Source organism: Poecile atricapillus, chromosome 4, assembly GCF_030490865.1.
Source record: "Poecile atricapillus isolate bPoeAtr1 chromosome 4, bPoeAtr1.hap1, whole genome shotgun sequence".
NCBI classification, from domain to species: Eukaryota; Metazoa; Chordata; class Aves; order Passeriformes; family Paridae; genus Poecile; species Poecile atricapillus.
In genome coordinates this window covers 35,540,676-35,601,623 of record NC_081252.1, presented here as the reverse complement: position 1 = coordinate 35,601,623, position 60,948 = coordinate 35,540,676, and the positions used below count along the sequence as shown (strand labels likewise).

At 38.5% G+C, this 60,948-nt stretch overlaps 2 protein-coding genes across 3 annotated transcripts; one reads left to right on the top strand and one right to left on the bottom strand.

Annotated features, from left to right (window-relative positions):
• Positions 1–4,668: 4,668 nt before the first annotated feature.
• TMEM144 (transmembrane protein 144) lies at positions 4,669–25,394 on the bottom strand. Of its 2 annotated transcripts, none has more exons than XM_058838349.1 (13): positions 25,300–25,394; positions 17,220–17,304; positions 16,199–16,395; positions 14,928–15,050; positions 14,479–14,578; positions 13,796–13,876; positions 11,699–11,780; positions 10,947–11,020; positions 9,926–10,044; positions 8,558–8,677; positions 7,993–8,090; positions 6,076–6,129; positions 4,669–5,221 (listed from the first exon to the last, which is right to left on the bottom strand). In XM_058838349.1, exons 3-13 carry the CDS (start codon positions 16,335–16,337, stop codon positions 5,138–5,140), a joined length of 1,074 nt encoding a protein of 357 aa, XP_058694332.1. In that variant the 5' UTR covers positions 16,338–16,395; positions 17,220–17,304; positions 25,300–25,394; the 3' UTR covers positions 4,669–5,137. The 2 variants fall into 2 exon arrangements, with proteins under 2 accessions (XP_058694332.1, XP_058694331.1); XM_058838348.1 differs by lacking the exon at positions 25,300–25,394 and adding an exon at positions 19,219–19,354.
• On the top strand, positions 23,267–41,364 carry GASK1B (golgi associated kinase 1B). The gene is made up of 5 exons (XM_058838347.1): positions 23,267–23,472; positions 24,049–25,332; positions 32,138–32,352; positions 35,319–35,545; positions 35,845–41,364. Exons 2-5 carry the CDS (start codon positions 24,369–24,371, stop codon positions 36,050–36,052), a joined length of 1,614 nt encoding a protein of 537 aa, XP_058694330.1. The 5' UTR covers positions 23,267–23,472; positions 24,049–24,368; the 3' UTR covers positions 36,053–41,364.
• The last annotated feature ends 19,584 nt before the right edge of the window (positions 41,365–60,948 follow it).

Here is a 60,948-nt window from a genome sequence, read left to right as displayed (position 1 = left end):
AAAATCAACTGGAAAATATGTGCAGAGTCAGAGCATCACCTGATGTGAAACATTGCTATCCAGTTAAGGACTAGATCAGCCCTTCTCCTAAGATGGATCTGCAAAGAGCCTTTGTACTCCCAGGGATCTTCGTTGGCTGGGATCAAAGCTCAGTTATACAAATAGAGGTGGGGAGGAGTCACCATTCTGCAACTCCTGAACAACTGCTCCTCTCCTGAGCCTCTATCCACAAATAGCAATTATTATTCTGATTCCTGAATGGTGTCAATGAACAATATCCTTTGAGGTTTGCCTACAGGCTCAGTGAAACTAGCTGAGTGCTGTGACAGCTTCCCTCACTGCAGCAAACCAAGGGGCACAGAAAAATTGCTGCCACCAGTTCTCTCATTTTATTAAGTAGTGAGGTGAAAAGCCTCTCCCTCTCCACCTCTTCCCTGCCCTGGGAAGAGGTTTGTTTTTCAGTTCTGCAGGAAATGTTTTTATAAGACCTGTAGCATGAAAAACGCCAGGATGTGGGACATAACTTATGTATCTCTAGGTATGGTTATGTCAGGACCAGTGAATTGGTTCCTATATGAATACCAAAACCTGAGGTCATGTCAAGTTACCTGCACAAGGACTGCCTGAATCACTGACAGCAGCAGAACTAACGCAGGTCCTGTTTCCTTTATTTCCTCTCTCAGGTTAGACTCACACACAGGCCCTTTGGTGCAGAAAGAGACACATGAACTGTTCAGTATTTCCACTAAAAATTAAATATATTTTTGATTTTTAAAAATGTTTTATGATAAGGATGAAGAATATAAGAATCACCACTTCAGCAATTAAAATGAAGCGCTCCATAGTCAGTCATTATCTATCAGCATTACATATAGCTAAAGGAAAGTGGAATGCATTAGTCATTCAGTAATTACAGAATAGGGCATTAAACATCAGTTTTCTGTTTGGAAACAAGGTCAAAATGAAAAGAAAACAGACAAAAATTGTAGGCGTGCATCATCTTAATTTACATTTCATTTTCAGGCCAGATGCAAGAAAGCTCAACAATCAGGTTGGGCAGTTGAAATAGTATTTACTCTACCCTGAAAATCAGTTGGAAAGGAAAATTATTATATAAATAAGATTTATATAGGAATAAAAATAGTTTTCACTGTTTACATTTAAAGACAGGAACAACTGTATTTAAATTATTTTTCCAGGTACAATCATTTATACTAAGAATATGAAGGAAGAAAATTCTGGAAGGGCAGTGAGACTCAAAGTATCCATTGAAAATAAACACAGGGAAAGAAATAAACAGATAAGAGAAATCTAAAAAACAGATGACACTGAGTTCCCCAGTTCACAAGACTGCACAAAAATCTTAAGAAACTCGCAGTTTACCTGTATTTTAAAGGCTACTTTGCCTCTAAGTATTACCAGAAAGAGAAAAATTCTTTAAGCAAACTCAAATATATTCTTAAAAGTTGTTAAACAGGCATAAACAAATATTTTGAAAGTTTAATTTTCTCAAAGAGATGTGATTCTTCTATTTATACAAAAGCATGTTGGTACAAACAGAACCATGATAATTTGTATTAGCTGTAGAATTTTCTCTTACTAAACTCTGTTATTGCCAGACTGTTTTGTACAACTAGATGTATAAACACGCTGTTAATCCAGCATCCTCACATGAAAGAAGTAACAGTGTTATTTCTAACTGGAAACATCAAGACCAAGAAAATCTCAGAAATGAATGGAATATTTATACAACATATTCCAAGTGAACATCACAAAAACTGTTTTGGAAAACTACATGAGATTTTTCACAGGAAAGTGCTGGAAGAGTTGGGATTTTTTTCTTGCAGTCAGCAAGTCAAATACGATAGCTTCTAAAAAAATTTTAATCAAGGTCATACTTGAGCTGTCACAAGCAAGAATTCTAATTAACACCCTAGCAGTCAGCAATTAAGTCTGCACATCTGATAGATTTACAACATAGACTAGAGAACTGCATCAGACTACAAATATTTATTTACATGGCAACTGCTATGGACAGGAGCTCAGGTTTTTGTCTCTTTTTTCAGAAAGCCAGTGATCTTGTACAAAAATGAGGAAATGCAAAGGTACTCCTGGGAGATTTAACTGTTTCCTGTAATCATATCCAGTAGATGGATGCTGTGCCCATATTAGAAGTTAACAGCATCCCTCAAGAGAGACAGCAGAGGCTGTAAGATCATTTAGCCCAGGGAATGTGTGGAGGATGGGGAAAAGGGAGTGCAGAAAGGGTGGAAGTTCTATAGTTCTGCCTCTCATGATCATGGAAATAATGGCAGCCACAGGACCACCTACCTTCTCCATAGCTGAGCTGAGTTCATGTTTATTTGTGGAGAATAAAACTCCTTTGGTTACTGGTTTGGTTGGGATTTTTTTTCCTGTGGTAAATCTAATATCCTAAGCCTTTAAAATCATGGCTGTTAAAGAGATGATGAACAGAACGTAAGGTGTATCACACCTCCCATATGCTAGTTCAGCATGGAATATTGCATCCAAGTTTATTTTCTTTATCTAAAAGTGATATTTCTTTACCTAAAGTGATCATAATTCTAGACACCATGAAGCCCCTGAGTTTCAAAACTCTGATAGCATGCCTGAATCCATGTTGCTCCTGAGGTGGAGCCGTCACAGTGTGGTTGGAAAACCAGCACTGGCCATTCTCCATGCAGGGATGCTGGCACTCCTGAAGCAGGAGGGACATTTCTTGCAGAGTTCACTGCTCACTGAGAGTGCAGCTTCCTGCTGGCCAGGAGAGGGGCTGGGGGGGCAACAGGGGCTGTGCAGGGCAGGGACCTGCCCCTCTGCCCCTCTCACCTGCTTGCCCAAGGCAAGTTGTCCTGCTGCTGCCTCTGCAACTCCTAGGGAGCGGGACTGAGGCATTACTAATTTACTATACATAAACTAGTGAAGAGTACACACCTCACTGCCTGTAAATTCACATCTGTAAATCTGAGGAGCCTGAGGATATTGTATTTTGGTTTTGCCAACTCTTTGTCTATCGGCAACTCTCTGAAATGGACTATATTCCTGGAATATTTATGAAGAGAATCCTTAAGACTGTGATCTTTAAGAAATTAAACAGAATCAAGGAAATTAATAAATGTCCCATTTAATTCAGGTTATTTCAAAAACATTTTTGAAAATTTTTTTTTTTTTTTTTTTACTATATATATATATATATCTATATATATATATATCTATAACTTTTCCTTGTCTGAGTCAATAGAATAATGGCTAGGTAAGTAACAGTCAAGCACCTGTCAAGGAGAAATTGTGCTTGACCTGGGTCAAGAAAAAATGACCAGTCTTCTGTTCAATGTCAGGTATTAGGGTAGAACACACCATGTACCTTGACTTGAACAGTCCTATCAGATGTAATGTAAAAGCCTCACAAATGCAGTCTAAATAAAAGCAGTGCAAGACATAGGAAAATTGTACTCAAAGGTTAATCAATTGTTCCCTGAAAAGTAAAATGATAGATAGATACCAAAAGGTAAGTAAAGGCCAGTATCATGCAGCATTTTCATTAATTATTTATAGCAATTAGAAAGTACATTTATTAAATTTGCACATGACATTTGGCTGAAAAATGCTGCCACCTTGTTGAAGGACAAGGTTAACACAGAGACTAAAATTAGAGAAATGCCTTAGAGGGGAAAAAACCTGTCAGACACCAAGTTTTGACACCTAGGTAGGAATAAACAACACAAGATGGGAAAAAGCAGGTTGAATGGCAGTTCCAAGATCAAATCTGGTGCAGGACAGACAAAGGTGGAAGGGAGAAAGGAGAAATTATGATTGCAGTCTGAACATGTTTAACAATATCAAGCCATGATGGCAAAAAGCTGTGATGCGTAACTATCAACATAGCTTGCAAATTGGATGGGGAAAAACACCCATAATCTTACTGCTGCTCTTGGTTTTTGAAAGACTGTAGCCTGACTGCCATGTTTTGGTATTCTACACAGACCTAGTCCACTTAGTGAGAGATCAGCATGAAAAAGGCTTCAATGTAACCTCATTGCAGCCTTCCAGAAGCTTAAGGTGGTATATAAAAAAGGAGGGAGAGGGACTTTTTATACAGGCAGACAGTGACAGGGCAAGTGGCAATGGTTTTATACTGAAAAAGGTTGGGTTCAGATTAGATATTAGCATGAAATTCTTTACTCAGATGATGGTGAAAGACTGGAATAAGCTGTCCAGAGAAGCAGCTGCTGCATCCTCTCTCCAAATGTTCAAGGTCTGGTTGGATAGGACTCTCAGCAACCTGGTCTAATGAATTGCACCCCTGTCCTTGGCAGAGGGGCTGGATCTAGATGATCTTTAAGGTCCCTTCCAGCCCAACTATTTTATTACTAGGAAAGACAAAGGGAAATTACAAAGGAAGACTGAAGGAGCTGGGGTTGTCTAATGTTCTGAAGAAAAGACTAAGGGAAGATTCAGACAACATGCTTTGCATATATTAGCTGCCAGAAGTAAGAAAATAAACAGTCCCTGTTAGTGGTGGATATGGAAGATGTTGTGAAACAAAAATAATTTATTTTCCAGCACCCTTTTTACTCTATTTCCTTCACAAGTCTGAAGTGACTGGAAGACAACATTTATATGTAAACTAATGATTTTCAAGAATAATGCTTCTAAATAAAAGCTTTGTTTTCTTCATGTGTGTCAGTTTCACAAGGAATATTTCAAGACATATATTTAAGTCAGTAAGAAAATATTTTAATAAACAAATCAGCTTGCAATGCATACAGTATTATAGACTAAAACCAAAATCACTACCCACCATCACAACAGTAAACTGCAATTTATGATGACATGAATTTAGCACCTGAATGAAAAAACCTAATAATTAGTAACAATAAAATGATTTAGCTTTGATTAATAAATTCCTTTGATTTTCTTACTATTCCAAGAAAAACAGACACAAATATTTCCAGATTTTCTTTCATGCCAAATGTTTTCATTTTACACTTGGCTGAAGCAAGTTAGGGTAAATGTTGGACACACATTTTGAAAATGATTATGTATTGTGATCTACCAACACTGTCTTTCTATTTGAGTTAAACGTTAGCACCATCTACTGGTCCAGAAGGTCCTTTCAAACTTTAGAAAAAGCTGTGGAAAGTGATCCAGCCAAAATGATGCAAAACGATACTGACAGTAACATGTAGTTTTTCAATCCCTGTACAGGCAAAAGAAGAGAAAAAGGAAAATATCATCTTGTCATTACTGGTACCACTTGAAAAAAAAGTAGAACAAAGTACAAAGTTTCATTTAGGCAGAGATTATATGAAAAGAATGAAAGGCTTAGAGAGTTACAAAGGTTTGGATAGTGAAAATTATCATCTTCTACTGTGGTGCAACACTAATCTGCAGTCGGAGCCAAAGAACTTCTAGTTCTAGACCGAGTGATGCCTAATGAATAGTTACCAAAAATACTGGGAAAGATCATCTTCAATATCAAGTTAGGGACCTATGGATCCTGGATAGACTGACAAAAAGAATCTGGTATCACGCTGCTAGCATTCAGTGCTTCAAATTTCACTAGAAAATTACTTCTGCCCTGCATGTTAAAATCCAGTAAGTTAGCTTGTTGTAGACCACCACTGCTGTATCAATTTAGGATCTTTACATTACACTGTAATTACAAAGGTCAATTAACCTGTTGCATTTTTACATCCTTTGTTGAACCTGACCCTAAAATGTAATCTACTTGCTGGTATGTTATTGGGACAACTGTTCATTCCCCTGCCCCACAGGTAGTGCCCGGCATCCAGCCTCCTGGCTCTGCTACAGTCTTCATTTACATCCACTGCTCCTCATACAGTTAGGGAACTAAAATTTTCATTCCTGTGAAAATTGTTCACAGTTCTTCAGGTTTCTTTGAAAACTTAATATTGCATGATATCACTTTCAGTTTCATAATGCAATACTTGCAAGGAGGAGAAATCTGAGATACAGCTGTATACCACGTCATGCTGTTTCTAGAGCTAGAGGCAAGCAAGAGATATTAGGCAAGAGACCTAATTACATTACCTTGATTTCCTTAAATACAAGGACTCCCCACATTGCAGCAACAAGGCCAGGACCCTAAAGAATAAGGTTAATTTATACATTACAGCATTTCATTAAAATTTACTCCTTCTCATTACTACTCTCAGGATGATTGAATTTTGTCTAGATAACATGTTTAGGTCTTTCCATTCTGTATAAATAAAGCACTCATGACAAAAGCATAAACATCACTGAAATATATACTAAGATATAATAAAAACTTCAGGAAGGGTTAAGAGTCAAGAAACTGCAGGCTTTTTTGCAGTAGGCATAATTTCTTTTTAAATTACACTGTGGAGTCTGCTCCAGATGTTACATGCTCTTTCAGTAGACTCCAAATAACATGCCTCACTTTAGTCCAAATTAGAGTTCTCAATGTTTCCTAACATTTCCTTTATTAGCATGACTAACTATTGGACGAAGTTTGATTTTATCACTCAATATGATATCAAGAGACTGAAACATAGATGTATTTCCTGTATAGCTGGCATCTGGACAAAGCACAAAGCCAGCCAGGGACACAGCTCAGGGAAACTCCTGATTTTCCATGATGTTGTAGAGGAAGGGAGCAATGATCTGAATTTTGATCTCTGATGAGAAAATATCTGAATATGAAGCAAAAACTGGCTCTGTTAATGCTTCCCATTAGAGCTGTTCTGAGAAACACTTGACAGATGTTCGGTCAGTGACCTTCCTCTCTTCATCCTCAACGCAGCTGATGGGACACAGATACAGACAGCAAACAGTGTCTCATGCTGAATGTATGTGTGGGTGCTGTTTCCTAGTGACATTGCCAACTATTAATTGAGGGGTTATTTCACTTTCTAGATAATGTGCGCTGTGAGAGAAATGCACTTTAAAAAATGGAACAAAGTGTTAAAGGGATGTGATGCATACCTCTCCAAAAATTTTCTCCAGCATGAAATAAAGCAGCAGTTCTGAAGCTGTGGTCCAGATAGGCAGTTTCTCATCAGTGTTGTCCCTACATTTTTCATTCTGTGATTTTACATCCTTGCCCTTTAGGCATACTGATAACTAAATTACTAAAGCTGCTTTCCATTAATCCTTCAATTTCTAATTAGAATGATCTCAAGTTGGTTTTTTTTTTTTTCATTGCATACTGCAGAGTATATTTTGACTTACTGCATCTTGAGGCAGAGCTTAATCTATTAAAGTTGTTACATTAGTTTGCTTCCAAAATACAGCTGTTAAGCAAAACTTTGGTCTTAATAAATATTAACTCTCATTTGCCACCTTTGCGTCACCAACTAGTGGAGTGCCAAGAGAGAAAATGCAAAAAGAGTTTACTTTTATCTAGTAATTGGAATTTATGCTTTAAAGGTACATCATAAACCGGAATAATACAGCCACAGAACAGGCCAACCTATTTTCCACACATTTGCATAAGAACAATATTTTCAGTAGTACATAGTCTCTTCTGTTTGTTCAAGAACTGTAAAAAGAAAAAATGCTTGACTTAACCAAGCAAAATGACTACTAGGGGATAAAATTCACAAATTCAAAAACATCCAGACACAAATGTACTTCCTGGGATGAAAGCATAAAATAATTCTTCTTTTGAATATTTTAATTCAATTAAATAGTTAATATTGATATAATTCTGTTTACAAAGCTTTGGCTTTTGGATAACCTAAAGACTCCCATTCTCAAGTCTTCTGGTTTTTCTTATGCTTGACGTTGACCAAGATGGTGCTTGTCACAATCATTCATACTCCTAAAAATCCAAAGACTAGTGCAGACAAGCAGAGGAGGCACTGTATACTTTTGACTAAAACTGCTCTAGACACTTCATAATTTCAACCCAATTCCAAAAACAGAAAGGTAAAAAACCCAATCACTTTTAATTCTAGTTAGAGATTTTATTTTTTATATACTTACTGCAGTAATTATTGGAAAGCTGACGACAGCACTGAGATAGTGATTGGCCAGGAACCAGCAGCAATTGGCTATTGCCCAAAGCACACCAGAAACAAACCCTAGAAAAAATAAATCCTAATCAAAAACATGCATAGCAAGGTACAGGCAGCAGTTTTATACTTATAGCATAATAAAGCAATTGTATATATGTATTTTAGTATGTTAACTACTTCAACAAGCTGGTTCTGGCAAACCAAAGCAATGCTCAAAGGATAAAAATCAGGTACTCCAACTGAAGTAGCAAGTTAATTAAAGTTCATTATTTTCTGGGCAATGTGCTCTCCACTCAGGCAATCAGTTTTTGAAAATCTGCAATGTCACTTTGTTCTAGTCTCAGATTAGAACAAAAGTTATCACCATCTCCTAACCTTAATTAATTAACCTAATAGAAGTGTTCTTTCAAAAGAGACAAGAAGTCAAATGAAGATGCTGGAAAGGTGAACCACAATTCCAACTTGAGCCAATCACTGCAAAATGGTCCAAAGAAATAGCTGAAATGAATTGCTAATTTAAAAAACAGTCATACCTGGTAATATGGCCTGGGGATAAACGTAAGGCTTATTTTTCCTGACTGCACAGTAGATCAAAAAGTAGATGGTACTTGTAAGAAATATTCCACTGAAGTGTGCAAAAACATAATCTAAATCTGAAAGAGAAAACACAAGATGTTTGTAAAAAAACAGTTATGAATTTTAAAAAAATTATTTTCACTGATAACATTCATGCTGACAAAAATGCATAAAGGTGCAACTCTTCAGAATTCAAATCTCATTGTGTTGAACACAGCTGCCAATCTAACTGAGGATGCATACAATCAATGAAACCTATTAAACATTAACTAAATGCTGTGCTTATTACAGGCTTATAAGCATTTCTATGAGCCATTATTTTCAGAACTCTATTACATATTCCTGAATTAATTTAATAAAACCTTGAGAAAATCTTCAGGTGAGGCTACAAAACTGGGGTGGGGATTTTACATAATTGTAGATGGTCAAGAGGTTGTAATTATGTTCCTGTATCCTTGTTTTGTTCTGTATATTAAAGGGCAAGACAACTGCACAGACTATGTAAGTTAAATATAGCTCAGTTTTGTCCTTTTTCAATCTTGAAGGATGTATCAAAATTTTGATCACTATAATTATGAACAATAACAAATCCATTATGGCTTTTGTACGTGCTAACAGAGTATTTCTAACATGATAAAGCAGAAGCATGTAGCAAGGTGATCCTTGTCTCCTTGGAGTTGTAATTTCTCAACAGGAAAGGCAGCTATGGTAATGATAACATCTGTTCTGCCTGCCTGGGGAATACATACATTGCAGTATTCAAGAGAAATTGTATATGACAATGGCAACATTATGTGCTCTCAACAGTACTTCGCTCTTAAGGTGCTGAAGGCATTACCAGATAGAGTTTTTGGGGGAATGTTGTTTGAAAATGGCAATTAGGCTTATGTTAAACCATTTCAATTAAAAAAACCCATGGTTTTAATTACTTTTGTTGTTATATATCTGTTCTCCTCATCAGTTATGATCAATCATAGCTTCCTGTATTGCTGTTGGCAATCGGCAAGCTCGTGCCCTTGTTTAACTCATTCTCCACTCATACAAACTCTGTTATTTGAGAATGCTAGCACTTAATGCCTTCAGAAACATACCTGTGAGTTAAGTATGGTAGTCTTTGTGTTATTTTTCAGTGTTTTTCATGGTGTAACTCACCTCCAAGAAAGAGGGAGTGCTAGGGCAATGATTATGGCAACATCTAAAGTAGTGCAGAACTGATAAATCACCATGGTGCATTTTCAGGCATATCAAAAATTTTACCCTATGCCTTCAAAAAAGCATGAGAACACAATGATGAAATGAAGTAGAAGTGATCCATTTGCCTTTACCAAACTGACTTGCTCCTGTGTATACAGTTTCATTTCTTCTTCCATGGTCCTTGATGTAAAGTACTGGTACAAAACTGGAACCATAGAGTATTCCAGCTACTACAGCCAGGCTACAGCCTCTTGAAAAAGAACAAAAATTGGAGAAAATAGCCTTGCATGAGTTAAAGAAGTAGACCACACATGTAAGCCCAGCACTGCAGGTAAAAACTGTGCATCATATAAAAATTGCTATAAAAATAATATGGTTTAGCACATTTTTATTTTCTAGTAGAGAAATGGTTCACATAGTTTCCCTCTATTTTGTAGCCAAGCAACACCGACAATTCCTGCTTGCAAAAGCCAGCAATCTAGATTAATGGCATGGGAAATTAAGTAACTAAGATTTCTTAAAAGCAGAGCTAGGGGACAACAAACAAAATTTCAATTAAAAATGCTCCCACCCCACCTTTGGGCTGCAATCTATATATTCTTTATAACTTCCCAGGATCATTGCCTCTTCAGTCCCCTTCTCCATCTCCAGATTGCTGTGCTCTTGGCAGTCCCCACTCCCCACACTGGCTTCTTGTTAGCTTGCTTCCACTTTGGAGCACTTTTAGTGTCTCCTTATCATACTGCCGTGCCTTCTCCAGCTGTATTCACTTGGAAACCATACCTAGAAACATGTCATTAACACAGTCTTCTTAACCCAGCTCTGTAATTACTGAGTTGATACTGTTACTTACTTTGCCCAATTATATTTTTCACAGTAGTACCTAATACTTAATAGGTAAGGTTAGGCACACTCAACAGTGCCAATGGAATCATCTAAATAGTTGTGAAACTATACTATACTATACTATACTATACTATACTATACTATACTATACTATTGCACACTATACTAGAATGTAAAAATCTGCTATTTATTAGTGTGTGGCTTTGCTAGGAAACCACAGGACACAAATTCTTCTCTTACACTGTGTTTTAACTACTTTCTCTGGCTAATTTCTATGCACCAGCAAAGGAACTGTTAGCGACTTACATGAGTCTCCTTTTTGCTGGAGAAAGTTTGTTCTCCCATGAGTCCTCAGTGGTCTCTTCAGAAACATTAATAGACTGCAAAAAAACATGAATTTTCATGCAAATTTAAGTGATTCTGTGATTCAGTCTGGTAGACTGGAACCTCTAGTAAGCACTGAGCACAGCCTGAGAACAGTCTCAGGGCTCTCTGTTCAGGTAGCCACTGAGCACTGACGTCTAAGGTCAATGTAAGGTACATTGTACATTGTAAGGTACAACGGTAGGAGGAACCAATGGTTCTCCAGCTCTCCTTGAATACTTTGGGCTCCCTAAAGAGTGACAGCCAATCTGATACCCCCCACTGGCCTTCAGCCTGTGCCACAGCTGATGATGACAGTCAGCAACTCTTGAGAGTCTCCTAGCTCTGCAATGTGGCAAAAACCTGGCCTTTCACCTAAGCACCCTCAGAGCTTTACAGCTAACCTTTAATTGAAAATGCTTCCTCCCATATAAGAAAGTAATACACTCTTTTTATAGTCTCCATCATCATGAAGAAGGACTTTCTGAACTGTCTAAAGATGACAAACAAGAAAGAACAATTGGAAATACCTCTTCTGTTGCCAAGATCCACAGATTAAGATACAATCAGTACATATTTATCTTGTTTTTTGCAGCCTACTATAAATCCTAGCAAATCTGACTAACAAATACATTTTTTGTTTTAAAATGGATATGTATTTTCACTACTTTAAATAACAACTGTAGAATACTTACACTTTCTCTCAGTAAAGGTGTGCTTTCTAATGAAGCTGAAGAACTCTGGACTTCAGTTTTTATAAAAAGAAATATGACAGCACTCAGAAGAGAAAAATACACCAATAAATACCATGTCAGTTCATAATGATGTAACATTTAGCGTCCAGAGACAAAAGTTTTATTTGGAGGCATATTCCTTTCTTTTCACTATTACCCTAGACTCACTGCAGTATAATTTTTAAGTATTAAACTTAAAAAATGCAATTGCTTTATAGCCATAACTTACTATGAGTATATATATATATATATATATATATATATGTATAAAAGATATAAATTTAATAATTTTAAGTTCTTAATTTAACTTAGCTAACAGCCTAAGTGAAAGTAAGTAAATAAATAGGTTTTTGTATCACTTTATAGATCTTTCTTATGTAACATTATTGAAACATCTTTTAACAGTGTGTAGTTACAGCCACATTAACAACAGATGCTTTAGCTAACAGTGCCCTTTTGTACTGAACCACACATAAATGGAACACATGCTTGAAAATTCTATATGGAACAGCTTAAACCTGCAAATAATTACCTCTGTACTCATGGAAAACGTTAATTTTTAGTCTTCCATCATATGTGAGGGATGGACTACTGCTGCTACAGGGCCTTGTGAGCATGCAGGAGGAAAAGGGACATTGCTCAGTGGTGCTGAGCAATATCAGAGCATTAAGTGAATAAAATGGAGAAGAAAGGGTAATATTACTACTCTTAACCCTGCCTCCAGGAGATCAGATAAATACACAACAGAACTGGAAGGATCAGTTTTGTAGTTTTATGAAAAACATTATAATGACCTAGGAATTTCTTCTCCTAGCTGTAAACAGAACATTTCCATTTGAAAAAGGATTCATCTCTTACTGATGGAGAAACATAGGTATAAAAGGACGTCAGTTTCCTCCAGAGGAAGCATACAGATTCCACACAAGAGGATAAAATGAAAAGCTTACTTATGAGCTCCATGGAGCAACATACACAGGCTTTGTGCAGTTTGCCAGGAAAACATTTGCTCAAAAAAACAATCTCTCTTCCTGTTGATCACTCCTCCATGGTATCTCAGAAACAGGAAGCAGGTGGTAAGCTGCATGAATTCATCAGGCAGGAATAGCAGTACTGCTACTATTTTCTCAGTGCCTCCCAAAATCATATGCCACATGTAACAGGAATGGGGGGGTACAAAGCTTGAGAGTCTTGGGGAAGAAGAAAAGTGGAAGCAAAAATCATTACACTAAGGCAGAAGCTCTCTCCTACCAATCAGAAATGGCTTCATTATCTTCATGTTCCTAATACCCTCCTTTTCTAAAAGGCATTATGTTCATCTTCTGTCAGTATTGTTACAGTAAGTTTTTAGGATTTAGGGCCATCTTCCCAGCCACCCAGATGAAAAGCAAGAACACTGCTACATAACAAAGATCTTTCCTCTGTTTGGACCAAAATGTATGCTCATTTTGGTCTCATACAAATAAGAAACAAGCAAAAAGAAAGAATAAAGTCCTTCCAAAGATTGTGAAGGAAGACTCTGTAGGGGAATTTGAAGTGTGACTTAAGACTTATATGACACGGAGCTGTTGCAGACAAGAAAACATGCAAAGCCTCTGGCCTTTCATGGACCCCAAAAAGAATCAGGGAAGTGGTATATTCTGTAGTTATGAGATTAAGATTTGTATCCCTGACTGAGTGAACTGAGATCAGAAATCTGAGGTTTTCTCAACAAGATTCTTCTAGTCAGTCTGTCCTCTGACAAGATTTGAGGAAAGGGGACCATTAGAATAACCTATCTAGGGAGGCAATCTGTGCATCTCTGCTTTGCCTTTTTTAACATGCCTACCAGCAGAAAAATATACTTCTGTGTTTATGGATAACCATTTCACCCCTGTACTGGATACGTCTGTACCTACATGAACACTGACCAGCTAGGTAGAGATAGTTCACAAATTTGGAAGCAAACTGACTTGCCAAAAAATCTTCAATACATTCATTCTCTTGATAAATCATCCTGGTGGTTGGTTATTAAATACCTATTTGATGTAACAGAAGTTCATTACAAGTATCAATTTTTACCTTATAAGTGAAAGTCCAGCTCCAATATAATTTAAGATTGGTCTTGACACCTCTTCCGGGTCAATTCCAAACCAACCAAACCTGGAACATTTAACCAGTTTCACATAAATGCACTGACTTTATACAAGTAGCTAAATTATAACCTAACCTTTGAAATCTTGACTCATGTAAACAATTCTGCTTAAGTATATATTTCCAGTATTAGATCAGTGCTTTAGCTGGCTTGCAAAAAGCTATGTCTACTTCACAAAAACAACCTTTAATTTAATGTGTATTTTTAAAATATGTATATTTAAAAACTGAAGTTAAATTATCAGACCAAATTGCAGAAGAAAAAAATACAAATACCTACTAGTTTTACATAAAGAAATACATTATTTATTGACTTAATAACATCACTGGGCATTCTTTGTTCTATTAAAACAGAGGAAATACAAAAAGCTGCAATAGTTAACTTGAGTACTTTCCACTATGAAGGAAGAAGTTTTAATACATAGGATAAATCCTCTTTAGTGATACTTGGCAGTGTTATGTTTATGGCTGGAGCTGATGACACTAAAGGTCTTTTCCAACCTGAATGATTTCCAGCTCCTATGATTCCACAGGAGAGTTTACACTGCAGTTATTAATGTAGAATTGATAAAATTAATTATTAAATGACTTAAGATTTAAAGCCTACTTACCTTGAACTTGCCCAACCTGTCAGCAAATTAAAAGAAGCCCATATCAAAAGGCCAAGAGCTAAGCCAATAGTTTTAACAATAGGGACAACTGTAACATTGCCTGAAAGACAAAAACCAAAACCAAAATCAGTTAGAAAATAGAATATGATTTTGTATATGTTTCCTTTAGGTTCTGTGCCTGGTTGGAATGCAAAGAAATTTAGGAAGCTACAAGGTGGTAAGAAACAGTGTTTTTAAAAAATAAATACACTGAAGAGAGACTTTTCCTCCCTATAGTTATAAACACTATTTTTGGTGTGAATTTGCCTCTTATAAAATAAGCACAATAAAGGAGTATTTGCTATAAGGATACAGTTCCATTAACAGTGAAGCTTTAAATAACTAAGTACTTAAAAACTACTATCTTATATATGGAAAAGTTTCAAGAATTGTAATCTCTTTATCCTTACCTGTAGCCCACACAAAACCTCCAACCATAGCCAGAGGCCAAAACCGGGGGCAATTCTGGATCAAATTGACTACCAAAGAAACTATCCATATGGAGGCACAGAGAATCCACTGGAAGAACATGCCTGTGGAAAAATCAAATGCACACAATAGGGAGTTTGCAGAATACTGCATGTGTGAGTCTCTTAATAGAATATGTTTATCTTAGATCCAGTAGTAGAGAAAAAAAATCACAAAGGTGGCCACTGCCTTTTCGGATGTCAAGGAACCTTGTCACAATTTATTCGAGGAATGTGTTTTTTGGTGGGTTATAATTTGGTCAGCTTCTTCCTAATCACGCATTCTTCTACAGAGCTGCAAAAGACATTTTGCTGGCCAAAGTTTACACAAGCCCTTACTCTTAAACACATGAAATTTTGACGGACTTCTGACAAAGATGATACTCAGTTGCTGCAAATTCCTCCCACCACTCCAGCAGCTGCTAACACAGACGACAGCAACAGGATAAAACATTTTCCAAGCTCACGCTTCTCCAGTAATCCCAGACACTGAGGATGGTCAGTGACAGATCTCTTCTACCTCTGTAGATTCTTGAAGGGTCAATAGTTAACTTTATGCCAGCTGTGCTAAGACTATCCCTTGAAAGCCTAAGCTTGTCTTGTTAGGGTCATACTTGGCACAAAGAGCAGAGGCTACATCCAGCCTGCAAGGTAGGTACTATATTGCAGTAACATAATGGCAGATATATTCATCTACAGATCTGGTAATTGGTTATGCTTCACATAAACATGAAAATTTAATATAAACCTAGTAAAGTGACAATATTCCAAGTAGGAAATAGGAATGATTACTTCCTCTTACCAAGTCACCAAACAAAATTACTAAAATTTCAGCTTTTGTTTTTATGTTAGGTGCACAGTTGAAAAGCAATGCTGCAAAGTCCAACAACTTTTACCTTCTTTATAAATAACACCATATGTATCTGAGAATCCCCATCAGGGCAGGACAAAGAACATTTCACTTTGCATTGTGAAATTCTTATGAAATGTACATCATCCCTGTCAAAGTGCACAACTTCTAAAAAGGCTCTTCTAAAGATATGCCACATCCTGAAGCAGTATTATTGGTTTATACCGTAACAACAGCAGACAAAATTAAACAGTCTCTGGATTAAGCTCTGATGATGGCCTTGAAACTCTCATAATTTTCTGGTAAAATATTATTCCTTTTAGCAAAAATAGCAACCCAAAGAAAATAATATAATTAAGTTTACCATCACCAGTATCAAATTTCTTGACAGGCACAAAGTTTGTCCCAAATAGAAGGACAGCTACTGTGGAAGAGGTAAAACCAATAACTAGATCTGTTCCATTGCTGATGTTAGCAGCACCGTAAGCTTTCCCGATATTCATCTTTGTTCTGAAGGTGCTTCTTTTTGTGGAGTTGTTTTGCTGTAGGTCCTGACAGAATCTGGAATAAAAGAGTGGAATTAAGTATGTGGACAACCAATTGATACCAACCTAGTTTAGAAATCTGTAGCTTAAAGGACCCTACTTATCAATCTCTCAAAGCTGAAATGAACTGCAAAGAGGTTCATGTAGAAAAGGTTTGTGTAGAACCCCATGAAACATGCCATAAAACATGAATAAAGTGACTAGAATAGATAAACAAAAATACCCCAGTATTGTATGTTTTATCTGAAGACACAAAAAGTGAATGTAGAGGTGCACTCAAAGGTTACGAGAACCATCCCAGTGCAGTTTTCCCTTCCCCATTGTAGGTGGACTAGCTACTGTCTGGAGAGAAAAAAATCTGAAATAGGATGGTGGAAATTTTGCCCAGTCTTGTAAAAGGTGTTGTGACTGCACTCTCTGCACAAGAACTGAGCTGCTGAATATTCTTTCATCTTATTTTACCTAGTCTTGCCTTCTGCACAGTCCTTAGGACACTGAGAACTCTATCTGCTGAGGTTATGTTTTTATCCACAACTTCAGCAGGGACATCAGCGATTGCTGAAATTATTTACATTAGCAAATGAAAAGTTTAATTACACAACTAATATAGCAATTTAATTTCTAGAATTCTTCCCCTTGAAAGCTGTCAATATTATTTTTAACTTCAGTATTTAAGAGAAACAGTGATGACATTTAAAAGGCGTCATTACAATGGCACATCTGTTTCCATTAATACTATCTTTTTCTCCCTCACTCATCTTTCTTTCCTACTTAGAGGATAAGATTTTTCCAAGCACTTTTCACTGTATTTAAGACTACACACTACAAAGTGTGTCTTACCCAGGACCTGTAGACACTGAGCAGTGCAAATAATAGCACTACGACTTCTTCAAAGACTTGACTTCACAGGATACACCGTGACACGCTGTGAACAGATTAATATACATAAAGGCTGACATCAGCTTTCTTCATTCCATCAAACTTGACTCACTCAGTGAATACAATTAACTCATCTAGTGGACAAGTAAGGCACAAGAGTTGGGTTTTTCCCAGAAGACCTTCATGCTGTTAAGGATGTAGAAATAAAGCTGATTACACTGCAGCTCTGTGAATGCAGGAATAGCTTTCGTCTTCACATTTCAAAGTCTTTATCTTACCTGCATAGTGACTTACTTATTTAAAGTGGTTTATCAGTCTGTTTAGTTTTGCACAGAGAAATGTTACTTTAAAAATATTTCAGTTTTATATCTACTAAGAGAACTGTGCTGCACAGCAATATACTTTTCTGCTTATTTCCTATCTTCCAAAAATCTCTATATAGTGTACAGGGAAGACCTTTGCACAATTGGAGGACCAGAATCATCACCACAAAGGTGGAGAGAAAACACATCTTTCACTTAACTAAAAGTTATGCTTCATTCACCCTGCTTAGAACTCCAACTTTCTAAAACTTGGGACACTTTGTTCCAAATTTTGCTAAATTTCACACCCAACTTTCAACTCTTATTTCAAATCCTTCGCGAGAAAGCTTATCCAACAAGGCCTGAAGCAACCTGCTGTAATTTTGATGGCAGCACTGCTTTAAGCAGGGAGTTGAGCCAGTGATCTACAGAGGTCCCTTCCAAGCTAAGTAATTCTATTGTATCATCAAATGTCAAGAGCAAATAAGTTGCCACACAACATTAAGTTGCTATATTTTTTCTACATACTTTCCAAATCATAGAACTTCTGAGAGTTCACTAAAAGCATCTTCTTTTCAATCCTATGGTATTGCCAGATAGACTTGCATATGCCTCCAAAGACTTAAGAGGTATTGTTGAAGCTGCTAGCTCTTAAAGCATAGTGGCTGCATCTGCAACTCAAGCAGATGCAACTGCAATTGGTACTGTAAGTTGCCCTTGCTGAAGGGCACTTGAGGATTCCCAAGCAGCAGAAAAAAATACAATTTTGTTGTTGGATGTTGTAATTTTGTTGGTACCCATTGCTCCTTTTCTACTAAGCTTACCGCACTGTTGTGGTCTGCATTTCCACACTTGCCTCAGAACTATCACACCCACAACAAATCAGGATGCTCACTTATTGCAACAGCAACACATTGCTGCAATCTCTGCAGATAGGGACAAAATCAAGAAGCCCTGTCTTAGACAGCCTTCACCTCAATGGTGATCCACATTGCTGCTAAGGTTCCAGACAACCTCTTTGCTAATTGAGCGGGTATTTTTAAATTTTGCATGTCATACTGACTGTTTGAACGTTTTTCCTATTATGCATTTACCAGTAAGGGTACACCCTTAGGACACTCCTGTGAGTTCCGAGGGGGCTCAAATCAACGTGCCCAAGCAGCAGCATAAGCCTTGCTCTAGAAATGTATCTTGGCTTCCGTGAAGTGAACTCTTTTTAAAGACTTTCATCAGGCACTGCTTTCACTAAGTGCTGTCACGGAACAAGGAAAACACTCAGCTGCGAGCTCCACCCGGGCCGCTGTGGCTTCACTGACGCCATTGCGCCGGGGCTGCGGCGGGGCAGGCCCGGGCTGCGGGCGGAACACGGCCCGGCCCTCGGCCCCACGGCAGGGCAGCCCGGCTGCTCGGCACTGCACCCCGAAGAGACACCCTGAGGGGATACCCGAAACCCCGTTCCAGCCAGACGCCTTCATTCCCCCAGAAGCCTGTGGCCGGCTCAGCGCCGCGGCGAGTTTCAGGGCGCTCCGCTCCGGGGCGGAAGGCGGCCGGGACGGGCCCGCACCCACAGATCCCCGGTCCCGGCCCTCCGTGCGGCCACAGCCCCGCCGCCCGCGCCCACTGCCGCCGGGCCCGCGCCCAGCCCCGCCGCCGCTCACCGCGGCCTCCCGCCCGCGCCTCGGCCCGCCTCCACCCGCCTGCTTCCAGCCGCTTCTTCCCACTGGCCTCTTCCTCCCGTCCGGGAACGGGGCGGAGGCGAGCGGGCGGCGGTTTTCGACTGGTTTTGTCTCGCCGCCATGGCGGAGAGGATGTACCGGGGCGGCGGCTTTCCGTCTGGCGGGGAAGAATCACTAAGAAAAAACATAAATTAATGCACTCATGTCGTGATAAAAGCACCTTTGGGCCTCTCTACCGTAAGCGTGCGGATGAGACAGTTCCCTCTCTAGTGGAAGTGCAGCTGAGGACTCAGCAGGCCGGTGCTGTGACGGTAACTGAAAAATCACAGAATCAAGTAAGTTGGAAAAGATCTCTGGAGATCACCGAGTCCAAGCTGTGACCCAAGACGACCACGTCAGGTAGATCATGGAGTGCACGAAGTGCCACACATCCCGTCTCAACCACCTCCAGGAACAGTGACTCCACCACCTCCCTGAACAGTCCATTCCAGAGACACACATCACCTGCTGTGTGTCATGCCAGTCTTAAACACCTCTGGGGACTCCACCACCTCCCTAGGCAGTATATTGCAATGTTTTCTGTGAAGAAATTCTTCCTAATGTCCACCCTAAACCTCCCCAAGCTGAGTTTATGTCTGCTCATCCTGTTGCTGGTTGCCCGGGAGAAGAGGCCAAGCCCCACCTGGCTCCAACATCCATTTGGGTGGTTGTAGAAAGCAGTAAGGTCTCCCCCCAGTCTCCTCCAGGCTAAACATCCCTCAGCTGCTCCTCACAGGACTTCTGTTCCAGAAAAGGCATCCAAATTCTGGCAGCACTTGCCCAGGAGCACAGACATGGTTCCAAGGTGGTGCTGCATGGCCTCCTTGCAGCTCCTCTCGCTCCTGAGGTCTCCCTGGCTGCTGGAGGCTCTTACAGGGCTGGCGGCTGCAGGCACCTGCAGAGGAGGGAAGGCAGGGACATTTCGAGGCCATGCAACAGCTGCTGGTCTTGTGGTTGCAGCAAGGGAAGGAAACCACCAAGCCTGGTCAGGGCATCCAGGTTTTTATTTTTCTTAAGCACAAAAATTACCACCTGTTGGTCTGGAAGCCAGTGTTGTTTGGCAACCAAAACCAAGTAGGAAAAAAATCTTTTACATTATGTCAAGAAGAGATCTTTGCAGATTTCCCTGTAAGGACTTGATCCGGACCAGTTAAAAGCACAGACTATTAGTCAGCATGTTTAGTCACGAAGCAAACATTTCTCTCTGTACTCTTGAAGTACAGTTTCCAGATGGCAGCCCAAATTGATCTCCTTACAAACACAGCACGAGCCTTCTAAACTAATGCTTCATATTTTGCAAATCGAATCTGTATTATCCATAATAAGGGCTTACTTGGTTTCTCTGGAGAATATGTTGTCAGTCGTATGAATTCAGTAAAGCTAGGAGTGCACCATTTATCAATAATTTCAACATAAATGTCTGTCTATGTGTCATTTAGCGATGAATAGCAGAACGTCTCTATGGAAACAGTACAGCTATAGTGCAACCAAGAGAAATAATGTTCCATATCACAATCACAAAGGTAGCTTGCAAAAAAGAGAATTCTAAAGGCATAACAAGCATATGTGTTGTGTTATTCAGAAAAAAAGTGGTAGGAAAAATGTTAACCTTTTACATTGAAGTGCCTGCACACAGAGAGTAAGAGCACACACATTAAGGAGCCTAGTCTGTAACCACATCCTTTTAGGACATCCCTTTAGCCCAGGGATAAAGAGAAGTCAAGATGCAGGACTTTGTGACTGGTGGGCATTGGCACATTCCACCTGTCTCTGCAAATTGGCCAGAGGCCTCCTGCTAGGAGCAGTGCAGGCCACCAGCTGCTTCAGATTCTGCAGCTTGTCCAGCACCAGCAGAAATACTCTTCAAATGCAGGTATAGGTGGAGGTGAATGTCAAAGTTAAAAAATAAACAAAAAGCCCCCCCCCCCCCCAATCCACTAAAAACCAAAACAACTACAACCAAACATCCAAACAAACAAAAAAAGGAAGAAAGTAATTGCAAATAGTTGATCCAGCTATACATTCACATTTAAAAACTATACCTAGATCTGTGAAGGACTAGAAAATACTCAATTTCCCTCTTCCATTCATTTGTATTTTCCTATATTAGTTTTTATATTCCTGTATATCTAACCTTAGTTAGGTACAACACTGACCATGAAATATGGGTATATGAAGAAATTACATGAAAAGCTGAATTTAAAGGATGCAGATGGCAATATCACAGTTATAGTTTAGAGCAAGGAACAAATATAAAATCTGACATATTACAGGCTAGCTGTAGGTAGCAAAGTGAAATAATGTAGGCCAGAATTTGGTCAGACAACAACTGCTGTTCTGAAAGTTTGTCTTAAATGTTTTATGACCACAGAGGAAGTACTGTTTCAGTTTAGTAGTGCCGTTTAGTGCTTTGTTGCAGCTTTGGGTTAGAATGATTCCAGAAAGAATAATAGTACCCACCTGAAAAAAAAAACATTTTCTTTGTTTCTTGTAAAACACAATGAAATGTTTGGTTTTTTTCCAGACAATTCCTTAGTCATTTCAGCCTTCCTTATTTTATAGTATCTGTTAGGGCACTGGAGCTGTACACCACAACAGTTGAAATAAATAAAAGTCACTTGAAATCTTGCCTTTTAAAAATCCAAAATTAGAGGGCAACATCTCTTAAGCTAAAAAGATACTGCATTCTATTTGATTTTCTACCACCATCCATTGCAAAGAACATACCAAAACCTGAGTTCTCTCTTCTGAATATGAGAAATAAAGGAAATGCCATTGTTATTATCACATTTAGAAATCCTCAAAAAACCCCAGGAGTCAACCCTATACACCAGTGCATACACCACATTACGATTTCATGGCTACAAATTAAATGAGAAGTGAAGAACAACTCTCCTTATTCTTTTATAATTTCTTCCAGATAATCCTTAAAGAGTAGCAGTAGAAAGATTACATAGATTATGGAGAATGTCAGAGAATTGTTATAGCAGAAGAGAGCTGTTAGTAACTGGAATGTACAGGGCTGGAATGTACAGTGCTTTGGTGCTGCTTGGTTGTAGTAGACAGGTGCTGTGTACATGCACGAACGGGGTATTTGAAAACAACTGTTGCAGTGTGATGCATTTCCGACTCAAGCAACTTGTCTGGAGCTTTTGGAATAAATTCTCTTTGTTTGGAATATGTTCCATCAGTCAATTTTGAACTAGAAAAGGACAGAGAGAACTGAAATGGATGAAGAGATTTCTTACAATCCCAATTCCTCCAAAGATTCAGATTTGGCAAATCAGGTGACAGGAAGGCTCCATTACTGGTTATGGGCATGGATACTGAAATTTTAACTCAACAGTACATATTTAGACAAAAAGTAAGGATAAGTGATGGCTTGTGGAAAAACATACTCACAAAGTTTTATAAATTCATACTGGACCAATATGAAACATAAACTGTCTTCTTAACTGTTTGTTCTCCTTTAGTATTAACTATGGAGAAGAGAGTATCTCCATTCTTTGAATTACAGTGACCATACACATTTTTTTGTTTTATATTTAGACTAAGAGAGGAGTCAGGTGTCAAAGGTTTGCCCTTAACTTTTGTCTGCCCCAACTTTTCCAGCTGTGCAGGGACTATGCTATGCCTTGCTCCAGACAGTGCAAATAGGAGATACTCCTGAGCTTAGTAGCAGTCTAATAGCATTTTAAAAGTGGCTATCTGTTTTTTCACTTCTCATCACAACGAAATATAATTCCCAAAAGTTTTAACATCCCGGGAGTGGGCGGTAATTCAAACTCAGAAAAATCCAAAAAACTAAATGCAGGAAAGGGAATTTCATAGTATGTTTGCATGCAGTGCACTAGAGGGCCCTCAGGAGTTAGAAATAGATGGAATGCACTTTTGAAAGGCACATACTTCACAGGACTTTTCATTACAGAATTTAAAATAGAAGTTGCTGTGGTTTTGTTTGTGGGGTTGTTTGGTTTGGGTTTTTTTTTGCAATGTGAAGTTCATGTAAGTTTATAGCAGTTCATATGCAAGCACCTCACAGTAAAGTCAGCTTCTCAACAGTTCTTAGCTTGCAATGAAACACCTAAATGTGAACCATACTTAAAAGTGAAATATTTTCTAGATGCCAGCTTCTACTCAGTTACTTTTATTAACCTAAGGAGTTTACCAGACCAAAGGATGTGTCAAGCTGAATAGGTAAGTAATTTTATTTTTATAGCAATATATATACAATGTGCACTTATTTGTTTCTTGGAAAGGATATATAAGCCACTGTCCTTTTATTTTAAAAAGCTATAGCTAGATTATTTTTATGGCTTCACAAGAGTGAAGAGTATTAACCATCTTTCAGTTTTAATGTGTGTTTAAGAATTATGGGAACTACATTCATAGTCAACTAAGAAAATTTGGCACTGTTAACATATTTTTATATTAGTGAATATATGCATATTTAACTACTAGTCACTGGTTCATATTTGGATCATTTACAGCATTTCCATAATGTGAGGTTTATTGAAGACTTTGTCTTGTAAGAAAAAGATAATGATCTTGGTTTAACAAGCACTTCTTCTAGTGCTGGAATACATCCAGCTGAGATTGAAAATTGAGCCTGTATTTAATAGTTTTGGTGTTTGATTTATACTGTAATGAGAAAGTAAAAGGTGTTTCCTGATAAATTCCTGCATGCATACTGTCTCTTTTCTCTGAAAAATACAGAGCCATAGACGCTATGTGTGAGTAATGAAAGGAAATGCTACTATTTTCTTTTTGCAGTTTGCAAAGAAGATACATAGATCTTTTAGACTACAAGTCAGTAAACTCTGCTTACGCAGCTGGCTCCATTCATTCTCTGAAGCCAATCACTTCCCCTGTGGTGGCTGATAAGAATTTAACAGTTTGAGAAGGTGGAGTGTCAGCATCCTTAGTGCTGACCACGTTCCCAGGCATATCAGTAGCCTCTGTCCATCACCCATGCTGGAAGCTACTTGGAAAAGGAGAAACAGAAATTGGGGAAGGGAAATCATGCATCATCATCCTGTCTGGAATGTACAGAAGACTTTGTGCTCTTCTCATCATGTGGATTCACTAGAGAAATGACCCCTTTTGATCAGCCAAGTAAAATCAAAAACTTGTTTATTTGCTGCCTGTGGCCCTCACGGGTGCTGAGGCTCTGGACTTGCAGGCGCCCAAGGACAAGGAGGAATCTGCTAGTGGGCACAGCCTGTGTGATCTACTTGGGATTCCTTGTCAGCCAAGTGGGTCACGTTTTACCGCAGCACAAAGGAGGACATCAAAAGATTGTTTCCAGGAGTCTCCAAGATGCAGCTCAGACTCCCTTTCTGGGCATCCCACTGGATGGCACCCTGTCACCACCCAATTTCCAAGAACCCCAGCTTGGTAGCAATGGAACCTTGCTGCCACCCAATGTAGTTTATATCACCCTGCGGTCCAAGCGCAGCAAGCCTGCCAACATCAGAGGCACAGTGAAGCCAAAGCGCAGGAAGAAAGATGCCACCCGTTTGTCCTATGGGCAGCACTTTCCAAAAGCCACTTTCATGGGCTGGGAAGAGGCCTTTGCCCAACAGGCAGGGAGGGCCACACATGCTGCAGGCACAATGGGAGCAGCGATCGCTCTGGAGGCAAGCAAATACCAACTGGATGAACACAGGCATAAAGGAATGGCTATCAGGGAGAGAGGTCACCAGAGACCTGGGAGGATTTCTGGAGCTGTAAAGGCACGGCTTCAGCCTGAGGAAAGCAATATCAGGATTTACAGCGAGAGCCCTCCCTCATGGATGAGCAAAGATGACATCCTAAACATGCGAATGCTGGCAGATTCTCCCATAGAGAGCATTCAGGAACTACCTTCTCACAAAGCAGTCTTGGTAGTATTTGCAAGAGGTCCCAGCACCACGGGAACTGCTTGTAATCAAGGACACTGTGGAATTGTCAAAAGACCTCTCGACATGAGTGAGGTGTTTGCCTTTCATTTGGACAGGATCTTGGGGCTAAACAGGAGCTTACCTTCTGTAAGCAGGAGATCAGAGTTCTTCCAAGGTAACACATTTGCGTGGTTTTCAGCTTGCAGGTGCAGAAGTTTCCTTCCTGCTCCGCATTAGCCATGGGGCAGCAGCAGCCACCCCCTTTAACTCCTGCAAGCCTGAGGACTAACCCCATTGTTACAGGGAAATAAAGCCAGTGTCTGTGTGTAGCTCGTGCTGTGCAGTTATCCCATCCAAAGGATGAATACCCCAAAGTTTGCAGCAAATAGAGTTTCTGAGGGCAGTAACAGTTTCCTCACATAAGTCTGGAGCAACAAAAAAGAGAAAGAGCAATCTGTAGATTGCATGACACTTTACAGACTGCCTGAAGTGAAACTGATGAAAGAGAATCTCTGTGATTCAATAGCTATTTCTGATTTTTTAAAATAAACTTCACATCTTTCAGAATCGACTTTGATAAAATACTGTTGGAACTTGTCACAGAAATTCACCTCTCAGGTGGCAGGAATGGGGTCAGATAATCTTCTTGGAGAGGTAGGGAACCTGCCTGCAGAAGTTTGAATCTCCTTTTAAGGCACTAATCCCTTTGGGAACTGGAATTATTTAAAAGGTGCTTCCCTTTCCTCTGGTTGTTAAAACCCAAACAAACTAAATTTCAGTGAATTCTGCTATACATTTTGACGTTCACTGCACACATATATATTATCCAAAGAAACACACATAGTAAATATCTTAATATGCCTATTACATGATTAGTATAATTTTCAATTAAAAAATTGATTTTTAATCTTTAGTGACATTAAAGGTAGAATTCAGACATGTAATGTTAGAAGTCTACTTTAAAATTGCTACCTTCTTTAATATGTCTTCAGCATAAGTCCTATTTCTGTACAGTCACAAATCCAAAAGGACTATGTTTCATTTTAGTGAATCATTGCAAAAGTAGCTAGCTGTGTTTTTGCTGTTCATTTTTTTCTTTGAAATCAGCTTATACCAAATATTTTTATACCAGTCTGCATTTCTTAAAAAGAAAAGTAATGCTAGAATGGTTTTCTAAAATCTCACAGCAGGAAGACAACCTCGTGATCTCCAGTGTCTTCCTGCTTTGTAAACCTTCCCTTTGGCAGCCTGTACAACAATGGGAATGAATCTCTAGGAACAACAGTTTGGAGGCTTCTGAATATTATTCATACTTGCAGAGCATGGAAGATACATTATGCCTATTTTATTTTTAGGAACAAGATCTATTGCTACAGAGCTGTCATAAGGCATTAAGGTAGCTCAGACGGGGAAGCTCTGCACAGTGTGGCTGCAGAGATGACAGACTGCAAACCTCGGAAAGCTGCTATTAGGCTAATTGTGCATTGTGTTGCTCAGTGTCTGTCACCTTACAGTATGTTTTGGACTGTCTGGGACAGAGTGTGTCATTCTGCCCTCTAATTTTCTTTTCCTCATAACTGGCTAAGTTCCTATTGCAAGAGGAGTGTTGCTAGGTGATGAGAAGAGAAATAACATTATTTTGGTCTCACTTCATTTTTTCCAGCTAAAGGCCGAGCAGAACACTTGGAACAGTGACTGCACCTTGTCTCTCATGATTTCTTTAGCCTGGAAATATGTTGGAACTCGGATTCCTAATAACTACTTGAGCTCTTTACTATTTACGTGCTTGTGTCTGGCATAATGTGAAAATATTTGTGTTAGGAAAATGAGCAAAAATACAGTTCTTAAAAATAATATGAGCAATTATAATTTAAATGACCTATATGTGTTTAAGTTAAGATAGGTGGGCTCTGTAAAGTTTTTTACAGAGTGGCTTGTGTGAATCAGTTATTCACATGGAAAAGCAAGCAATGCAGGATTAGAGACTGTGCATGTGTGTATGAATGTACACTATTTCTGGGCTGACAAATCTCTTTCTCCCCAACACATCCCTTTAGCTTGCCTCAGTTGTGATGTGATCCAACAAGACATGTTTGATGTAGCATTAAAATCTTAAAAAATGGGCTTTTCAAAACTGTCATTCATTTTGTCAAAAGCAGTTTCAAAGAACTGCTTAGTAAATCCCCGAACAGGTTCTATTTCCCTTATTCCCACACATCTGATGCTGACTTTTTTTAAAGTCTAGCAAAATATTGTATTCAAGTTCCCTGTTTTCTGCCCTCACCTTCTCTAGTTAATTGCAAACCCTTTTAAGTGTTAAGTGATTTTTTTTGTGGCTTGTCTAATTTTTCCATCATGCATCCTGGATGGAAAAACCAGGTATGGTAACTCTTTCTCTCATACTTCTGCACTGAATTGACTGAATGTTTAAAGCCTGAGTAGTATAGGTACTCTGCTATCCCTTTTGAAAACCCTTTTGAGCTGGGCATTACAGTCTAAAAGAGCATGATTTTGTGCATACACAATCATTCGTTACTTCCATTGCTACCTATGAGATGTGAAAAATGTCTCCAAACACCTATAAAAAAAGGACAAGCCTGTAAAACACCAAGAAATAATCATAAAGTTGTGTCACTTGTGGAGTAAATGAAGGCTGACCTCTATGTGTCTTAGTTTTGGGAGGGTCACATTAATACTACAGCACTAGAACACTTCATTATTTCATAAGCTAACAGAAAGCACATAAGTGACCTTGCTTGGTGTCACAGCCCTACCTTAATGACCTTTGCACAGGAGCTAAGTCAAACGAGTGCATGCATGGCCTCCAGCTGAGCAACTGCATTTGCCTGGTGGGACGGTAGCAGTATTTGTTAGGCTTAAGCTACAGCTGGAGTTCTTGGGCTGGGGCAGCCTGGCTTCTCTGTCTCAGCTGACAGCTGTAAGGACAGCACTGGCTCCTTGGATAGCAGTAGCGAGGCTGGGCTCTTTGTTCAGCTTTCGGTACAATAGCTGTTGCTATGCAGTTTTGTTGCACCACTTAGTGTGGGACTGAACTACTGTGTGCTGATGGCTACTTCTCTTTCCCTATGGTTTTCTGATATCTTGAGTCTGATGAAACTGAGAATAATAGGCACTGGTGTACTCAATCCTCTATTTGTCCAGAACTTCCTTTTTCCCCCCAAATACGGAAGAAGCTCTTCCTTTAAGTACCATCTTTTATGGCTGGTTTAGTGCAAATAGATGAATGACATGATAGCTCCACTGGTCACACTTGTTTTGCTTTAGTGGCCTCTGCAGGATCATAAAAGGTGTCCTAGTTTTTTCTGTGTTATACCCTGTGCTATCAGCCTGCTCTTGCTATCCCACCAACAATTATGCAATATGAATCACCAATTTCAGGACAAAGAATAAAAAAATAACACTGCTTTATGCATTCAGAGTGCTCTAACATACTTCTACATAGTGCTGTACCTCTCAAAGGGGTATGAGAGGCATATTTCCAGTGTTCTGTTGGGTAGAGAAGTTCATGTACAAGCAATAACGCAGTCCATAGTCTAGAGAGCAACTAATGCACATTTCATGCATTCCTTAATACTGACATCCATATGAGCACAGGACAGAACATTGCAATGATGTGCATAGGGAAGAAAGAAAAATAAATGGTCAAACTTCTCTCTGCTCTCTGCTTCTGTTCCTTATATTTTCCCTAAAAACTGAAACTCACAAAATTGTGTTCTGAGCTGGTCCCTCTCATTTTCCACAATAAATTAGCTTGTCTTGCTAATACATGGACAACTAAACTCTTCTTGCAAATGTGGCAGAGGTGGGATGCAGTGCGTTACAGTGAACAATGGTGAGTTTGAGAAAGGGCTGTAACTACCTCATGAAAGATTTTCTGGTTTTAATGTTGATCTTCTGGGCATGTTTGAAAATATTTTCTTTTGGGGAAGTTAGAGAAAGTGCTGTAGCTATAAGTCACAAGATGAGAGTAATGTTTGCAAGAGCAAAATGTGGTTCCTAACCACGTGAAGTTCAGAAGCATGCAGTTTATTTTCAAAGTGATGTGGGGTGTGGAAATCTAAGATGATGCCTGTGTTGAATACCGAACAATACCGAGTGGCGCATGAAGCAGTTTGAGTACCTTGACGTGGTCTAGTCTCAGCAGCCTGGGGCTTCATCTGTGTTAGCTTATTCAACTTAGCGAAGACATTTTTAGAAATGTTCTGATGTTCAAAAATGTGTATAAATTACTAGGAAGATGGTTTCAGCATGAGTTTAGAAAAATCTTTCCCATAGAATTTTGAAGATTGCCTCTGGATAGTTAAGTAGATATATAGATCTAAAATAGCAGATAAAAATAAAATGAAGGCAATCAGCTCTGCGTGAGATTCAGTGCAGTGCAGCTGCAGCAACAGAAAAGCAGTACCCCTCTGTGTTAATATGTAAAGCTGACTAGGAAAGAAGCACATACAGAACACACTGGACTTTTTCTGAAATGTGCTTCACCTTCCCTGTGTGTCTCTTCACTGTTGAGGTAACTTCAGCCCCATCCTAATGAGGTTTGATTCAGAAAAGCTCCACTGATTTTATTTGGGTCATACCAATTCATGAAACTGTGCATCAGACCCCTTATCTGCTTTAATTCAGCATCTTCATGTTTTTCCTGCAAGTGTCAAAAATTTGAGTCACAGTTCTTTACTGAAGCTGCTGTTTCATTTTCCTGTAATCCAATTTATATTACAGAGTTGAAAGATTTTTTTTTTTGGATCATCTTTTCTGCTCCCATTTCCTTTGAAATGCAAACATTTCCTGTATTTAACCTTAGTCTTTTAAAAATGTTTTTGTATCTTAATGGAAACTGGCATGAAATTATTCATAGTTTTCAAGTATTTATATTACCATTGTTTATCATGTCCTTTTTGGGTAGACAGGAGATGTTTGTTTTCTTAGAAAAATGTTTATATATTTGATTTGTGGAAGAATTCATGAATAGTTACATAAGTTGTTACTGGAGATATAAAAATAATAGGTCAGATTTGGTCCTGAGGAAAGCTGTCTTTTTTTTTTTTTTGAGAATTTCCAATGCTTAGATAGACTTTCTCCACCTTTCTTGGAAGAGAAAAAGCTACCCATATCTGACCTAACTTGAGTAAAGTCATGTACAATGTAGGTGGTAGAACCAGAGTGAGAGATCTGGAAAAATGGGTAGGATTTCCCAAATAAGTTATCTAACTATTTATTCAGGCACCTCAGTAGAGGAGAAGCCTTATTTTCAGGAGTGTTCAGCTCAATTTTTCAGCGGAGGAGAGTATGGAGCATGGTGCTGGTAAAAGTAATCCAGATCATAAGGAAAGAATGATTGATGTTCCTAATGGAAGGACACATTCTGTGTTTCTTAGGAACACTGGGCAACTGGGAAGGAAGTAAAAGAGGTGGTGGGTTGTTGGGCTGGCTTGGCTTTGGAAGGACTGCCTTGGTTGTGCAAGCCAAGGCAGAGAGAAGATCAGGTGCATTCTGCTTTGGAAAGGAGTTGGCTTTTCTCTTGGGCTGGATTGCATGTGGGGCTGGTCTGTCATGCTTGTTTGCTGAATGGGAGATAGAACTTTGCACAGGTTTCAGTGCTAGGTACAGGCAAAGATCATTTCTTACCTGTTGTTTTACAACAGTCTGCATCCTTTGAGCAAGTTGCTTTTTGATTCAGCTGTGTGGAGACTGCTTTTCACAGTCCTGGCTGCTTAGAAGTGGAGCACTGACATTGGCAGCTTTTACCTCACTGTTGGAACTGATACCTGTTTTCCATGGGTTATTTTCTGTCTGGTTTGCCTCTGAAGAAGGTGGCCTGGACCTCTTGCCTTCATGTGTTTCTAAAAGCTTTTTTGCACATCTGTCTCTGTCACCATGGGCACATGGAAGACAAAGAGACAATTTAGGCTGCACTTAACTATGCAATGAATTGTGCAGTAGTGTAGACTAAGTTCATTGAACTTCAAGATTAATATGAATAATTTTTAAAGCTTGATATGTGTTCCAACACTTTTAAGTAAGCAGCAGTTAAGCTTTGCAGTTAAAGGGTTCATCTTCTCTGTACCAAGACATATTTTGATTTTCTGTCTACATACCCTAAAATATGGAGTATTTCTTTGTTTTAATGTGTACAAACAATGATCAGTCATGGGTCCTTGGCAGTTTAAGCAGCAGTAGCATTGCATCAGGAATAAAAGGAGGGTTTCCTAATAAGATAGATATGTCTGTTCCTTGATGCTATGTGAAGTATATTTATCAGTTCTTGTACTGGAAAAGCTCATTTTAAATTCTTTGATGAGGTTTATTCTCACAGTGAAGCTGAACAATAGAATTCACCAAAGAGAAGTCCTCTGTCTTAGTTTCGTGGAAGAGAAGAATATTCTTTACACAGAAGAACTAAAGAATTTGGCTAAAATATCTGCTATACAAAACAGATCTCATATCTAGGTAAAATCCCCCAAACTTGTCAAGTTGTTTATTCATGCTAAGCTCACACTCTCTAGTATTCTCGTATATCCTTTCAGAGATGTGGAGTCATACATTGTCGGTTTAATATACTAAAAATTGGAAAATAAATCCACCTAGATTATAGGATTTATGGTGTCTCTATGTCCATTATATTGATATAAATTTCCAGCTCTTGAAAATCAGCAGTTCATTGGAATCAGAGGGAAATTATATTGTTGATTCGCAGTGGCATCGTCGACTTTTAACCTACCTAGGAACTTCCGTATACTGAAGGAATTTATGCCTATGCTTCCATTCCTGTGGTGGCTGGTTATGGATGTGGATAAGACCACGTTAACCAAAGAATGTCAAGATATTAGTCCCTGGCAGGTTCTCCTGCCAGATCTGTAAAATAGTATAATTACTAATTCTTAGGCAATGTCTAAAGAAAAATAAAATAAAACTGACAGTATTGCACTACAATAATGATATTTTTTTTCTTTTTTCAGAGGGTCAAGCCTGTCCTGTTATTCTCTGGGATTCCTCACTGAGTCCAACAGATAATAGTACCCATTCTTCAGTGCGGTTAACGTGGGGACAATATCAGCAACTATTGAAGAAAAAATGCTGGCAGAATGGTAAAGTTCCCAAAGCTGAGTGGGGCTGCACTGGAATTCATCATCATGAATGGTCCAAGATGGCACTCTTTGATTTTCTGTTGCAGGTAAAATGTTTGCTGAACACAACTATTTGCCTCATAAGTCATGGGAGCAAACATAGGATTTTTAGAAGTAATTTTGGTGTATTTCATATTTTTAAATGGGGAAGATAGATATTTATAAAGTTTGAAATTATTTCTGGTTATGTCTTATGATTAAGATATCCAAAATGCAGCTTATAATCAGACAGGAAACCTAACCGAATTGATTTTTAAAGAGGAAGTGAAGGCTTTTGCCTTGATTTATTTCACCTTGAGGCAGGCATGCTGTTTCTCCTTCACTCCTTGTTTCTCCAAATAGAGATCTTGACTGTGTTTACAACTGTAAATCTCTGTTTACTCTGTGGTCCTTCCTGCACCTCCCCAGCCCCAAGAGGTGACTGAAGTGGTTTTGGTGAGCTGCAATCTGGAGCAAGGTAACAGTTGTACTAGATAATTTTTCCTTTTTATAAAAACACAAACCTAGAGAGTGACTTAGTAAACAAGGAGAAGAGCAGCAACTGATGAATGATAAATCTGCTGTTCTATTATCCAGAAGGAGTGGTTGGTTAAAATAAGATACAATAGGATTGAACTTTGCATGACAGGAGACAAATTACTCTTGTACTAACAGCTGGTATATCAGAGTGATTTATATCTCCTATTGCCTACCAGACCAGAACATGCATTCCAGAAAGTGAGTGAAAGTGACTCTCACAGTTCTTAAAGACTACAATTTTATCTGCATTCTCTCAAAGTTTATCAGCAGCAGAATATGGAAACTTGAAAACAAAAAAAAAATGCCAAGAAAGGGTTTTGTATTAAAAAAAGAAAAATCTGTGCTTCCTGAGTTATTCAGAAGCAAAAAATAATGTGAAATGTATTCTCTATTAAGCATAAGTCCCTCAGAAGAGGTTTGACATCTCTAATAGATCTTCCTAATCTCTGGTTTCAAATGCTCTAAAGAGTATATCAGCAGGATATAAAATACTTGTAGTTGACCTTTACTTGCCTCCTGCAAAGAACTCAAGCAAAATGGATTCTTTAATTTTGGGGGTTTGGACCTCTTATGTACATAAATGTATGACAGAAAATTCTGCTAAACTACATGCATCAATTCCAGACTGTTCCATCATTATGTCTAGCACTGAAATGGTGCAATACATTATGAAGAGGTTGTCTGTAAGAGCAAGATCTCCTTGTCTATTTAATGCATGTAGAGAAGTGCAAAGGAATGGGGTCTATACATCAAAGGAGTCTATCTAGAAGGACTCTGCTTTATTTTTTTACCTTTGGATGAATTGACTAAGAGATCCCAGGAGAGAGAACACTGGAAGCAAGAGGGGCTCTACAGCCTTCAGATAATGAATGCTGTTCATGAAAAGAGAAAGAGGAAGAGATGTCTGTTCCTTTCCTCAGGATTTTGATATTTGGAAACAAAACACAGTCAGCAATACAACTAGAAATAGAACTACATATAAAAAACCCCAAACAAAATCAAAGCAATCCCAATTATCAGACTTTCATTTGATTAAAGAGGTGACCTTTTCATTCAACATGCAACAAAGTTCTGCATCAGGTGGGGTCCTAATGGTTCATTTTGCTGGGGTGCTACAGAAAGAAAATTGTAATTTTCGAAGGCTTATGCGAACAGTGATGCTTTTATGCTTAAAGCAGTTTGAAGAGTCGACAGTAAACAACGAAGGACAGAAAGAATGATTGAGCTTTGATGAGCTACTCATTAAGTCTTATATGCACCAGACCACGCTTCCACTCTCTAAACACCTATTTGCAGGAGCAGGTCTGCTCTTTGGGAAGATGAGCTGGAGCCAAAGGCAGCTCTAGGACAGGCAGGCCAGCAGGAAGGATGGTGAAAGCCACAGGCCCCATTTGTAGCCCTGTGAGCGTCAGGCACAGACAAGGCAGTTCCAAGACTGACAAGCAGGAACCTCAATCAGCACCCCAGGAACAAGCAGCACAAAACACCCCAGGAACAAACAGCACTAAACACCCCCACAAACCCCTTTCTCTAAAGGACTCAGAGGAGGGCTGAGCTGCCTGAGCTTAATGAGGGCTCCTGTGCCCATCAGCAAAGGTGGAGCATGTGGATGTCCAAGGTGAGACTTCTATGGGCAATCCAGGAGTATTTGCGTGCTCAGGGCTGTAGCAATGTTAAATATTTTACTCTTATCTACTCTCAAGAGGTAGAAACACTTTCAAGGAGTGATTTATCCTTCCTGTATTAGGTGTATTATCCTAAAATGGCATCCATTGCGCTGGATGTGCCTTGTTCTTGTCATTCTTTATGAGAGGGAACAGAAACGACCAAGTCAAAAGAGATGACTAACATTTACACCACCAGAGTTAGGCCAGATTTATGTATTCTTTCCATCTAAGTGCTGTGTGATGAATATTCAAGGGTTTGCATGGGAAAAAGTACTCTAGACCCTCATGTCATAAAAGTATATACCACAGGGAGGTTGCTCTGTGATTATAAATACACTGTTCTTACATTTTATAACTTTTGTGCCCCTCACTGGTCTTTTTAGTTATTTTGCATATTTTAGCCTAATAGATCCCACCAAATGAAAATCCTCTGTGTGTGTCAGACTGTGCTATTTCTATTGTTCTCCAGCAGAGCAAATGTAAAAAAAACCCCAAAACCAGACCACTTCTGACAAAGGAAAGAGACTTGTATTCACCAGTCTGTTATTCCAGTTACACAGTGGTATTGTTCTATTATTTTCAAAGGATTTCTACTGGTATTACAGATCATGGCTATAAAATGGATAAAATACAGTCTGAGAAACTGCTTTTAACAGTACCTGAGGTATGAGGACCAGATCTTTTCTGCTGTTTTACTGTCTTTAATTACACTTGTCCTGAGCTTGCTTTGTTGTCTACTGGGTTAGAGAGCAATGTCTTACAGTGACACTTTGCCCCAAGTAATTTGGTATTGTTTTCACTTGGCACTCTACTGTACTTTGTTTTAGATCTATAATCGACTAGACAGAAACTGTTGTGGATTCAAACCTCTCAAGGAGGATTCCTGCATGCAGCAAGGACTAAAGCTGAAATGCAACGATCAGGATGCTGTTAACCTGACACACATTGTTCAGAGAAGGCATGACCAAAGGCATTTGGCCTTTATAGACAATAAAGGTTTCTTTGACAGAAATGAGGACAATCTTGACTTCAAAATACTACAAGGAATCAATGAGTAAGTTTTAAATTATTAATTTTGTAAAAAGTTTGATAATTTCTTTCCAGTTTGAGTATGAGACACTAAACTACTGGAATATATATCATTGGCCCAAGACATTGGCAGGATGTATCTAAAAACGTATGAGTAATCCCACAGCTGTAAATGATACAATTAACATACATATGATTAGGAATGCATGGACTTCCTTTGCTGAATCACAGCCTATATTTGTACAATTGATTGCTAAACCACAACATAAATACTGCAATTCAGAGTAATGGCAAAAACTGAAGAACTTCTTTGTGCTTTTCCAGATTCCCTGCATCTGCAGTTTCAGTTCTGAGGAGCCAGCATTTACGTGAGAAGTTGCTCCAGTCTTTGTTCCTTGACAAAATATACTGGGAGAGCCAAGGAGGCAGAAAAGGAATTGAAAAGCTCATTGATGTAATAGAAAGGAGGTCCAAAATTCTTCTTACTTATATAAATGCACATGGAGCCAAAGTATTGCCCATGAATGAATGAAACAGTCTTGTTTCCATCTGAAAAAAGTCTTTAAAATTTTTTTTATGGGACAGAAACTGATGGTAAAATTGATTTAATTCATAGCATTATTTTTTTCCCAAACTTTCAAACTTACTTTTAAATAAGAAATCTTACATGGTTTAAAAGCAGAATTTAAATGTTATCTGCAGCTCAACACACTTTAGTCTCTTCTATGTCACAAGTGAAATGAAAAATAACTGAATGACAATATGCAGTAATATGTAGGTACCATGAACACTCTTTCTGTTAAATTAGCAATAGGATTTTCAGTTCATTAGGCTGGATTGCTCTTACTTTCCTCATCGAAGTCAGTAGATTATTTTATTGCAAGTTTAAATGGGAAAAGATATGTGTAAGCACTTGATACATTGATGACACTTGCTGAAACATATATAGTACAGGAATTTTTTCTTTTATTAGGTATACTAAAATGCCAAAATTTCCAAGGGCTTATTTTATTTTATTTTATTTTGATCTTCTGAAATCTGAGAACTAAATTCAGCTCTTTTAAATGCAGGAGTGTTTGTGCTGGACATGAGGGCATTTTAAAAGCAGAGTGAGGAGAACATGGCTTTAATAATAATAATTATTTTGACAAATACAGTTTTTACTTGTCCAGTATGGATTAAAATTCATCATGAGTCACTCATTGAAATATGCATTTTTCAGTGCAAGTTCTGATGTGTGGATAGATGATCTGATATTTTCTGTCTATTGATTAACTGGGTATTTTTTTAAAAAAATAGCTTTTGCTCTGTGGGAATATGTTGCTAAATAAGTACATGTTTTTGTTTTTGCAAAATTCTTGACAGTATTTTCTGAGAATATTATCAAACGTCAGACCTCCTAACAAGAGTGTTAAACCCAGCAGAAGAAATATTTATTCTGTGTGCTCAGCTCTAGCCAGCAATACAAGCTAGGGTTTCCATTAAGATTGACCATTGTGGGGTGATGATTGTTACTGAGAACTTGTCCCGAATGTTCCCACAGGTATGTTTGTTAGGGAATGTTGGATAAGCACTTCATATTTTTACCCTTGAAATGCTCCAGAAAGAAAATATCATACAGCCTATCATCACATACACCTTCAACCTGTTTGTTTAGAAAAACTCTTACCATATTTTTAGAGAAATATCATCTTTTTGCCATGAGGTAATGGTAGAAGTCAGATACTTTTATAGCTACTCTTATTTTATGTATCATAAAAGTATATAGGGTGTGAAAGAATTTTGAAAGTCCTTGTGTGATGTTATTAATGACAAACTAAAATGTCTCATGTCACTGTTAATGTGGATGGGTGAGTTTAATGTTTTAAATAACTACAATTCTACTGCAGCTAAAATCAGTTTTCTTTCTTAGTATCAGAAAACCCATTAACAATAATTGCATTACTAGAAGAAACAGATCTCATTATGAGCAGAGTTAAAAAGACTTAGTAAAATTTTAAGACCTTAGCCAGCTAAATAATATTTTATTTAATTTTGTCAGCAAAGTACAGATCAATTTGTTAAAACTTCCTAGAACTTAACTTTTACCTCAAGAGGATGTGTTGTAGAGTGTCTTGGACATTTTAACACCAAGGTAGAATTTTACGGGATTTTCAATTTATCCATTTTTTAAAAGTGTTGTAACTTATTAGCCAGATAATTTTCATCACAGAAACAAAAATATTACTTTGGCTTGCACTGTGAACAGAGTCTAGAGAAAGAAATAATCCTCAGGATACATTTCACATGGAATTCCTCTTGCAGTGGATTTCCCTCTATGATGGCCAGCACGATCAGTTTGTCTCATTTTTTAGCCTATGTCACATGTTTCTTCCCACTAGATACCTGTTGAAATGGATTATCCCTCACTGCTGGGAGTGAGAGTAAAGCATGACTCTCAGCTGCACTGAGCTTAGGAGAGCGCCCAGCAGAGTTGTGAATGTAGGTGATTATGACAAGGTCCCATGAGAACTCCTATCTTTAGATTGAACATCCTGATGCTGAGTCACCACCTCACTTTGCCCAGTTGTAGTTTTTTTCCAGGATTGACTCATTGCCAAAAAAGAAGAGGAAATCTGTTATCTTTCCAGGCTGGATCATTTATTTTTTATGGTGATAACTTGGTGCATTCTTCTCCATTTCTTCTGAACATGGACTAGTGTTTCCTTGAGCATGATATATGCTTTTTCATTTACCTGGCAGTTCAGTGCCAGCTCTTAAAGCAGCAATGTAATTGTCTATGAAATTGCCCTGAAGCTGACCTGAACCAGAGCCTCTCAGTAGTCCTGGATTCAAGAGACCTGAGTAGCCACAATGCTGTGCAGTCCTTAAAAATCTGACCAAGTATAAAAAGCAGAACTGTAAAAACCAAAATTTCTGGAGACTCTCAAGGGGCAAAGAAATACTCCCTATGCTGTGTTAGCATGCCATATTTCATGTACAAACACTATTGCAGTCTTCAGGCAGGCCAGGAGACTCTTTGTGAAATTGGATAGTGAGATGGGATTGCAGATTGCTTGTAGTTCTCTCATATTGATAACAAACTCCAGAAAGTGCTTTTTCCCTATGGTATTTGTCCTGCTGCTGTGGAGCTTGGTACATAATCCAGAATTGTTAATAATGCAAATTATAATTGCAATAGCTCTTATGAATGCATACTAGCCAAGTTCTAGCATATTTTTAAATGCAGATAAAGAATTCTGTATTTTTTTGAGTGCATTTGCATAAATGCAATAGTAAAAAATACAAAGGGAGCACTTTATGTTTGCTTATTCTCTGCTACTACCTTTAAGATATCTGCTTCAGAAATGGGGGTAAAGTGTATTGGGAAGTTGGTTCACATCCTTTGGAAGTAGCGTGACTTTGGACTGACAGGAACTGCACTGTAGCTAAATATATAATTAATATTTTCACTGAGAGGAAAAATCCTGAAGAAGCCTTATTCAAGCTATGATTATTGATAGAAAGCCAAGAAGCTGTGCTTTAGTCCTCTTTGCTGGGCTGTCTTCCATTTCTGGGCATATGGAATCAGACAAAGATTTGGGTTGCACATTGCATGGAAGAGTATAACCAACAGCAACAGTGAAAACCCTGTGGGTGGGAAAAAGTGATTATGTCATTCTTGAATCTGCCTGAAAGCCAGAACCACATGAAATGGAATTACTAAGAAAGTCAAGGGTTTATTCTCAAAAGAGTTTGAGATTTCATAACACTGGAAGACAGAGCTTAAAATAAGTAGCACAGGCACAGATGCCTTAAAATTCCTTGGGAGCTTGCCAGCAAGTTAATAGTCTTAAATGTTTCAGAAGCTGAGGACATGAAAACTGTGGAGCACTGTGAGAGCAGTTTCCTTCTTTTCTTGTGCAGTATTCTATAATGCAACATATTAAAATAAATAAATAAAAATATTAATTCCATGGTTTCAAACTTACAAATGTAGATTCAGGGTACATCAAGGGACAAGGTTCCTGCAGCAAACCTGGGAACACTTTCATGCATGTGTGTGTACGAAGACACAAAAATACATGTATATGTGTTTATACTTTGGCCTGTTTCTATAAAACATTCAATTTGGCTAATAAAGAGTGAGCTGTTTATATAATTTGCTGTTTACATGTAGAATTTTATTTGTGAGCCTAAGTCAAATTTAGGGTACACAATTTGAAGTTTAAATAAAACATTATAATAGATGAAACTTTTGTTCTCAAAGGATTAACTCTTCTTATGCTAACACATTTACATAATCTTAGGAGTTTCTTACTGACAATTGTAGAGAAAAACAGCAATATGTTTGTATCTGTGCTAAACTTCCAAACTGGCATCAATTCAGATGTTTTTTAAAGTTTTATACTAGATATTGAATTTACATTTTATTTTGGAATTTGTGGATTTTAAAAGTCTGTTTGTTCTTTAATTAGTAATATGAGTAATGACTCATTTAAATCTCTGCTGCTATTGTCATGTAGTATGTAGGAATATACAAAATAAATAAATATCAAATTTTCAGTTCGGATCTCTAAGTTGCAATAAAAAACCCTAATACATATTATTGTAATATGTGAATCATTAGTTGCTGTTTAGAAAGAACTATGGCCTTGAAGCTCTTCTTCACAGAAACAATCCAAAACAGATCACTGGAATCTTTCTGTAGAAATATTTTCTAGCTATTTACTCATGAGACTTGCAACTCTTTCTCACTAAGCTGATTCAGTGTAGCTGTGAATCTTCTGGCTACTGAAGAATTGGTATTTACTACCTTCTTTAGCTATTCTGACCATACCTACTTACACAAACATTGAGCAGAAAAGGCCATGCCCATTTATAATGCTAGAACAGAAGTATTGGTCAATGACTCATAAACTTTTGAACATGCCATGAGCAAACAAAGGAATAGCAGAGACACACTGGGCTCCATGTGGAATAGAGACTCACACAGAGTTAAAGTAACAAGAGACACAAATATGCTAAAACATTTTACTGCCTGCTTTAGGCTGAATTCTATCAGATACATTTGTGTGAACTAATTTCAATTTCACTGCATTATCCCATATCCAGATAAAAAAATTTAAGTCAGGTTAATCTGTATTCTCAGAAGTTGGAGAACTGAACCCTCAGGTCAAAGGGAGACCTTAGGAGAGTGACATATTAATAAGGAGATTTTCCTGAAATACAGCATGAATATAGATCTTAGAATGTAAGTTCTCTAAACAATATCCATGAGGTCAATAAGGATTTACAAGTGCTCTTTGAAGACTTTCAGCCTGTTCCCCCTGTACTTCTGTGTGTCAGGACATTCAAAGAGGATTAGACAAATTCAAGGACATCAAGTTTATATATAGACTTTGTAAGAATTAGGTAAGCTTTTATCTTGTGACATTTCTAGTGCAACAATTGAAAGGGGCCACAGGTAACACCCCACTGTGGTCAGCTCCCAGTCTGAGATGTACTGTCGGGCTGGGTGGCACTCAGCAGGGAATTCTACATATTTTTGTATTTGAAGGTTATTCAGCCAGATGCAGTGTTGTAAGCTCTTCAGGCTTCCCCTTATTTATGAGAATATATAGAATAATATTTATCTGCAAGTATGGGGATGCTTGGGGTGTTGTGAGTCTGCTTTGTCTTTGATGAAAGAAGAGAATGAAAACAGATGGCAACCTTCTAATGCCTAAGGATAGTTTTCCTAAAGCAGTTCCATGGATTTTGTTCTTTGGGAAAAAAAAAAACCAAACAAAAAACCCAACAACAACAAAAAACCAAAAATGCAGAAACAATTTTTCCTTACTGTGCTACATTGTCCTTTCTATATTTGGCACTGGGTATATTAGTACTATTATGTGACTGAAATAAATGGCTTTCTCTAAAAATTAGTTCAGTTTCAGTAGTCATTTCCTTTTTAGTCTTCTGCAGTACATTTACTTCTTATTTATTTGATTTCAGCATTCACTGTTCAGGAACATTATCTCTGTTTCCTTCAATGGAAAAGCTGGCATGGCATTCCATGGAGGTCTGTTAAGCTGTACAAGCACTCTTTATCAGAAGTATTCTTCAGCTGGCTATGTGAAACACTTTGAGATTTGGATGGAATTCATTAACTGTGAGAAATCCAACCTTCTGAAGTGTGAGGATTATGTCTGACAGATGGTACAAGCTGGCAGTCCAACGTGCTCCTATGCTCTGGGAATTCTGAAACAACTGCAGGTCACAGAAATTAATTTTCAAATACAAGTGGATGTGTCCCATACTTAAGACCGGGTCTTTCTGGTCATATGTCATTTTTTTCCTACCTCAGGTCTCCTGAAATAGAAATATGCAGTCAAAAATAAAAGTGAGGACTGGATGAAGGATACTCTGAATACAGATGTGTGTAGTTGCAGTAAAGAGGTGATACCCAAACAAAAGCTAGACCTGTCTTATAAAAACATCATCCTGAAGGAAGATGAAATGGTTCCTCCTGTTATATATGACAAGATTTAACTTTAAAAACCCTCATGATGTGAGGAAAATATCTGAGGCTTTTGATCTGAGATATGATCAGGCCCAGATGACTGTAGCAGCTCTCTTTCCAAGCTCCCGTTCACTCATTCTACTACCTCTTTTCATGATCTTATTGAAAATTCCTCCATCAGAACTCACTGGCCTATAACGTGAAGGTTTTTGAACTTAGACAGCTCTGTATGTTGAATACCCAGTATACTAAATTTTGCTGAATCTTTCAACGTTTAGGCTTAACTTTTTCTCCCTCTGGGGCTGAATCACTTACATGAGAAACTCTGAACACAGCACCTGCAGTTTTTATGTTGCATCTTATCTCTACAAAATGCAAATCTCTTTTGCAGCTGATCAATAACCAGGAATTTTTCTCTTGGTGATCTCTAACAATGTTAAGCATCAATACCAGTAATTTCTCAGATTTCAACTACAAATGTGATGTCTTTTTCCATTACCAGATCTTTTTCTTCCATATAAGTTCCTGTTATAGCAGACATTAACAGATACAGTAGATATAGCACTGCTACTATCCAGAATTTCAGTTGCAGCTTGGATAGAAAAATGCTTGGAAAGAATGTCCTAATTTATTTCTTTTGTATCATTATTAGAGTGTACTCAGATGAATTTTTGAAAAGAGGGCTCAGGTAAGAGATAGATTGTTATGAGAAATGTCAGAAGCCTAGCTGGTGATTTGTCGTCCTGAAAACTCAGCTTCTGAGCTTGCTGGCACAGTTTTCTAAGACTTTCCCAGGACAGTAACAGTAAATATAGAGATAGGTATACATTCCTTCTGCTACATGTCTTGTGATGAACATCTCTCATGGCCAGTGCAGTGGGAAAGCGTTATCCTGACCATGCAATCCCTGGCTGTGGTCAGAAACCTATAAATCCTGGGAGGAAAAATAAACTCTCTCTTCCTTTTGCCACACCTCGACCTGTGTCCGTGTGATCTACTCATCTCTAGTGGCAACAGTCGTTGGGGTTTTTTTTCCTTTTCTTTAATGGTTTGGTCAAAGAATGTTAGACCTGTGGATTACACAGGTAATCCACAAAGTATTGCTGAGTCTCTCTTGACTGATCGCAGTTGTGCTTCTTGTTTCTCCTGCTGTGGGCTTTTTCTCCTGCGGGTTCCTTTTGTAGTTACTCAGTTCCTGCTGCACTTTTGACTGGGAGGCTTCCATTATAGGGTTTTTAGATGATAAGGCTTTGTAACTTAAAAGGGAGGGGGAAATAAACCAGGGGAGGTTAATACATGCATTAAAATGCATTATTCTCTTTTCTTAATAATCAGACTTGATAGAGTTGTCTTATAGAGCTGTTTCAGTGCTGTTCTGCCTTTCCCTGGCCTTCTGCAGGACAGCTGGCTTGGCAGTTCCCCCAGACTCAGTGCACTGCCAGCTGCCTGAGCCGTTCCTTCTGAAGTTACTTTCTGACTGTGCTCAGAGGCTCTTTCTGTCCAGCTGCAGGAGTCACTGCAGGGATTGCAGCTGGGCCTGGGCTGCTTCATGGGATTTGTACCCTGTTGGATAGTGCTGATAAGACTCTTGTACTTGCTGTTAGAAAGAGTGCAATATACCATCAAACCCTGCACTGTAGTCACACTTGAATGCTTGCTTGGCTGTATCAGCATGAACTAAGCCAATAAGGCAACTCATGCGACAGAAGCGTTGATGTATTCTGAGAGCCGCAAAAGGTCAAAGAACAAAAGAGATTAAATCCCCATTAAAATCACAGCTTTCCACTTCATTTTGCTTTGTGTGCTTGTATGTCCAAACTTGAACTTGAAATGCTAGTTTGCAAGTAGCTCTAATGTGCAAACACAGCTTTTGTCAATTTGTTAGTGTTTGTGTTGCGAAGCAAGAGATCCAAAAGCCAAAGAACAACAGATTAAAGCTTATGCAGTGTCAACACCATACTGGGAAAGAATTCTTACTCTCTATCACAGTCTTATCGGAGTGATAATCTGCATGGCCATGAAGAGCTGACTCCTATTTTTTGTTACATTGTTGGCTTAGTGCTAAGATTTCTTTGACTTTCTGCTGTTAGCTTTACCACCCAGTGTAGATATCCCCAGGCTTTCACAATTGCTTTCTTTCCTGCTAAGAAAACAAAACTTACATGTGTTTCAGTACGTCTTGGCAGCCTGCCTCCCACATATAGTTTAGGATAAAATTTTCAACCTATTTGCTTTCCTTGATTTGAAGAATAGGTAATGGTATAATTAGCAAAGAAAAATAAATATTTTTTTTCCCTTGGTTTGAGGATAAGTCCTGCCAAAGGCTATGCAATTACCTATTGTAAGAAGGGACTGTAGATCATCAGAGAAAAGCGTACTTCAGAAGCGTAGATCTGAAAACGTGGTTTGATACTCATTCAGTTTTGCAAAAACAACTTGTGGAGCTCAATATTATGGCTATTCTATTTTTAAAAAACTGTATAGAAAAATTAAAAGAGATGGAAAATTAAGATGGAAAGTTAAGAGGATTTCCTTGACCAAATTTTTTTATAAACTGCCACCTTCCCTGCCACTATATGTTGACTAAAGCCTGGAAAAGTCCTGCACTTTGGATGACTTTTTCAGTGGGATCCAGATAAAGGGAGGCCATAATTTCTCACGTAGCTGTCTGTAATCTGCTTTCCTCCAGCCCCCATCCCTGGGGGCCACACTTACAACCTCTTGGAGCCACAATAGGATTGTGTTGCAACACAGTGTCTGGTCAGCTCTGCTAGATTCATTCCTTCTCATGCATATGTTTCAAGTCCATAATTAAGTCTTGTATTAGTGAAAGCAAAGGCTGCATTCTTTAAGGCTCAATCTGAACCTCCAGTTCTAGGGAAACTTTTGCAACTGTTTCCTGTTTCTCACTTGGCAAATAGATGTCACCAAGATCATTTCAAGCATTCTGGAGTGAAATGAATATGGATTATGCAACTTTCATATTTTTCAGTGGAGCAAAACCACTAGGACCCTCCAGAAAAAGACCCCTTTAGCCAAATTTGCAGCTGTTAATTCCCAGTGAAAATAGGTGATTTCCTCCAGCCTACATGTAGACATCCAGTTTTAACCATATTCTGGCTAAATTAGGAGATTACCCAGTCAGAGTTCTGTGTTTTGTGGTATGTCTCTCACATCATGAGTCACAGACAATAAAGGGGCTAGCAAGATAATTTGGAAAGAGGATAGCTAATGGAAGATAATTGTGGGTTGCATCTAGGTTCTCTCTCAATTTACCCAGCTCCTCCCTAAACATTAGCAATATTTAAATACACCCCTGGGCATGATTTCACAAAAATGGAAACTTCAAATTATTCACATTAGTTCTTTGTGTGTTCCTAATGAGGTTCTGATTCTCATTTATGCTGGCAGTTATTTAATAGAGAATTCTTTACAGTAAATTTAGTGTAAGGTGCTTCAGCATGTTAAATGATCCCCAAATATATTCTATACTTGCTAAAGTAAGTATCAGCTTCTCAGAAGCACAGTAGATAACATTGAATTGCTAGATTAGGCGTGGTGTGACACATCTTTCCATTAACTCAGATGCAAAATCCTGTATCTGGAGTTAATGGAAAGATGTGTCACAGAGATATCCTGTGAATGCTCTCTGAAGATCTCACAAGAACACATGAAAAATGAATATATTCTTATCCACACAAGTTCTGAAGTTTTATGAAGTTTTCACCTATGAGCGATTTCTTATAAAAAGCATGTAGTGATAAAACAATGGGAAAAGGCTTCCAACTGAAAAAGAGTGGATTTAGATTAGATACTAGGAAGAAATTCTTCACTGTGAGTATGATAAGACATTGGAAAATGTTGCCCAGAGGAATTGTGGATGCCTCACCCATGGAAGCATTCAACACCAGGTTGGATGGAGCTTTGATCAACTCGATCTGGAGCAGTGTCCTTGCCAATGGCAGGAGGGCTGGAGCTAGATGATCTTTAAGGTCCTTTCCAACCCATTCCACAGGTCTGTAAATCCAAGTGTTATTCTACACGTTTTGTAAATACAGTTCAGAGTGTTTTCTCATTTAAACCAGTTTAACGGCCTCTGATGTAGAAGGATATAATGAATTAGAAATTACAAATGTGGTTCACAAGGAAGGACATTAGTGCTTTCTGAAACATCTTTCACCTTTGAATTAACACAAATATGTAGTATTGTGATTTTTGTCCATTTAAAGCTCTGTTCAGGTTTCATGATCAGTTCAAAAGCTGCTAACCTGCATGCTACATTTTACATAATGCTGCAGTTTCAAATTGCAAAGTAGTATGGATCAAGTATGGATCAAGCAGAATGTCCACATCAGAAAAAGAAATCTTAAATTAATTTCAGATCAGCATACATTTTCAGCTAAAACAGGATGTATAAACCTTTTGGATGCAGCCATTTTATCTGGAGACCATTCTTCATTTAAAATCTGGTGGAAGACCTAATGGTCCCAGGGAATATGGGAATATGGTAACCATTGGCTCAGGTTTCTGATAATGATGGTACAAAGTCAGTTGAGAGTCAGGCTAATCTGTTCTTCCCAGCATGGTGTGTTAGATCTATGATTTCCAAAACAGAAGATCATCAAGCACTTTGCTCCAAGGAGACAATCAAAATCAAAACCCAAAGAAGTAAAATAAACCAGCAAACTAAGTCTAAATATAATGGAAAAGATGAATAAATGAAACAGGCTTAAAACAAAGGAAGTTTTCTTGGAGAAAGTTCAGTTTTGTGTGGGTGAATTTTCTTACAATACACAGATGCTGGAAAACTTTGAACATTTGACATTTTTCAGCATAGCCGTCTACAAAACTATCTTCCTGCTTGTTACAAAATCTCTGCTGACAAAGTGTGTGAGTATCAGAGTGAATTCTGAGAACTTCCTTTAATCACAAAGTGGGAGTCATTTCTGCCTGACACCTCAGAGGAAAAACTATCAAAGGATAGAACTGTGCATTGATTCTGATACTACCTGCTCACAATACCTTTTTCTGGGATCATTTATATAATTTATTTGATTTCTATTTCTTTAAAGATGTAGTCTTAGATACCACATCAAGTTAATTAATTAGTTACAAAATTATGCAAAGAGTTCTTAAAATGGACATTCATTACCATTTGAGGTATACTCTAGTAAAAGTATGTCACATGAAACAGTTGGCTTTCCTTTCAGTTCTAACTTTGATGATGTGATGGGTGATTTTAAACTCTAATTAGAAAATTTCACATGAACCTGATATTACTATTGAAAAGTATTTCCTAAAATGCTGTGAGTTAGGATCTGATGGCAGCTTTGGAAGCCAGTCAATTGAGTGATTGACAATGCATGACAATACATCTTCAAATCAGCTTTGAAACTATCGCAAGATTATGTCCAGGCGATTACCTGCAGCTGCTGGAACTGCAATCCAATTAGACAGTTTTAATTCTCTTGAAAATGTATGAAAATATTTTTATGAATTCTCTGAAGCATGGGAAGGGGTTACTAATTTTTGTCAGAGAGCATTAATCTCTAATTAGGCCACTCTGATTTGGAGCCAGGTCCTGGAAGGGATGACACTTGCCAGCTGGTTGGCTCAGAGAGGGGATGTTGGATTGTGAAGCAAAGCTCCCAAGAGACCAGAAGGCTCTTAGTGAAGCCCTGTGTGCTTCCACTGGCTCTTGTTAACACATATTTCCTTTCCATCTCCTACTTTTCTGAGGGTTTCTTCTGTATCTCTACAGGCAGCTGCTTTCTTGTAGTGATAATTTTTTGTTGTAGCTCTGAGAGCAGACAAAAGTGTGTTTCAGTAGTTAACAATATCAGTGTTAGAGCCTAGCTCAGAGCTGCAGGCATTTTGTCTGTCAAGTAGTTTATCTGCACCGACACAGATCTACTTCCTCTTAAATGGGTCTGTTTCCTGGAGCTTGGATATAGTTCAGAACTTCAAATGTATGAAACTTCTCACACATCCAAGCCATTTCAGTTACATATAAAAGAGCATTTAGGAAATATGATGGATTGAAAAAAGCAGGGCACTCTAAAAATTACATGCATTCAGATGGCTTTTATTTGAGTCTTGGAAGCACTTGTTAACTTGGAAGGATTCAAATTCAGATTCAGTTTGCATGCAGAGTTTGTCTGAGATCTAGCTTCAGGCTTTACACAGTTATTGTTCTGTGTCATTTTCTTTCTGCCCGAAAGTAGGATGGAAGTAGTTAAAAAACAAATTGCATATAAAAAACATTGGCAGAAAGACCTAATTATATTGTGTGGGAATGGGTGTCCAGTTCAGGTACAGGTTGTCAGGTCTCTTGCACTTCAGATGCCCTGCATGTCTCTCTGCAAACAGCTAGAGCTCAGGTTTGTAAGTGTACTTAAGTCTCTAATTGAATATTATTTGGATAGCAATTGATTCACCTGGGAAATTGATGACTCTTGCCTGGTGTACTGCCTGGTGGTAGTAACTACATTAGAAATTGAAACAGAGCTATCATTGAATTACAGTTGATTAGGGTTCTGCACCTGAAAATTTGCCTATTTTTTTCAAGTGTATCAAATAATGCCTCAAAAACTATCACCTATTTCTTTAAATTGCTTTGCTCAAAAATGAAGATGCCTAGCACAATAAAGGGAGGCATACATTGGATACATAAACTTCTTTCTACATTCTAGATTGCATGTTTACTTAGCCTCAATTCCTTAACCCAGGCTGAATCACACTTTCAACAAATAAAGAGAGATCTGGTGGGGGGGTTGAAATACATGCAATTTTAAGAATAAAATTAGTGATACCCTTAAAAAACGTATGTTTTATAGACATTTGAAATTAAGTTTTTTAAAAGAAAGAGGTAAGATCCAAAATAGAGCAATACTTTGAAGAAAGGCTTTAAAAAAGGAAAAAGGAATCCCAGACAACAAAACCCCATAGAAAATAAAAAATCCAAAAGGACATCTAGATAATTATGGTATTAGAATGATAGTTTTGTTTATTTTTGTATAATTCAGTCATGCAGAACTCACTGTTTGAGCTTTCCTATCTTTATAAACATTTTAAAGCTGACCTGACTGAAAACAAAAACAGGATGAATGCATTAATTAAAAATTGAATAAATCCTTAAATGTCTTTTGACTACTCAACATGGTATGGTTGTTTGAAGGATATTCCTTGTTGTAGAATAATACCTTCCTGCAATATGAGGGTGTCTATTTTGGGCAGAGCTTTGCTTGTGTTCTTGCATTTGCAAAAGCAATATGATGATGCTGGGAACCTGCATCCCAGAAAGCCTTACAAATAGATGTCTTTAATAGTTCTCCAGTGTGAAATTGGAGTATATTAGGAAATCTTATGTCTGGTTTGGATACTGTTGTGCAGTTGTTGCACACAGAAAGCTTCTAGGGCATTCTCCAGGAATCAGAATGGGTGATGGCCACAAAATGGATGGCAATCAACAGCATGTTTGAGGCACTTTTTGCTTTCCCAAACAATTTTCAACAAAGTTTTTGTGATGAACTTTGAGAGCATAAATTAAATAGGTTTCATAGCTAAATTAACTTTTTTATGTTTCCTCCAGATCAGGTCAGGGAAAGCTCAATTGCTTCTATTTTCAGGATAACACAGGCAATTTTTGCAGACAGGGACAAAACTTCACCAGAATCTATTAAAGAAAATAAGGCTGCTTTGTGCAACCCAGCTGCCTGGGACTGTGCCAGTACATATCCTATAGGAATTAATCTTGTTTTTTTGGGGGGGGTGGTGTCTAATTTACCGTAAGACACAATTTTCCATTTCTGAGGCATGCTTAGTACACAAGGCTGTCTTAATGGAGCATGGCAAGTCAAGTCAGCCACTGGAAAATGAATACCATAAAGCATCTCCTTGAAAACTTTTGCTTACTTTGGTAGAAATGATCAGAGAAATTTCTCCTGTGCCTCTTGCTCTTCTAGGAAGTGAGTGCAAGACTTGGTAAATCCTGTGAACGTAGTGTTAATGAAGGAGACGTTGTGAGGCAAGGGAGCATTCAGTTGTGAAATAGATAATGCCAGAGCCAAAATCTTCATGCAGAAGGATGTTGACACCTTCCACCCCCATAGGAACTGGGAAACAACTGTCTTCTTTAGCTCGAGGTGTGGGATTGTTTATCTAGGCTCGGCTGCTTGTCATATAGTTAGCTCAAAAATGGAGCCAAGCAGAGAAGAAGACAAGAGCAAGAGTAAGCGTATCTCAGCACAATTCAGCTGAAAGCCTTGCATTGAAAGGGAGGTTCCCATCACTAGCCACAGAGAAAGAGTTGTGCTTCTAGGAGTGGGGAAAGCAAGGAGGAGTACACTGGAAGATGAGCTTGTCCACATGCATTTATGGCAGGGACCTACCGGAATGGAGGCAGACTGGCAGCTGAGGCTGAGGGATAAGTGCTGTCACCCCTCCCTAGCCAGAGGGACAGAGTGCATCCAGTCAAACCAAGCCAACACTGTGGTGACCACCAGGCAAGTCCATGTAGTCATCAGCAGGTGCAAGGTGGTGTAGTCACCACCAGGCACAGCATGTATGCAATATGCCATGTGAACATGTACAGCTCAGACAAAGTCACATTTTCTCCAGTGGAAGGTAGAATATGAAGATATGAAAGTTTCTGTTGGGAGGTGACAGTGAAATGGACAGCTGCTAAGGATCAATTTGGAAGAGAGGAGGGGAGTTTGCACCAAATATATATTAATTCTGTATCCTTTTCTGTTCTTTGAAAATGCAGAAATGGAGGATTTTTTTCCCCCTCTTGCATGCCATTTTTCACACCAAGATAGCGTTCCTTTGGGAAAAATTCAAGACAAAGTTCCTATAAAAGGAACTTGAAAATTCACCATTGTTTCAAACCTTTTAAAAATACCGTTTGTATTTTTTAAACTGGCTTGAAATATCAAACTTCCAGTTTGTTTTGACTAGCCTCTGCCTGATATCATCTTATGGGATTTTTGCCAGCTGCTAAAGTCTAATGAAGATATTAATCTTTTTCCTCAATTCCTTGCAGACATGTCCCCTGTCACTAGGGACATCAGCAGCCAGCTTGTCACTCAGACCTGCAACTTCACTGTCAAATTCAGCTTTGAAGTTCTGTGCAGTTTCTACAGGACACAGCCTTCTCTCTTCCACCTACAGCTAGCAGTTTCATACAAGCTCTCACGTCATGCCTGAAGCCATGCCTTGAATCTGGGCTGTGCTTGCTGATCACAATTTTGCCATCCATGCAGCCATTCATATTATCATTGTGGGGATGAGGCAATCCTGGCTGTAGGGACAGACTGGGGAACAAGGGGATGGACAGCAGTGCCAAGGAAAGGGAGCTGGGAGTCCTGGTTGATGGCAAGTTGAACGTGAGTCACTGTGCCCTGGGAGCCGGGAGGGCCAAGCGTGTCCTGAGGGGCATCAGGCACAGCATGGCCAGTGGGCAAGGGAGGGGATTGTTCCACTCTGCTCTGCTCTGGGGTGACCTCACCTGGAGTTCTGGGGGCGGTTTGGGGCCCACAACAGAAAAAAAGACATAAAGCTATTAGAGAGTGTACAAAAGAGAGGTGCAAACATGGGGGAAAAGGGGAAGCCTTATGAGGAGTGGCTGAGGTCACTTGGTCTGCTCAGCCTGCAAGAGATTGTGGGGAGACCTTACTGCAGCCTACAGCTTCCTCATGAGCAGGCACTGATCTCTTCTCTGTCATGACCAGCCGTGAGACCTGAGGGAATGGCATAAGGCTGTGTCAGGAGGGGTTTAGGTTAGATGCTACAACAAGGTTCCTCACCCAGAGGGTGGTTGGGCACTGGAATAGACTTCTCAGGGAAGTGGTCACAGCTCCAAGCCTGACAGAGTTCAAGAAGCGTTTGGACAATGCTCTCAGGTATCACATCCCAGTGTGAATCTTGGGGCTGTCCTGTGCAGGGCCAGGAGCTGGACTCGATGATCCCTTCTAATGCAGGATATTCTATGATTCTATGAAACTAGCAAAGATTATGACCACAGCAGCTCTTTTTCTGGTAGCTTTCAATTCCCAAACACACTAACTGCCAACGTTGTCTTTCCTTTCAAGAACTTTATGGCATGTGTCTATGGCAAATCCTTCATGTGTTGGTGCCAAAACCAACAGGCTCTCAACTGCATGTTGCCAGAGTAGAAGTGGTGTCACTACCATTGTGCTGTTGTTTTCCCAGAGGATCACCTCTTATACAGGTCCATAGATACTCCTAATTTTGTATTGTTCAAAAATACAAATGGAAAGTGAACTTTTTGGATAACATGTAATTTCTTTAGTATGATTAAAAAGATGTGAAGGAGTGTACAACTGCCAGCTTCTGGTTTGGTTTCTTTTTTAACTCTAACTCTACAAATGAGGTGGTATCGAGCAGAGGCCAGTCAAAACAAACAAACCAGTTTAAAAACTGAGTTAAAATAGAAAATAACCACAAGGTAGGTGGAATCCTGTCCATAATATGCATTAAAACCTGCATGGAAAGTCAAAATATAAATTAATCAATTTTTGTGATTAATGAGTGCTAAGTGTAACTTCCTAGAATATTCCCACATTTTAGGATAAACGTTCAGCGAAATCTCTAAGAAATGGTTATCAGCCTTTTGCTCTGTACTCAGTGTTGAGAAAACTGCTGGAAGATTTATTCTTTATATTTTTAAAGTAGTCCCCAGACATGAGATTTCTTAGACAAAAAAAAAAAAAATGTTTTGAATTTGCAAGGTTAATTGCTTAAGTGGAAGTTAATATGTGGCAGTGCAGTGATGTGTTGGGACTAAAGATCATTATATCCCAAGTGGAATTTTAGAAATAATCAAATAGCAGCATTGTTTCAAGAAAAGGGAAAAGGTGACTGAGATTTATAAAGTTAACTTGTTCTTGTGATGCCTTGGTATTTTGCTGCATGTGTAGGAGGATTTGCAAATTCAGTCAACAGCAGCCCATATGGCAGAGCCTTGCCCAGAGCTGAATGAACCATTGAGAACATTCCTTGGAATAATAGCTTTTTAATACAATGTGAAATTCAGTAAACATATTATTTGCTGAGTGCATTTAACAGACTGTCTGGCTGTAGAGGGAGTAAAATCTGAAATGTAGCTACAGTGCAACCAGTAATTTTAAGGAAATGTGCCAGAAAGGTTATCCTACACATATTAATCGACAAGCTTTCAGTCTGATGTCAGATGGAGGCTGAGTGCTTTGGCAAACACAAATGGAGTATTATTTTCTGGGAGAAAACCCCCATAATCTTTACATGCTGCAGGTACTGCGTCATACATTTAATGCTCACTAGCTCAAGTTCTCTGCAGCATCTTCATGTCCTTGTGCATGTCAGTGTTTGAATTTTCCCATATGCATCCAATCTTTTGATGTTTTTTAATCTCTGTAGTGTAATGACAATGAATTTCAGAGTTACAGTTCATGGCAATTTTTAAGTGTAAAGCCTTTTAAAAAACAATGTTTTATGTCTCCTGTGAGCTCCAAGTAGAAATTTGTACCTCACAGGCATCACTCATTGTATTTTCCTTTGCAACATGTTTTTCTCCTCTTTGAGTAAACAGTTCAGATCTTCTTGCTGCCCTTTCTTCTCATCTTGGTTTTGGTCAAGGTAAGATCAAAGCAGCTACACTGCTCCTGTCAAGCAGCCATGAAGGCTGGGAGCTCAGAGATGGAAATGTGACAGCTTTAAGCATGCAGAGGGGCTGCAGACACCCTTCACAGTTTCCATAACTCAGGTGTCTGAACCCCAATATTTTGTCTGTAAAAATAAGTTCACAGGTAAAAAAATGAATTAAAAAATATGAAAATTAACGATTAGCTTCTTTGCTGTGGCTCCCTGCCTTCTGTGCCCCAACAATTGTGTATGTTTCATTTTTTTCCAAGACTTTTCTTTCCCTCTAACTGAAAGATCTGGGAAAATGCTTTAAAAAGGAAAAAAGGTGTCTCCCTTCCCCAAGATTCTGTTGTTGCAAGTTGGGAAATACCACCCAAAAGGGCAAAACTAATACTAAAACCATCAGCTTTGGCAGCATCTTTGCTGCTGCATGTGACTGGCAAGTTTACTTTTTCTTCTGAAATGTAGTGTTCTGAGATGGCAGCGTTCTCTGGCACTTGTTGTGGGGCCAGAGAGGGAGTGCTGGCCAGGGGATTTTAATGGTGATATTGCGACAGTCAGTGCAGCTGTTGGCCTGCACGGTGAGGAGAAAAATTTCCATCGAATTTCTGCTGTGAGGGGTGCGAGTGGGAACATTTGAACCTCGTGTTTAGCCCCCAGATGCACAAACCACATGTCTGAGCTGACACACAGGGAAGCATTGTTCATCGGTTAAAAATTGGCATCTGTTACTTCCTCCCTATGGGCCAGGCTGGGAACCATATTGTGACTCCTTAGGTGCTCTGGCAGCTAAATTACATCTTGCCCCACACTGAAGAATTAGTTATTAGTACAAAGGGAAGGACTGTGCAATACAACAGAAATGTGTAGTACCAAATGCAATGGGATGAAACAGGTGACAGGAGACACACAGGAGATGGCTTTGAACTGGGTCTGATTAAGTAATGGATGTACCACTGCACATAGCTAGACTCATTTGTGTGGTTTTTTTTTTTTTTTTTCTTTTCTTTTCCCTGATATTTAATAAATATTGAAAAAAGTGCAGAACAAGATGAAAACTGCAGAGATCTGTTGATGTTGACAAGACCTCAGCTGAACTGTGGTCAGAGCAGTTGCTTTGCTTTTGCTGGTAATACTTCCCAGGCTGACTTTCCCATGTAAACCACAGCTGTGAGCAGGTGGCAGTGCATGTTCATGTGTTCTTCATGTAGGGGAATGGCCTCTCTTTGAATCTGGTGCATTTTTTTTCATGTTCAGCTGAAAATATAATTTACAATGGCAGACAGATATAAACAAGAATTTCACAAGATTAAAGCAAAATACACAGTCCAAAACTCCTAGTGTTTTGGTTTCTTTTCCTAGTTGTACTTGATATTTAAGTGTACTTTACAATGAAACATGTGTTTAGAAAAAAGGTCAGCCTGGGTGAATATGTAAGCTAATTTCTTTTTCTTCAGATGAAAGTAGATTTCTTTATTTTTTTTTTTTTTTTTAATTTGGAAAAAGGGCAAGCCTCTCTCCCCCATTGCTACATTTTTTTTCCATGGAGAATAGACTTGATTGTTCTCCAAACATTGTTTCCTGTTCTTCACAGAGGGGAAATGTTTATTCCTTGTTCCTAATAATCAGACATGCTGTAATGACTTGCTCACAGGGAAGAAAAAATTACAGGAAAGTTAAGACTGTTGATTAATGTTTTCTTTATGCTGAAATTTTAAAAGTAGTAGTGCAGTGGCTGTTATAGTGAAATATGTGTGATATATTGGAAAGCCTGGATAAGCTGAAGAATGTATATCACATGCAAAAGAAGAGTACACAGAGGCATTTATTTGAAAGAGAAAATGGAGAGAAGCATTTTCTCTGTTACTGCTCATCCAAGCAGGCACAATCCTTTTGGTGCCTGTAAGAAGGGTATGAATGCAAAATTAGAAGGCCATCAGACCAATGGTATTCACTTAATTGTTTTAGTTGGGTTTGATTGAGATGATCACAGTGCATTAAACCACCATTCACATGGTAGTTCAATATGTCCCAGAAGATACTTTAAGCTGCTGTTTAGGCAAGATCTGCTGGGGTGAATGTTTCAGGATGTTCCTGAAGCCGTAGCTATTCCCCACACATCAGACCTCGGAAAAACAGAGGTTTGCCTGCAAGAGAGACTTTTTCAGTTATACCAGCATAATTACCCCTGGAGCCAAGGTGCACAGCTGTGCATACTAAAACTCCTCTTGGAGTGACATAAGGTAAGCCAAAGCAAAATACAGCAGTTAAAACCACAAGCCACATGGTTTCCCTGCCTTAATTTTTTGACATGAAGTCATATACTAAAAAGACTTCCTTACACAGTCAAGACTAAATCTTTTATTATAACTTTTCCACATCTATAGATCCTTCTTGAATATGCAACCTATTAGTTGTTTTCTAAATAAAATAAATGTGTTATCATTAATAAATCCCTTCAGTGACCTACAGTTGTTCACAATATGTTTGCTTCAACAGAGATTAATTTCTATAGTGCAAATGGTGGTGTGCTGATACCCCAGAATCTGTTCCCAATCTCTGAATGTCCTTTTGAGTCAGGACAAAAAAAAAAACAAAAAAAAAAACCAACAAAACATATATGTATTAATACATTATATACATACACAAATACATACATACATATATAAATATAAATATAAATATAAATATATATATATATATATACACACACACACACATATGAATGTCCACCATTTTTATTCTACTCAACTCCTTATTTCCTTACTTATATGGAGCAGTGCTTCTCCCAAGATAAAAAAAGTCTCTTTTTCTGAATCTGATTCTCTTTCTAGCTGCTCATCTGGAACATTCACTTCCCTTTTCTGCAATGGATTTAAAGTAAGTGTTGTTACTATCCTAAAATACAGCTCATCAGTTGCTACTGAGGGCATAGGAAAAGAGTGAGAATTCTTTTGTTAAACTTTAGGAATTTGTTTTCACAGATCCTAAATATCTCAAAAACAAATTCAGAGATAATACATTTAGAATTAAGTGAATCCTGTTCTTCAGAGTCCTTGTTCTGAGAATTTCTCCATCAGTTTTTCCATTTTGAATACTGTCAGGCAAATGAGGAGATAATTTATATGTGCTTTATATTCTTCCCAGATGTTCCTATTCCATTCTATTAATCTAATGTTAATACTCAAATGTAATGGATTTTTAATGAGGGATCTAAATTAAGATATCAAATAAAATTAATTAATTAAAATGTAAATGGGTATTGGAAGCAATGAAAACAGCAATGAAGATGCACAGAGAATCTAAGACAAGAAAGTGTCAACAGAAAACAATGATACAATGTGGCAAAGAATTAGGCTGATGTATTTCTAAATGTTATGAATTTTTAAAATGAAGTCTCTGGAGGAAAAGGGAGTTCTGTAAGGATTTTTTCTGCATAAATAGGAAGAAAATAATTATGTTAATGACAAGTGGAGGAAAAAAACCTAAATCTGAGGGAGAACACCAAAATTGAACTGAGTTCGAGGAACTCTATGGCAGCTACAAAATATAGTTGCAAATCTTTTCTGAAGTGCTTGTGTCAGAATTCCAGCTGATAAAACAAGATGGGGGCCGTGTTTCTTCATGTTGATTAAATTCCACCTAACTTGAAGAATCACAGAGTTCAGGGCACAACATTATAGGGATGGCATTGATAAGCTGGAAAGGCTTCAGAAAAAAAGCAGTGAAACTGAATGGAGAGCAGGGGTATGGAGTAAAAGAAAGAAAACACATAAAACAAGGCTGGAGCAGCATTCCTTAGTCATAATGAGAGCAAAATTAGTGGTCTCAGCCTGTGATATCTGGGAGACAGTGAACCTTAATGCACCTAAGAATGTAACTGGGAAGAATGGGATGGCACCAATGGTGGTCGTGGAGCAAATCATAAAAAAAGCCACTGACACTGAAAGTCAGAGCTTCTCGAGTCATGGCACTCCTACTGCATTAGCTTGGTATGTGACAGAAACTAGTCCCAGGCCCCAGTTTCTGCCACCACTTAACCAAGGCTGAGGCAGGAGCCAGCACTGGCATCTTCCAAGCACCAAAGCTATGGCTGGCAGTTCGGGCACAGCATTTCCAGGCTCCATCAGACCTGGCTTTTGGGTCTCATGAGTGCATGTGCAGGTGGAGGCAGGCAGCTCCCCCGTGGCACACCTGCCAAATGCCAACCCTCCTCCTTCTTCCAGCACAGGGTCCTCGGGCAGGAAACATGTGTTCAGAGTAGGAATTGCAACACAGAAAGACACGGAGCTGATACTCTGATCAGCGGATGTTTACTACAGATTTCAGTATTGGATCCTATCTCTAGATTGTACAACAGAGGAGGGGCAAATAGACACCATTTTCCTTCCTGCAGAACAGCATGGTTAGGCACAGAGTCAGAATGGGCTTAGATGCTCCTTCAGCTGTGGATGCCATTGCTGGCAACAGCTGTAGATCATGTGAGCAAAAGGTAAACCCTAAATTTTTATAAAACAGATCTAAATCTGTTACAGAGATGATAGATAAGCTATGTATATATTTAATCTCTAACTGCTGTGGTTGTGTAATACCAATATTCAGGATTTTACACATCAATATTTATACTATTATTTAATGTTTCAAGATTCTCTTCAAGTTTGGTAGTAAAAGAAAAGCTGGTTGTAATCATAGACATCCAAGAGATTTACTGAGCATGGGGTTGGATGTGTTTTGAGCCTTAGGGAGAACACCAACATAAATTATAAAAGCAGTGGTTAGGATGGACAGAAGGAAGACAGGAACACACGAGTTAAGTGAATTGCAAATATGTGACCAGTCTTAAACCAGCAACATTTCAGCCTGAGCTGAAATAATCATGTGAAATTTTAGTAACATGTTTTCTCATACTAAAAAGGTGATGTTTTGTGTAAGCAGCTGTGAATGTCTGAAATCCCTTCTAAGCCATGAGAAATAATTAGATCAGTTGACTCAGATACAACAGTGCTATTATTCACTGACTGGGCTTACTTATGACACTGGAAAGGTCTGAATTTTTATAGGTTTATGAGGCTGAAAATGAGACTGTCTTAGAAGATTACACAGACCTGAAAATGACAAGTAATGGGTCAGAATCTGGTGATAAAATGTAATGAGAGGATTTGATGATCAACTAGCACCCGCATCCTATTCATTTAGGATTTTGGTTCCTGCATGCTTCCATCTGGCCTGAATGCAGCTCAGCAGGGAGCCCTAAATCCTGCTGGTTTTGTGTTTATAGCAGCATAACCCTTGGTTCAGAGCCTTTGATAGCTCCCCTCTGGCTGCCACACACGGCACATGTGCAGGAGATACACACCAGCTGTGAAGGCAAGCTGGCAGGGACTAAAGGCTAATGAGACTTTGTGTAGCTCCCAATTCTCACATCACTGGAGTGCTCCAGCAGCTCCTGCCAAGTTCAGCTGTGTCTCTCTGTGGAACAGTCCTTTAGTGCACTCGCCTTCCAGTGTCCTCTGCCTCCTTTGCTGTGCCCAGCTGGTCCAGACAAGTGGCTGAAGGGTTTGGGGTGGGCTCTGGCAAACTGTGGTGTGGATGTGGCCTCCGAATCAAGAAGCCTGTAAATCACTGGTGTTTGGAGAACAGAAGGGTATACAGGAGTGTTTTAGATACAACTGGTTTCTATCTTTCCCCCTAAATATCAAGTACAGGCAAGTGAACTTATGGGATTGCACCAAGTGGATATATTTTAAGGTAGTTTTAAAGGGAATCTATTTTAAAGAAGTTCTGAAGTGGTAGCAACTCTAATTTCTTAGAATGTTTGGCCGAAAAATGTAACTATCTTCTAAAAAAGTTTGTAAAGGATTATCATTATAGGACTGAGTTTGGCAAACATATGCTGTATTTCTATATCATCCCAGCTCAGAGATCTGTTTCACATTTTGCATGTGGCTGATATTTTTTCACTTTCTCTGATATGAATTATCTCCCTTATACTGAATAAATGGGCTTTGGGCAATATATAGCTGTGTAGGAACTTCACACTTATCAAATGAAATAATTTTTTTGTGATTCATTGCAAAGTGCTCTGAGAAATTGGAATAAAAACCTTTTCTTGTCAGTAAGGACAATTGTATAATACATGTAGATGTATGAATTTCAGCCCATAGATGTAGGTGGTTGCTGGAGATACCTGCCTGCCTGCTCTTCATGTGTTTTGTACCCATGCCATGCAAATGAGAGCTTTTCCCAGAGTCTGCTGGGGACTACAGGACAGAAAATAATGAAGTGTCTGTTGCCAAAGAAAACTACAGGAATATACTTGTAGCTGCAGGAAGAGGTGAAAGAGACAGAAGTGACACACAAGAGCCAAGTGTTGTCATTGTTATCATTTGCTTCTAATTAAAGACCTATTTGTCATGACCAATCATTTACTAGATGTTCAAACAAGTGACTGTCAGAGAATTCTTCACAAGAACAGCAGCAATGAGGTTTTGAGAATAAATGTGCATTTTACCTATCCTTCCACAGCTACTGGAAAATTAATGTCAATACTGATGAAGAAAAGGTCTCTTGGGATAATAGGAAGCTGCAGAGCTAGAAATGTGGGGTTTGTTTACTCTATGTAGAGAAAAGATCTCTCAATGCTTTTTCTGTCACAGCAGTTTTTAATAGTTGGATTTATAAGTCCCTAAGTTCTGAATACCACATACGTAAAATAACTCCCAATCATTAAAAGAAAAATTGTCATGTAAAAAAGAGCTGGAATCTATTTGCCCATGATTTTACTACATGCACAAGACCTCGATCTGGTTCAGTTTTCTTACTAGGTAAGTATTCATAATCTCCTGCAATGGTTCTTTACATAGTTTAGTCCATTGTTTTAGAAGTTAAATGGCTGATGGAAATGTATCATAAAAAAGGCACTTAAAGAAACAATGACAAGCTCACAAAAGCAATAATTATTACTTATCAACATTGAATGAAAATTAAAAAGATAATTTCAAAATACAAATCACTTAATGAAATATATTCTTGGTGTAAGACTGGATGTTTGGGAAATACTTTGCATCACTGGGGTTTTTTCATAGTTGTGGAAACAACCTTTTTTTAAAAAAGGAGGAACCTAAAATAAACTTCAAAAAATAGAGGGTCCTAAATTAGCCTCCTAAATGGTTTTCAGACACCTAGCTCCATGGCTTCTGTCTCCTTTTATCAAAACACTCTACAGCTCCCACTTACCCACTTTTATTTTTTCCCTGGAATTTAAAAGTTTCTATATTTTTCAGTGTTTCAAAAATATGATG

What these genes read in the sequence shown, in the direction of transcription:
- TMEM144 (XM_058838349.1), bottom strand. Translation starts at nt 16,337, where the DNA reads ATGAATATCGGGAAAGCTTACGGTGCTGCTAACATCAGCAATGGAACA. An exon ending in GCTGGACTTTCACTTATAAG is followed by an intron (nt 11,781 to 13,795) that starts GTAAAAATTGAT and finishes TTCTCTTCTGAG; the next exon opens with TGCTGTCATATTTCTTTTTA. An exon ending in CACAGGAGCAAGTCAGTTTG is followed by an intron (nt 8,678 to 9,925) that starts GTAAAGGCAAAT and finishes TTTCTCTTTCAG; the next exon opens with ATTTAGATTATGTTTTTGCA.
- GASK1B (XM_058838347.1), top strand. Translation starts at nt 24,369, where the DNA reads ATGACCCCTTTTGATCAGCCAAGTAAAATCAAAAACTTGTTTATTTGC. An exon ending in GAGATCAGAGTTCTTCCAAG is followed by an intron (nt 25,333 to 32,137) that starts GTAACACATTTG and finishes TTCTTTTTTCAG; the next exon opens with AGGGTCAAGCCTGTCCTGTT. An exon ending in TCTTTGATTTTCTGTTGCAG is followed by an intron (nt 32,353 to 35,318) that starts GTAAAATGTTTG and finishes ACTTTGTTTTAG; the next exon opens with ATCTATAATCGACTAGACAG.